This window comes from Erigeron canadensis, chromosome 4 (assembly GCF_010389155.1).
Source record: "Erigeron canadensis isolate Cc75 chromosome 4, C_canadensis_v1, whole genome shotgun sequence".
Lineage (NCBI taxonomy): Eukaryota > Viridiplantae > Streptophyta > Magnoliopsida > Asterales > Asteraceae > Erigeron > Erigeron canadensis.
The window spans coordinates 2,999,662-3,071,750 of NC_057764.1; the positions used below are offsets into that span (position 1 = coordinate 2,999,662).

The 72,089-nt window shown below is 33.3% G+C and overlaps 6 protein-coding genes and 2 long non-coding RNA genes across 9 annotated transcripts; 6 read left to right on the forward strand and 2 right to left on the reverse strand.

The window, feature by feature from the left end:
- The first annotated feature begins 12,198 nt into the window (after window positions 1-12,198).
- On the forward strand, window positions 12,199-13,595 carry LOC122596812 (disease resistance protein RUN1-like). Its single transcript, XM_043769460.1, has 2 exons — window positions 12,199-12,753; window positions 13,052-13,595. Exons 1-2 carry the CDS (start codon window positions 12,212-12,214, stop codon window positions 13,593-13,595), a joined length of 1,086 nt encoding a protein of 361 aa, XP_043625395.1. The 5' UTR covers window positions 12,199-12,211.
- Window positions 13,596-14,470: 875 nt separating this feature from the next.
- On the forward strand, window positions 14,471-15,439 carry LOC122598598. Its single transcript, XR_006323660.1, has 2 exons — window positions 14,471-15,067; window positions 15,174-15,439. It is a non-coding gene; the product is annotated as an uncharacterized LOC122598598 (long non-coding RNA).
- Window positions 15,440-19,545: 4,106 nt separating this feature from the next.
- On the forward strand, window positions 19,546-23,196 carry LOC122596637 (universal stress protein YxiE). Of its 2 annotated transcripts, XM_043769250.1 has the most exons (5): window positions 19,546-20,007; window positions 21,257-21,363; window positions 21,467-21,585; window positions 22,171-22,295; window positions 23,116-23,196. In XM_043769250.1, the coding sequence occupies exons 1-4, from the start codon at window positions 19,848-19,850 to the stop codon at window positions 22,271-22,273; spliced, it is 489 nt and encodes a 162-aa protein (XP_043625185.1). In that variant the 5' UTR covers window positions 19,546-19,847; the 3' UTR covers window positions 22,274-22,295; window positions 23,116-23,196. The 2 variants fall into 2 exon arrangements, with proteins under 2 accessions (XP_043625185.1, XP_043625184.1); XM_043769249.1 differs by lacking the exon at window positions 23,116-23,196 and having other exon boundaries at window positions 19,584-20,007; window positions 22,171-22,388.
- On the reverse strand, window positions 22,995-24,861 carry LOC122596636 (heat shock cognate 70 kDa protein). The gene is made up of 2 exons (XM_043769247.1): window positions 24,639-24,861; window positions 22,995-24,405 (listed from the first exon to the last, which is right to left on the reverse strand). The coding sequence occupies exons 1-2, from the start codon at window positions 24,859-24,861 to the stop codon at window positions 23,060-23,062; spliced, it is 1,569 nt and encodes a 522-aa protein (XP_043625182.1). The 3' UTR covers window positions 22,995-23,059.
- An 8,363-nt stretch (window positions 24,862-33,224) lies between these two features.
- On the forward strand, window positions 33,225-36,099 carry LOC122596813 (PHD finger protein MALE MEIOCYTE DEATH 1). Its single transcript, XM_043769461.1, has 3 exons — window positions 33,225-33,510; window positions 34,301-34,544; window positions 34,648-36,099. The coding sequence occupies exons 1-3, from the start codon at window positions 33,225-33,227 to the stop codon at window positions 36,059-36,061; spliced, it is 1,944 nt and encodes a 647-aa protein (XP_043625396.1). The 3' UTR covers window positions 36,062-36,099.
- A 5,968-nt stretch (window positions 36,100-42,067) lies between these two features.
- Window positions 42,068-46,222, forward strand: LOC122596567. The gene is made up of 4 exons (XM_043769175.1): window positions 42,068-42,397; window positions 43,905-44,020; window positions 44,603-44,943; window positions 45,958-46,222. The coding sequence occupies exons 1-3, from the start codon at window positions 42,278-42,280 to the stop codon at window positions 44,895-44,897; spliced, it is 531 nt and encodes a 176-aa protein (XP_043625110.1). The 5' UTR covers window positions 42,068-42,277; the 3' UTR covers window positions 44,898-44,943; window positions 45,958-46,222.
- A 698-nt stretch (window positions 46,223-46,920) lies between these two features.
- LOC122598089 lies at window positions 46,921-47,786 on the reverse strand. Its single transcript, XR_006323532.1, has 2 exons — window positions 47,387-47,786; window positions 46,921-47,300 (listed from the first exon to the last, which is right to left on the reverse strand). It is a non-coding gene; the product is annotated as an uncharacterized LOC122598089 (long non-coding RNA).
- Window positions 47,787-66,816: 19,030 nt separating this feature from the next.
- LOC122598234 (ATP-dependent 6-phosphofructokinase 2-like) lies at window positions 66,817-72,035 on the forward strand. Its single transcript, XM_043770836.1, has 2 exons — window positions 66,817-67,437; window positions 71,083-72,035. Exons 1-2 carry the CDS (start codon window positions 66,868-66,870, stop codon window positions 71,902-71,904), a joined length of 1,392 nt encoding a protein of 463 aa, XP_043626771.1. The 5' UTR covers window positions 66,817-66,867; the 3' UTR covers window positions 71,905-72,035.
- The last annotated feature ends 54 nt before the right edge of the window (window positions 72,036-72,089 follow it).

Here is a 72,089-nt window from a genome sequence, read left to right on the forward strand (position 1 = left end):
GATCCAATGATAAGTAACCCGGGATTTTCCCAGAGGCAGGGGTGCAACATTTGCCAAGTGAAGTTTGGACCCTATTAATTCCTAGTAGTGTAGGAAGTTTAGGTGGTTTTTTCTATGGTAGCCAACTTAGCTATAGGAGAAGGGAGATCTACTTTAGAAAACGACCGTCTAATAATATTGAGAATGCTTTCATTTTTATATGGTGAGGAGTATGTTGACACTATGAATAATGTGTACGTATAAAGGAATAACAATTAAATGTTATCTAGATGAAAATCTAGACTTAAATGAATAAACCTGTCGAGTTAGTTAAGTTTGAGTTTGGTCATGGCAAAATATCCAAACTAAATATGCACCCACCCATATGACACTACAAGAAAAAAGCCGATTAGTGACGACTAAAATTTGGTCACTAATAACCTTATTTTGTTACCATTAAGAAAATATGGTCACTAAATTTGGCCACTAAACAAAATTAGTGGCCAAAAAATAACATTTTTTGGTCTCTAAACAAAATTAGTGACGGACCTTTAGTGACGAAACGTGACAAAAAGTGACCACTCCAAATTTGGTCACTAAATTATCATAATGACCAAATTTTCGTCACTAATTTTGTTTAGTGACCAAATTTTGGTCATTATGATAAATTAATGACCAAATTTTAAGTCGTCACTTTTCGTCACTAAAGATCCGTCACTAATTTTGTATAGAGACCAAAAGGTGTTATTTTTTGGCCACTAATATTATTTAGTGACCAAATTTACTGACCACTTTTTCTTAATGATAACCAAATAAGGTTAATTATTAGTGACTAAATTTAGTCGTTACTAAGCAAAATAGTCACTAATCAACATTTGATAGTTGATTGAATCCATGCTAGACATTCTTATAATTGAATTGATACTCAAATGTTCTCAAATTTCAAAATTGATATAGTTCATCCTCATTAATGAAGTTCACAACCGAAATGATGATCAAATATATATAGATAAAGAATTCAATAACTTTTTTTTATAAGAAAAGATAAAGAATTCAATATCATTTCCCGGACCCCTACCTTTTCACAAAAATCATTCAAGATTTCATCTACTTGCTCTTTACTGAGTATTATTTTTCAAAAATGGTAGTGTCAGAAATTTATGAAGGACACAGTTGATAATTGGCCAGTCATGATTCGCCATATTTCCTTTTCGTTTATATCACATGCATTTAAGTGTGTTATAATTGTACCTGGATCTTCATATCTTTCTGTTCCTTCTCAATTTTTTGACCTCCACAGATTTCCATATTTACCAACTTACCCGTTACAGTAATAACCGTGACAACCGAAACTTTAAAAGCTACAAAAATCAAAAGTAAAAATACAAATATGTACGAACTAATGATTACCCAGAAGGCTTCAACCGTTTGTAAAAGCTACTGAATGAATATAAATTTGTTTTGAATTGAAGTTGAATCTTGAGATTATGAAAGTCTCCAATGTATATTGGTACATTTGAGAACTGAGATTACCATCTACAAATTAACTACAAAGCAACTGAAAATGAAAAATCTTGAATTTAACTTGAACTTATGCTTTGAAGTTTATGTGGTGTACCTAAATTTAAGTGTGAAATACTCAAATACTAATTTTTAATCCATAAAATCATAGAGCCCAAACATTTATTAATTTAACAAAAAATATTTAAAAATTAATATGTGGGGAGTTCCACACCTACGTAAGTGTCGGACAACCTTGTATTCAATTTTCCATATTTATAAAAAGGTCTTAGTTTCTCATTTTGTCATCGAAGTCACATATCCCTCATAAAATATAATATAATATGTAAATATTACCGCCTGGTGGCATTTTATTAGAATTTCAGAGCAACATTATGTGTTTGATTGTCATGGTTCTATGGAACTCTTGATTGATCGTTACTATGTGGTTTTATGCCTTATAGTTTTAGTACAAGAAAATAATTTATTGCGCCAAGATCAGGCCCGCATAAAGATACATATATACACACATAAAGGCCCATTTGAGATTATGGGCCAGGTACAATTGCCCATCCGCGTCTCAAATTCAGCCCTTCTCGTAAGGGAGGGAGTCGGGGAGGGGAGTAAGTTTCTTTCGAAAAACACATGAAGACACCTTTTATAAATTAAAATGAATCATTAATTTTCTTAAACGGCAAACTAATATACTCCTAATTAAAAAAAAAAGAGACTAAAGTGTCTTCATAAGAGAGACACATAATGGTACTAACAGAGCCAATGGCGGATCCAAAAAAGTTATTTAGAGAGGACATTAAGTAGCAGACCGACATGTAAATTTCAATGTCCGTGTGCAAGATCGAATTTACAAAATGGGGGCCCATATACTATAAGTGTATAGTAATCGCTTGTTAGGACCAATTTTGGTGAAAACTGGCCAGTCTCCAGTTACATCTGGAGACCAGAAGATTTGTCCAGAAATATAGAAGTCCAGTTGCAATGTACAGATTATGCAACTGATGACTTCCTCCAGTTAAAGATCTGACCAATACATCTAAAGACATTTCAGTTGAAGTCGAAGACATCAAGTGCAAAAAGGAGAATATCAATGGCAGTGAAACCCAGTTGAGTTTCTACCCAGATCAAGACTGGAGAATATCAGTGTAAAGAAGTTACAAAGCTTTACACTGATTACGAGGAAGACTTTTTTACTTTATGCACCTTTATTCTGACATTATCAATCGCCTTCAATTAAAGTACAAAAGTACATAAAGTAGGTTGATAAAGTGACTCTATGTCTTTACTTTATCCAGCATTTACAAAGGATTTCAAATTGAATCCTTAAATGCTAGTAACCATATTTGGGCGGCAAAGTTGGAATCCCAATACCAACTTTGCCTATAAATAGAGGTCTTTGCACAACCAAGAAACAACTTTGCATATTCAGACTTTGTAATATTCTTGGTGAACTTGTGCAATATTCTCTCAATCGCAAAAAGGAACATTTCACAACTCTAAGTGTTTCGATTGTTAAGAGAATTTCCAAGTATAGATCAATTGTATTTCATAGGTTGTTAGGATATTTACATTCGTGTATTATCTTGGTTTCGCAACAACCTTGTATTTTATTTAAAGTCAATAAATAAAATACATTTGAAAATTACATATTGTCTCACCAATTTACTTTACAAGTACTTTACTTTATTGCATTGTATTTACTTATTTATATTGTCACCTTAATAAGTAACTTCCAGATTGCCTGGTATATTACACACTGCAACTGGTCACGTCCAGATACAGTGTGTGTATTGCAAAGTATCTCACCATTGACTTAAAGTTGTCTTCAGTTGGTACCATCTCTTGAGTTGGGACTTACATTACTTATAGGATTTCTTTAAACATGAAATGTTCATATCATAAAAGTAGTTAGAACTTAATATTGATTCTATTCTTGGTTGAAAAATGCCCTTCTTCAAGCCGTTTTGAAGCAAATCATTGATCAAACTTTTATAATCAATACCATCTAATAAACCATTATCAATTGCTATCATTGTCAATCCATTCAACTTCTCTTGTGACATTGTCGATCGTAAGTATGACTTTAATATCTTAAGTTTCGAAAAAAATTTCTTTCCGCAGTTGCCACGGTCACCGGAATCGTCAACATATATTCCAAAAACTCAAAACCATTAAAACGTGTGAATATTATATTATTATTAGCATTGATTTAAGTCTTTTACATTATAGAGTTATGATTTATTTAGTTTGTGGACTTTCTTTAATATCAGTCTTTTTTAAAAAATTATACTTAATTTATTTTTAGTATCTATAAATTCTTAGAATAATAACTTCATAAGAAATACTTAAATTATACTAATATATAACTAAGATTTTTAAAAAATTGGGGTCCGCCTTAAAGCTGGGGCCCTTTGCGCTGGCCTACACAACACTTGTCAAGATCCTCCACTGCTAAGTAGCAAAGGTGATATTACAAACGTGTTAAACGGGCGATTTATAATCAGTTGCGACTATTCAAGTTTGGCTTTTCATTACTTTTCATTAAATTATGGGGAAAATACTATCATAAAATAAAAAATTATACAAACACAAGTATAGTGTTTCATCTTGCATTAAGTTACATAAAACCCATACACATTATCCATGCAAATAGCATTTTAAGTTTCAACTTTCAACAATTTATATATACTATTGCATGATTTACAATACATCAAAACCATATTTCATCAACCACTTACACTACTTGTCGCCGCCATTGCCACTAAATCCCACCGCCACCATCGCCATTACATCGCCACCGCCACCTCCACCTTCACCACCACCGCACGCCACCACCACTCATCACTGCCCGCTGCATGGCACCGGTACCGTTCTAGTCATATAACAATAAAAATAACATTAGACTTTTTAAAAAAGTATGTGTGTCGTCTGTGTTATCGCACCCTTGGATGTGTTTGGGTTCTAACCTATGGCATAATGTCCGCTTGGATGTCACTGTTAAAGTTCAAACCACTACTCAATTAACACGCCTTTCTTAAAAAAACGTATAGTAAAAATCTAAATGGACTTGGAAATATAATACCAATGATTGTTGGGCCAGATTAGGGAGGGGGTACCCCTAGTACTACTTTGCATCCGCCACTGAACGAAGATAAATAAACGACATCAGACTAAAGGATGTAAGTTGCAATTTCACTATGAAGTTTAGACCAATTTCACTAAAATTACTGGGGAGGATTGTAAACCACAAAAATGACCTAACCACATAGACGTTTCTTGCAATTAACTCATAAAATTATCTTTTGATAAAATATATAGTTTTTTAGAAAATAATATATTTTAAAAAAAAAATAATAAACTTTTATCAAATAGTAATAGTTTTTATATACTTATAATTTATTATCAAATAATAACAATTAACAATAGTATTATTTTTTTAGTTGATAATAGTAACAATAATATTAATAACTAGGAAATTTAAGCCGCGCAATGCATGACTTTTATTATTGCAATTATATTTAGTCTACTAATTCAATTTTGTTAAGATTGTTTACTAAGATTGAATCTACAACCACTTAATTGAAAACCAATAAATGTCTTATATGATTCATAATGAAATAAAACAATAACAATAATATGAATACAAAATAATTATCATATATATATATATATATGTTGCATAAACATTACGGAAAAAAGAAAATAAAAATACCAAGTGTTTAAAATATACATAGGAATATATAATGAAACAAAAAATAGAAAAAATTAGAAAGCCAAATGTATAGCATTTGAATAATATACATACCATTTTAAAAAGTTACAAAAATGCAAAATGTTAATTGTTAAAAAAAGTAAAAAAAAATAAATGTTAAAAATATATTATTTTTAAAAAACTACCAATAATATATATACCTTTTTTGTTTTATAAATAATATTAAAAAATAATATTTAAAAAAAACTACCAATAATATATATACTTTTCTATTTTATATATAATCTTACTATTATTATTTTTACAAAAATATATTTATTGATTATTATTAATAATATTATAAATTTCTGTCAATCAACCACAAACGAATTATAGTTCACTAAAATTCCAATTGTATCGAATTCCAATCCATTCTGATTTGAATTTTTTCAAATCTCAATTATTTTAATAAATTTTAACTCTTTTAAATGGGGAAATGGAATATTAGGCTGTTAGACATCTAAGTTGGGTGAGAAACCTATCACATACCATTTTTTAAACCATAAAAAACATTGGGGCCTAAACATTTATGAACAAAAACTGGATTTAAACTTCAAACAACAAACAATCTCTCCACAAACACAGAATATAATCTAATCTCAATTAGATCAGTGAAGGAACTTGAAAAATATAAAACTATACCTGCTAATCAAGTATAGTTCAATAAGCTATTTGTTGATTATTCTATAACGAATTTGATATGAAAATATTACAGATCAAAAGATTGAGAGGATGATATGAAAAATAGATATATGGTTGTGAATATATTGTATAAAACCCTAAACGGGTAGAATGCGATTATATATACACAACAAGAGTAGCAGCATCCACAATAAGCCCTCCATCTTTAGATATGAGCAAGATTGGTCCCTCCAGTAATCCTTTAAGCAAATGTTCATCTTTAGCCCTCCAACAATAATCTTTTCTACATCTTTAGTCCAAATATACATGAAACAAACTAATCATATACTAAATCAAAATATACCAACAATTATGAGAATAAGATTATCAATTTAACATCCCCCCTTAATCTTATTCTCATACAAATCAACCATACCCAATTCAGAACAAAAAAAATTGTGAGTAAACTTATCAAGCCCTTTAGTAAAAATATCAGCAACTTGATTTTCAGAATCAATTTTCTTGGTTTGAATGACACCAGCCATTTGCTTCTCTTTTACAAAATGAAGATCAATCTCTAAATGTTTAGTTCTCTCATGAAAAACAAGATTTGCAGCAATTTTGATGGCAGATTTATTGTCACAGAACACACTAACAGGAAGTACATTATCAATATGTAAATCCTTCAATATTTTTAGCACCCAAAAAACTTCACATGTAACAGCAGCCATTGCTCTATATTCAGATTCAGTTGAAGACTTAGGAACTGTGTTTTGTTTTTTACTTTTCCAGGAAATAAGAGCACCACAGAAAAACAAGCAAAAACCTGTAACTGACCTTCTATTAACCATACATTTAGCCCAGTCTGCATCAACAAAGGCTTCTAAACCAATCTTACCATTTCTGGGAATAAAAACTCCTTTACCTGGACTTCCTTTAAGATATCTCAATATCCTTAAGGCAAGTTTTAAATAAGAAGCCAAAGGCTTGTGCATGAATTGACTTAAACAATGTACAGTGTATGAGATATCAGGTCTGGTATGTGTAAGATAAATCAACTTACCTATAAGTTTTTGATATTCAGAAACATTAGAAATAACAGGATCATTAGCAGTTTCTAAAGTAGTGATACTAGGATTGGGATCAAGAGGAGTATTCATAGGCTTACTAGCAAGTAACCCATAATCAGAGAGTAAATCAAGACAGTACTTTCTTTGATTCAAACAATTTCCCTTTTCAGTTTCAATAACTTCAATACCCAAAAAATATTTCAACTTTCCAAGATCTTTTATTTGAAATTTAGTTTGAAGATATCTTTTAAAGTTTTCAATTTCTTGACAATTATTACCAGTGATGATAATATCATCAACATAAACCAAGACTGCTAAGAATAAGTCAGAATTAGACTTAGTAAACAAAGAATAATCACTAACACTTTGCACAAAACCATTTTCACACAAGGCAGAAGTTAATTTAGCATTCCATTGCCTAGGAGCCTGTTTTAAACCATACAAGGATTTATTTAACTTGCATACTCTATTGTCATTAGAGTTAAAAAAACCTTCAGGCAGTTTCATATAAATAGTTTCATCTAAATCTCCATATAAAAATGCATTATTTATATCAAGTTGATATAAAGACCAACCTCTTTGAATAGCCAAAGTAATAAGACATCTTATAGTCACAATCTTTACCACAGGAGAGAAAGTCTCATCAAAATCTACACCTTCCTTTTGACTATAACCTTTAGCCACTAATCTAGCTTTATACATTTCAATTTCACCATTTGACTTATATTTAATTTTGCATATCCATTTACATCCAACAGGTACTCTACCTTTAGGTAATTCAACAATATCCCAAGTATTATTCTTATACAAAGCTTCCATTTCTTTATTCATAGCATCAATCCAATAAGTATTTTTAGAAGCTTGAAAATTTTTTTGAGGTTCAATACTTTTATTTAACTCAGTCACAAAGCTTAAGCATTCAGAATTAAGATTAGCATAACACACATAATGTTCAAGACCATACTTCACATTGCTATGCATCACATAATCATTATAATATCTAGACAAATGAGGTTCTCTAGTAGACCTTCTCAACCCTTCATCATTTGTATTAAAATTTTCTTGAAAAACAGGAACATTAATGTTCTCATTTTGAACAAAATGATCATTAGCTTCATTATTAAGATCAGTCTCATGTATATTGTTATCAACCTCAGAATTGTTATTATGTTCATCATATGTTGATGTGTTTAACTCATCAGTAATGTCCTCATGGACACTGCCAGGATGAGTTTGAACACTGCCATCACCATCAGAACTTTTGTTCTCCTTCTCATCATCATTGGGCTCACTAGGTTCATCAAGATCAAAGAAAGTTAAATGATCAGTTTTATTTTCAGAAACAATAGTATTTAAATCCAATTTTTCTTTTAAAGGAAAAACTTCTTCAAAGAACTTTACATCTCTTGAAAAAAAATGTTATTATTTTCTAAAGACATAAGTTTACCCTTTCTTTGAACTTGAATAACCTAGTAATATACATTTAGATGATCTGCTTAAAAATTTGTCAATTAGATTAAGATTTTTTGAAAAACAGAGGCATCCAAATGATCTTAGGTGAAAAAGAGAAGGAGAATGACCAAAAATCATCTCAAAAGGGGACTTTCCAAGAAGCACAGAGGAAGGTAATCTGTTGATCAAATAAGTAGCAGTTAGTACACATTCAGTCCACAAATTAAGGGGAATAGCCCCTTGAAACATCAAAGATCTGGCAACATTAAGGAGATGTCTATGTTTTCTTTCTACAATTCCATTTTGTTGAGGACTATGAACACAAGAGGTTTGATGAATGATACCATTAGTCTCAACAAATTTAGTAAAAGCATGATTTATGAATTCAGAACCATTATCACTTCTCAAAGTTCTAATGGTTTTACCAAACTGATTTTTTAACAAATTATAAAACACCAACACATTTTCAAGAACTTCATCTTTACCTTTTAAAAGATAAACCCATACAACCCTAGAATAATCATCAACCACAGTTAAGAAGTATCTAAAACCTCCTCTACTTGTAACTCTATAAGGACCCCAAACATCAAGATGCACAAGTTGTCCAAGTTCAACAGTTTTGTGATCACTTAAAGGAAAAGGATCTCTAGTTTGTTTAGCCTTGTAACAGATATCACAAACTTTCAAATCATCATGTTTATATTGTAAAATAGGATGTAATTTTTGTAAAACAATATCTGTAGGATGACCTAATCTGTTATGCCACACATTTTAAGTCACATTACATGCATACCCTTTTATATCATTCTTAATGTAGTATAATCCACCAGACTGTCTACCAGTCCCCAGAACCATCTTTGCACTCAAAGCCTGATGCATAACATAGCACTTAATATCATCAAACAAAACAAGCATTTTACTATCTTTAGCAACCTTGTGTACAGACAATAGACTTACACAATATTCAGGAACAACAAGCACATCATACAAAGTTAAGAAACTTGTTATTTTTAAATTACCAATTTTCTGAATATAAGCAACAGTTCCATTAGGATGCCTTACTTTTATTTTTAATTTAGAAACATCAACTACATCAGTCATATTAGCATCAGAAAAAGTTATATGATGGTTTGCTCCTGAATCAACAATCCACTCAAGTATAGATTTTATAAGAGCACAATTATTAGCACAAAAGTACTTATCAAAATTATCATTAAAAACCTTACTATGATTCATAAACACACCTGCCATGTTAGAATTAGCACCACCATCTTGCACAAAATTCTCCTTAATCAGATTGACAATTTTAGCAAGCTGTTCATCAGTAAAACTAACAGAAGCAAAATCATTACTTTGAGGTGTGGTAAAACTGCTGTTTGCACTTTTCTTTTGAGAGTTCTGAGAATTAAATCCTTTCCTTTTTCCAAAATGATTAGGATAACCAATTAACTTGAAACACCTTTCTTTAGTATGCCCATTAAAACCACAGTGTTCACAAATTACAGAAGATTGACCTTGATTTCTTTGAAAACTGACCAAACTTAGAAGTTCTTTGAAAGTTATTATTAAATTTTGAGTTAAAGTCCCTATTAACAGTTTTTGAGTTGAAAGCAGAAGACTGAGATTTTTGCATATGACCATTTAAAACAATTGCTCTATGTGACTCTTCTCTTGAAATCAAGGCATAAGCAGTTTTAACATCAGGTAAGGGGTCTTTGGTCAAAATGTTACTCCTAATAGGCATATAAACATCATCCAAACCCATTAAAAACTGCATAAGCTTAAGTAATTGATTATGTTTAGAGAAATCAGCAGCAGCATGGCAAGTACATCTAGGCAATTGAACAAGAGCATCAAACTGTTTCCACAGAGCATTTAACTTATGATAATAATCAGCAATAGGCATACCATTCTGACACATAGAATTGATTTTATGATGCAGGTTAAAGGTAACAGAACCATCTACTTTATCATAAGTTTCTTTAAGTTATTTCCAAATTAAAGATGCCTTTCTAGAAAAAATTTGACCAAGATACAATTTTTCAGCAATAGAATTAAGAACCCAAGAAATCACAACAGCATTGCACCTATCCCATTGCCTACCAAGAACTTCATCAATATTAGATCTTTTACATGAACCATCTATAAATCCAATTTTATTTTTAGCCTCAAGAGCAAGAATCATAGCACAACTCCAAACCTTATAATTCTCAGTTCCTTTTAATTTTATAAACACAATAGACAAAGTACTAGAATCATTAGGATGCAAATGTAAAGGACTACCAAGATCAAGTTTACTAATTAAAGTCACATTATTATCACTCTCATCAGACTTGGTTTCATATTGATAACCAAAATTCACATTATCATCATCCATTGTAAACAAATAGCAAAGAATACAGTTAATCTCAATTAACAGTAGCAGACAAGCACACAATAAGCAGGTTAATCTCAATTAACAGCCAATCAAGTAATTAATCTCAATTAACCACTTTCAACAAGATATATATATATATATATATATACATATTTGAAAAATACTCTTATCTCCCAAACAATGCCAGGGACAGGATTCCTTGCCTCTCAAGGAGGTAGGTCAAGTATTAGCAGAGTTGGTTTTATGAGAATAAGATTAAAAAAAAATTTTTTTTTTTAAAAATTAAAAAAAGAAAAAGGAAGAGAAGACAAACAGTGCTATCGGAAGGAAGAGGAAAGGAACCCTATTGGTTTATTGATTCACTTAGTCAATAAACAAACAGGATCGAAGAAAAATCTGCAGCGGAAACACCAGGAGATTAGGTTTATTTATTGATTCGCTTAGTCAATAAAATAAACCCTAGAAAAACCACCGGAAACACGAAGAACACCAAACCTAAATTTTTTTGGAGAAATTAGGGTTTATATGAAGACAATAGATCTAGATAATCAAACGGTGATTAAAAAATCATACGCCGTTCTTAAATCTAAATCCAAACACAAAAGCCCCAAAATAAGAAGAAACCCTAGATTAATTGCAAATCGGTAAACAACATGAACCAGAAGTTATTATTAAAACCAGTTAGATTCAATTTAACCTGGCTCTGATACAATGAACAGAAACTGGATTTAAACTTCAAACAACAAACAATCTCTCCACAAACACAGAATATAATCTAATCTCAATTAGATCAGTGAAGGAACTTGAAAAATATAAAACTATACCTGCTAATCAAGTATAGTTCAATCAGCTATTTGTTGATTGTTCTATAACGAATTTGATATGAAAATATTACAGATCAAAAGATTGAGAGGATAATATGAAAAATAGATATATGGTTGTGAATATATTGTATAAAACCTTAAACGGGTGGAATGCGATTATATATACACAACAAGAGTAGCAGCATCCACAATAAGCCCTCCATCTTTAGATATGAGCAAGATTAGTCCCTCCAGTAATCCTTTAAGCAAATATTCATCTTTAGCCCTACAGCAATAATCTTTTCTACATCTTTAGTCCAAATATACATGAAACAAACTAATCATATACTAAATCAAAATATACTAACAATTATGAGAATAAGATTATCAATTTAACATACTAATTTGATATAGAAGTTTAGATATAGATATTGATATTGATATAAATTTCATATATTGATAACATATTAGATGACCCAAAGATACTTTTTCCATGTGAATGATAAGAAAAAAGAATACGCTTGTGTGTATGTTTGGTAAACCGTTGACTTTGATGTTGATTTTTCTCATGTAAACGCTTCAAATCTTATGTATTTCGTATATACTTGAAATATTCTTTCAATAATTGTTGTCAGCTTGCTCAATGGCTATGGTGCTAAAATCTCCTTCATCACCATCTACTATGTCTAATATTTATAATTCTAACTGTAGTTATGATGTTTTTCTAAGTTTCCGAGGTGAAGACACTCGTAAGGCGTTCACTGATCATCTCTATAAAGCCTTGAACCAAGCTGGAATCCGCACATTTCGAGATGATGATGCCATGGAAAGAGGAAGATTCCTGAAGCCAGAACTGGAGAAAGCCATCCGACAGTCTCAAGTTTTACTCATTGTTCTCTCGAAAATATATGCAACTTCCAAGTGGTGTCTGGATGAGGTTAGGATGATTATGGAAAAGTTTGATAATAAGCGGCTTGAAGTGGTACCTGTGTTCTATAACATCAAGCCGACTACTGTTCGAAATCATACAGGCTGCTTTGAAGATGCATTTAAGGGTTATTATGAGGAGGTAACAAAGGAAACAAATGTTGAAAAGAAGAAGGAATTAGCGGAGAAGGTGGAAGCTTGGAGGTCTTTTCTTAGAAAAGCTGGATCCCTCACTGGAATGGTACTTCCGGAAGATGGGTATGCAATTAATTAATGCTTTCTCTTGTATGTATTATATATATACACCTCATTTTTATGTTACCTTTTCTTTTTTTTAACTACGTGGATTTTATGTATAACTCACCTAGAAGCTTGATAAAATTTTATGATCATTGCATTATAAGTTATGGCACTGACAATTATTTAGATCTTGATGTTATACTTTCGATCAAGGTGTATACACTACAACTAATAAACATGTAAATATGCTTGTTGTAAAAAGATGCGTCATACAACGGGTATACAGATTCTATATTCTTTACCTTTATTGTTCTAGGTATGAGGCCGAATTTATATCCAACGTTGTCAAGGTTATACGAAAGAAGCTGAACTACAACGCCTTATACATTGATGAAAAACTAGTGGGAATTACCGAGAACATAGCTAAGATTGAATCATGGTTGCAAGATCCCTCACCTAATGCAGTAATCTATGTCATCGATGGGATGGGTGGCATAGGGAAAACAACCGTAGCCAAATGCGTATACAACTCAAACTTTCGTGAGTATGATTGTAGTTGTTTCCTGGCAAATATTTGTGACGCGTCAAGTCATTCCAATGGAATGCTTCGCTTGCAAAGTCAGCTTCTTTCCACAATTTTAAAGAGTGAAAAGGAAGAGACGGTTTGGAATGAGTATGAAGGAACCACTAAGATTATAGATGCCGTGTGCAAAAAAAAAGTACTTCTGGTACTTGATGATGTTACAACATCGCAACAGTTGAATGCATTATTAGGACCACAAAGGTTTTATCCTGGAAGTAAAGTGATCATAACAACTAGACACAAGTCGTTAATGATTAATCTCAATGTTCATCCCTAGGCCAAATTGTGAAAACACTATCTGCTGACAAATCTATCGAACTCTTTAGTTGGCATGCCTTTAATAAGAATCAACCCAGTGAACCCTACGTTGTCCGGTCAAAACTAGTGGACCATTACTGTATGGGTCTTCCGTTAGCCCTAAAAGTGTTGGGTTCTTATCTACGTGGAAAAAGCATTGATGAGTGGGAAGATGCTATGTGCAAGTTAGAAGCCAATCCTCATCCTGGAATTCAAAATGTTCTACAGCTGAGCTATGAATCCCTGGAAGATGAGAATGATAAAAATCTGTTTTTGCATATTGCTTGCTTTTTTGTGGGTGAGGATAAAGACTATATAGTCAAACTATTAGCTGAGTGCAATCTATACCCTATTATCGGGATCAAGAATCTTACGGATAGGTGTCTACTATATCATGAAGATGGGAAAGTAGGGATGCATCAACTAATCAGAGAGATGGGGCAAGAAGTTGTTCATCTAGAACATCTAGGCAAAACAATGTCGAAGAACGAACCAAACTTTAAAACTAGATCTTTAGAAAAGATGAAAAACCTGATGCTACTTCAACTAAGCTATGTCACGTTTTGTGGGAGATACAAGAAATTGCCAAAAAATTTACGACTATTGAGCTGGCATGGTTTTTCTCTAAAATCTATACCAAGCGACATTCCTTTGGAGAAGTTGGTTATTCTTGCATCTCCTTTTAATTCTCCGAGTATTGATTAAAAAAACTCATTGGTTATATCTATATGCATAAGTTTAGTAACATACTTGTGGTTTTTCATGTCACAGTCTATGGACTCGTTAAAAATCTTGAATCTTAGCTATTCTCTTGAGCTAATCCCAAATTTTGGTGGACTTCCGAGTCTAGTGAATTTGATTCCGAAAGGATGTACAAGTTTATCTGTGGTTGATGAATGGATTGCATACCTTGAAGGACTTGTGTTGCTCGATGTGACGGATTGTAGAAGCCTAAGAAATGTTCCATGTTTACCTAGATCCCTTGTATCACTTCAAATGTCTGGTTGCCCAAACCTTGGAGATGTTAGACGTTTTGAATGGTTTGGTTCAACTTCATTACCTTCTCATTTGGTAAAATTGAATATCTCATATTGCAATCTGTTTGACACTTCTTTCCCAAATTAATGACTGAAGGTGTTGAGAAATGATGGAAGCAATGTAACAAAACAATGTAACCAAAATGTATACAAAACCTACCTAATATTCTCTATGCTGCAAGATGTTTACAGTTGCAATCAATTCAAGGACTCCCAAAAACACTCATGGAATTGGATATCGAGAGGAATATGTCATTGGAGAAAGTAGAGGTCCAATCAGAAAAACATGGCATCTTTGTGACCGGCCAGGGAGGGTAACTTGAAGTGGCAATCAATAGCCAAAGGTGAGAGAAAAATTTTACAAAAGCTGCTTTTAGGAATGAAAATGGGTCTTGATTATTCTAATAAACAAAAGGTGCCATCTCTCCTCTGTTTATCTCTGTTGTCCTGTGTTTTTTTAGTTATCCATAGTTTTTTAACGTATAGATGGTGATGGTGTTTTGTTTCACATGATGATGCAGGTCGTATTTGAGTATGGTATATTCAGCACACGGGTTAGAAAGGAACACATACCTTCTTGCTGCACATATTAAGAAAGGGGCCCACAAATATCATTTAAAGTTCCATCTCATGATAGTGGTAGAATAATAAGTGGCTTCAACTTGTCTTTAGTATTTTCTCCATTATACCTTAAGTGGTTTTATTTGTATGGTATGGAATCAATTGAAAGATGCCAATTAATGTGTATTGGTCTGTTGATTTGTAATTTGGGTTTTGTTTTTTCTCACCTCTAGCGAAATGCATTTAATTCTAAATAAGAACTGTGTAGTCATTTCACTCGACTACTAATTTAGTGGAAAACCATTGATCTTCTAAGTTGCTAAATTTGTTCAAAGATTCAAGTTATTATATATAGATGATCCCAATTTGCTCAACCAACCCATTCTGTCACCTTGGTTGAATTGTTCATTGGCAGGTGTTCCTTGAATGACGTTTATGTTCATCACAACTTTTCTCATGTCACTCGGGCAGATAAACATTCGGTATGCTACATTTTTCCTTACTGCTTCTTCTTTCCTTGTGAAGTTATTTTTCTCTCAGTTGTAATCATGAAGGTTCGTCATGTATGTTAGGTCTTTCAGTTACTTGTCTTTGTCTTTATGGTTGTAACGTATGTTTGGCATTATGGTACCCGTAAAAAGTCAACCATAACCTTCACAATAAAGCTTCATTAAAATGTGGCTTTTAGGGCTGGTCCGAGGTTTGGGAATTGTTTGCTTGCCTAGGATAGGGCTCGTATCCCCAGAACTTGCAATAGGTCCACCTTCAGTTTTCTCAAGTTTTTTACAATTCTGCCGGGTTGTGTGGAACTTTGCTGTACCTTTTGTGGTTCCTGAAGAATGGTTTCTTACTGGGAGGATCTTTTCCTAAGAGTCAGAGACCAGACCGTACATATAGAATTATAGGTGTATTGTGAGATATGGGCATAAGGATATTGAAAGAGATGATGAGAACTTCGAAATCAACTTATCCAAAGCATGGCAGAATTCATACAAATGAAAGTTGTGGAACCTCAGTTCTCAAGCTGTGAGAATACATTGTTTGATGGTTGAATGGCGGTTATACGCACTCTCCCCAGGTCAGTTGTTTTCTAAGCAATTTTCATTTCTCCTTCAGCCCACTTTTGGAGTTATGAGTAGAGGCAGCAAACTGGTCAAACTATATAACGTGTCAAAATGGGTAAGTTTCTGTATAAGTCAAAATGGTTAGTATATGTCATTGTCCAAACAAGTTTATCATTGAATTATCTTTGTTTTAAAATTCACTTTTACAGTAATAATCAAAGTTGTTTAATAAACCATTTTTGAGCGTTGTATGGATCATGATAACCCTAAGGGTGGATATTCATCGGGTAGGATAACAATTGACATGCATAATCATGAAGACGTACACTAAAGGGAGAATTTTGACCCATTCTAATTGTCAAAAAATTTTTGTTTCTCCCGAACTTCTGAAGTTTCGACATGTCTGATTGGAGGATTCAAATGGATGGGTAACAGGTGAAAACTAGATCAATACTCGGTCGTTGACCGGGTTAGAAACAAATCGACAATGCACATATATACTTAAAGAGTACACGAAACATGTTTAACTTTACCTACAAAGATATAATAGTTAAAAAAAAATGCAAGAATCCAACTTTTACTAATAAGACGTAACACAAAACATTGCAACCTAAACATAATAGTTGAAATTAATTAATATCTAGATGTTCAAACAAATAAATTGATATTGCATGAAATTTATGGTAAAAGACTATAATTTGTGTCTTGCCACCATTGTAAAAACACTAACTACATTAATCATTTTGCATTATATTTAGTCGGTGACCACGTTACAATATAATCTTATATATCTAAAACACATTGAAACCTGGTCCAACCTGTATTTTTACTTGAAATCATTATAAATTTTTAACACACCAACCTGATTATTTTAAATCAGATCTTGGTTGGATTTTTAGGTTGCTAGGTCGATCCGACAACCATAATAAAATGTCGGCCCATTTAACACAAAATCAACCATTTAACCTACCAACCCATCAACCCATTTGACCAAAAAACAACCTATTTTAGTTACTTGACTTAAAACCAACCTATTTGCCCCATTTACTCGTTAACCCATTTGACTAAAAAGAACGCATTTGACCCAAAACAAACTCATGTGATCTATCAGCCACATGACCCAAAAACAACCCGATTATAACTAATTAGGTCAACCGGGGTTGACCAAAGCCGAGGCAAGAATGAAATTGCTCACCAGAAGTTTTTTGTAACTTTTGCTAAAACAAACTATCTCCATTATACTTTTATATTAATAACTTTTACATTAATAAACAAACTGTTACCACAACCATCATCGTCGTTGTTACTACCGTTACTTTATACGGATACCTTTCGCGTTATAATAAATATAAGGTGAGCCCATGACCCCATGTCATTACCCTATCATCTCTCCCTGAGTTTATTTTTTTCCTCTTTCTTAATTTTCATATGCTCCTAAATTATTTCAATCCATGTAGAAAAATCGATCGATATCAAAAATTCAACATCTCTATATGTAATTTGTTTACCAACAACAATCACACGAAGCCTTGAGATCTAGTTTCATATTGTTTCTTTTCTTCATTAGCTTTTGTTGTTTCCATTTTATCTGTTTATTTATATATTTTTCTTTCCTTTTATTTGGTGAATATGACATTGAGTATGGTCATATGGATACAATAAAAAAATTGTTATGGATGCAATTTTTTTTTCTAAACGGCAATTAGATATCCATCTTTTAACTCTTAATAACTAATTGATTTTTTAAATTATTATTATGATGCATGATCAATTAGTTTGTTTATTCTAAAGCTTTTTCAATTGTTCATCCATTAAAAGTTTATCACAAAATATTCAGTTTAGGAAAAGGATTTTTATAAAAGTAATGGACGAACATTGCATTAAAAACTATGGCTAATAAAACTCCAAAGGCATGTCTAATGGTATAAAGGTAGGTGTATTAAATATTATAAAAAATTTACCATAATTAGTAAGTAAATTGACTTTCAATTTAAATGGTGGAGATTAATTTGTGGGTTTATTTTTAATGGCTTAGATTAAAAGATAATTTTATTTTTTTCTCTTTGTAGTGGTAGCCATATACATATATAATGTTAAAAATGTGGGTTGAAAATAAATATATGGTGCCTGGTGAGTTTGGTTGACCCAAATTGTTTTTTGTGTCTGTATAGTATACATGGTTTTCGGTACGGAACCGTACTGAAACCGAAAATAGCCCAAAGTGAGAACCGATATATCGGTACGGTACTGATACCGGTATCGGTTTTTTGTTCCCAAACCCGAATAATACCGAAAATAAAGGAAAAATGGGCAAAATGAGACATGTAGCATGTATGAATTTTAAGCCCACGTGTACTCATTTTAAGCAACGTGAATGTGCCTTATATAACCAATTTGTATTTTAAGTGTGCCTTTTGCTTCAGACCCAACTGTTTTTTATTATCACCTTACTAAGTTGCACTCATAATTTGAGTGTTTCATCCAGAGAACTGAGAGAAGTGAAGATGGGCTTCGAATTTAACCTGTCATATATGATTTCAACAGCTATAGCCTAAATCAATGAAACATAACTGAGATTGTGTACTTGAACAGTTAAAACTTCTGTGTTTATAACCAAGATAAAATTTTCATGGGTCTGTTCACATATTGGCGCATGAGAAGCTATAAACAGCTTTGTGTTTTGGTCAACATAATATATATGTATATGTAGTGTAACTAATTAATAGAGATAAGAGAGTTACTGAAAATTTATGTTTTTAAGAAATCCGGATTAATATTCAGTTTCCCGTACCGATACTAAAACCGATTTTGTCCCAAAATGAAAACCAATACCGAATCCTCAAAATCGGTACCGGCACGGTTTCAGTTTTTCGGTTTTTTTTCTCATCCCTACTGTATACATTTTTTCTTACAATAAATCACTATTTTTAAAATACAATTTGCAAGGTTGTAAACTTGGAGGCGTTAAAAATACACTCTTTGGGAACATTTGACGTATTCAACTCTTTGGACCTATCATAAACATGCTGTTTTTCTATGTTCAACCTTTTGATTGGACCTATTTGATATAAAACTTAACCCAAACTGATCCAGTTATAAGTAAATGAGTTGAATCTTAAACATTGTTTAAGATCCGAATATGATGTTGACAACCTATAAATAAGTTGCACATATGATGGGACATTATTATTCTTATGTGAAGACTTGGTGGTCATCTTCAAATGCCACTATATGTTTCTTTATTCATTTAAAAAACCAAACAATATCCACTTTTAGGATATTATAAAGAAAGGAAAACAAAGACAAAAACCATATATGGAAAAACAGCGGAATCAAATCAGTTAAACGCCCCCAATATCAGGACACAAACCACCTCCAAACAGCTTCCCTATGTCTTCAAGACACCTGTATATTTACACCCACTACTATAAAATATTTCTATATATATATTTATTGTTATGGGACAAAATATCCATATACATCAAACTCCTCTGTTTAGTCAATCACACGCAATCTTATTATACTCCAATAACAAGCGTAGATAAAACTAAAAGAATTTAATAGAAATCAATGGAACGCAAGATTCTAGTGGCAGTTGATGAAGGGGAAGAAAGTGCGTATGCTCTGTCTTGGTGTCTCAAAAACATCATCGCTGAGAATTCAAAAGACACCCTTGTCCTCCTTTATGTCAAGCCACCACAAGTTGTCTACACAGCTCTTGATGGCTCAGGTTTAACTTTATATTTTATACAGTATTTATTTATATACCATAAGTAAGTAAGCAAGTAACATCCAACATCGTTTTTCACTACCTAAGCCTTCATTTAAATCAACCTGCCAACCCAAAACTCGACCAGTCAATCCGATTGAAATCTTTGACCTAAATTTTTTAGTGGGTTGGGTTTAGGGTAGAGATTTTCGACCCGTTAACCTGCCAACCCAAACCCACCAACCCGAACACATTGACAACCCTGTTGTCCTAAGGTAGGTATGCTACTTCTCAGTTCTACTAGAAAAAGACCTTCAAGGCTCCAACCACTTGATCAAATACATATATATATATATGTGATACGTTCCTGTCGGTTATGGACGTGGTCAACAAAGCAATCATATGATTTATAGTTTTACATATTAGTTAATTTAAGTATTTAGTTTTCATATTATGTAAACCACTTTTATCCGCATAAAGTGCATGTATCTAGGATAGCATTTTCCATTTCTGCTTTAAATTAGGAATAGTTAACTGCTTTAGTTTTCTTTATAAATTGTACTTAGTTGCATTAAGAAAATGGTGAAGAAAAATATTTGGCAAGTAATTGTCTCTCTTGTTCTCTATATTTCTTGGAGCCTAACCCCCTCTAAGGGTTATCTATCAATATGTTTGTTCAAATTAGGAAGTTTCTTACATGCCAGCACTATGGTTGACATTCATGGATACTAGCCTGGTTTGGGGATTAGTGGGCATCAGATAGTACATGAATTAGGGGTTCCTATCCAATTACGCTTTTTTTAATTAGGAAATTAGGAAGTTTCTTAAAACGGGAAAAAATAGGAAGTTTTATGAGCTTTGCTCTAGACCCGTATGCACCTCAAACGGTTTCAAACCCTTTGTCCAAAGTGGGGTTGTCCTTCTCATGCTAATTTGCACGACTTAAATGCGAAATGTCTTGCTAAGATGCACCTATGGGTATTTGGGGTTGTTTTAGGTGATCTCATTATTGTGTTTGCAAAATATGTTTGATAGAAAAATTGATTATTTTTTCATAAAGATAAAACATAGTTTTGGAAAAATAGTCTGGGACCTGTTTTTCAAAAAGCAATTTTAAATGCAAAAATTATTTTACAAATGCAATCCTTGACACCTCTTAAGCTACATGAGAGTTGTTTTTTTCCTCTTAAAAATAAAATATCTTTGTATGTTTAATATATATATTTTTTTCAACTAATAAGATATGATTAAAAAGATGAAAGAAAAACAGGGTATTTGTTTTCGCCGGATATAATTGCGACCATGGACAAGTATAGGAACGACGTAGCAGAAAGTGTGATAGAGAAGGCGAAGAAACTATGCAAAGATCTTCAAGATGTGAGTTTTTTGTATTTCTTTATTTATTAATTAATTTGTTGTTTAGTTTTTATTATTATGATTTCGTGAATTTGGGTCATTTGAGTTTGGGCTTTTTAATTAGGTGAAGGTGGAGACGAGGGTGGAACATGGTGATCCAAGGGATTTGATTTGTAATGTTGCCGAGAAAATGGGTGTTGATATGGTTGTTTTGGGTAGCCATGGCTATGGTGTGATCAAGAGGTTGGTGATACTAACCCATAACTTACCTTTACATCTTAAAAGTTAGTTTATTTATTTTTTTGTATTTCTTTTATCCTTTTTATATGTATTTTGTTTTTTGGAATGCCAACTGAAAATTTTATTACTCCAAACTATAAATATATCTGAACACGGGTATACAAAACTCTAGGATACAAACAAAGAAGAAAGATGACAAACTAAAACACTAAACTTAATACCTTTTATATGTTTTAGATGTGAGGGTAATATTATGATATGGGAAATATCATTTCATTGATAATTATGCATACATTAAATTTGTTTGGGATGTGAAAATTTTGTTGGATCATGCGTCAATAATGAGTTAGCCCATTTGATAAAGATTCTTGCCTTTTGGGAAAGAAGTCTTGGATTCTAACCTTTGGCATGGGTGCTTTTAGAATAATCTAGGGTAGTTTAGGAGCTTGCATGAGTGGTTTTAGAATTATTTGGGTTAATTTAGGAGTAAGGTATCAAGTTAACATATATATATCGATAACGTTTATATTAAAAATTTTAAATGGTGATGTTTATCAAGTATTAATGGTAATGAACTGAAATTGGCAGGGCATTTCTTGGAAGTGTGAGCAATCACTGTGCCCAAAACATCAAGTGTCCTGTTCTGATAGTCAAGATGCCCAAGGCTTGTGCTACATCTTCCACTTCTTGAAACTGAAGTTAAAACTTTCTTGGTACACTGTCTTTTAACTTACTTTAGAGTCACAGTTGTATTGTATTGTTGTTTGAGTTTTCTATTGTATGCATTTGTTATAATTTGTTTTTTACTGGCTATAGTTGTGTTAATTCAAATGGATGTCGTGCATGATTAGAAATCTAACCAGTCGGATAGGAATACCATGTTACGTTCATCAATTACATCATTTTTAGTTTAACTTTTTATAATGGAGCTAGTCCCAACTTTATCATCATGCTACATTTGGAAGAGGTGGGTGGTTGGTGACACCATTGTCGCCTAGTCAGTTTGGTCCTCTTTGCTTAAACTCTGGGCCAGAAGAAGAGGTGTGGGGCACTGGGGCCTGTGATATATGGGTGTATATATACATGTCTTTTGGGAAAAGTCTTGCTTTTATGAGAAATAAGGTTTAAAAAGAGCTAAATGAAAAATCAGTGGTGAAAGATATTTTATGCCAACAATGAGCTTAAAAGTTAAGTGTTTTAATTATTTCTACTTAGCTTCTGTGAGCAATCACTCTGTTGGATAATGGTTGTTTGGATCATGATGAACAAATGCTAGCCAAAACATACTCTAAACGAAGTAACCAACTCATCGCAAAACCTTGATGTTTAACAAAGCTTAGTAACAAAAACATTGACGTACTAATAACTGATAACAGAGCATTTTCAGAAAATAAAATTACTGTCATATCGCATATGTTCCGACCTTAGCCAAGTGTGCCAACGACATAGTTAACTTCTTTCAGATCTCATACCGATTTTAGGTCTTAGCAATTGTAGTTGTTTTTTTCTGACCTGTAGAAATTTCCTTTCCAGAGACCAGGAGGATCCCATTAACATCAATACTGAAGCAAATCTCTATCTCTGCTACCCCGTCAGTAGAACTAAGAGTAATCCCGTATAGGTTGAACTCGCCAAGTAATAAGTTCTCCTCAACATTGACGCTTTCACCCTGGTACACCAAAATATGTATTGCGGAATTGTTGCCAGACGAATAAAATATTTTCCTCTTTCTTGTAGGAACCGGCGTGTTCCTGGGTATAATTACTTTCATTTCACCATTTTTACCCGCCTTTATTCCTAATGATAGAGGAGTAACATCCTGTAAGACCACATCCTGGATCATATCCTCCTTACCATCAGTTTCGCCAGCTAACCTTGAAGCCAAAATTGCAGCACCAAATGCAACAGCTTCATCGCCATTCATACTCATGCAAAGTGTCTTGCCATCAAAAAAATCCTTCAACATTTGTTGAATCTTCGGAATCCTGGTTGAACCCCCAACGAGAACAACTTCATCTATATCATCCTTTTTCATATTTCCATCATTCAAACAATTTTCAACCAGTTGAATGCAATTTCTGAAAAACACTGAATTTAGTTCCTCAAATTTAGCTCGGCTGATGGTAATAGAAAAGTCGAATCCCATATGTAAGCAATCAAGTTCAATGTAAGCCACGCTGGTTGAGGACAAATCCCTCTTTGCTTTCTCACAAGCAACTTTCAACCTCCCCAATGCTCTTGGATTCCCTCTTATGTCGTGTTCATTCATTTTTTGAAATTCTTCTATGCAGTGATTAAGGAGCGCGGTATCAAATTCATCACCACCTAAATGAGTGTCGCCACCAACAGCTTTTACCACAATGCCACCCTTTTTACTGACTGTCAAAAGAGATACATCAAAGGTTCCACCACCTAAATCAAAAACCAAAACATTCTTGTCCTTGTTCCATTCTGTGTCACCCATATTGTCCACCCCATATGCAACTGCCGCAGCGGTAGGCTCATTAATCAAACGCAGCACATTAAGACCTGCTAGTTTCCCCGCTTCCTTTGTTGCCTCGCGTTGCTGGTTGTTAAAATAAGCTGGAACAGTGATCACCGCATCTGTCACCTCTGTTCCAAGAAACTTCTCAGCAACTTCTTTAATCTTTTTGAGCACCATGGCAGATAATTCTTCTGGTGCAAATGTTTTTTTTTTGCCCTCAAACTCGACAACAACATTTGGCTTCGCCCTAGGGCCTTCAATGATCTTAAAAGGCCATGCCTCTAAATCCTTCTGCAGTTGAGGATCTTGAAACCTTTTCCCGATCATACGCTTGACATCTTCAATTACAAAAAGATTGTGGTCAACAAATTAATCATTTGTTTAACATTCTTATAGAAGAAAAGAAAATTAAAGCTATAAATTAGAAAATGAGGTATTAGACAACATATTATACGACCGTATAAAACATGTATTGCTGTCGATAGCTAAAAATTGTTGTGGATTTCACACTCCCCATTAAAAAAAAAACAACAAAGATATATAAAATTATATAATGAGGAATTAGACTTGCCAAAGATTGTGTTGGTAGCTTTCCTAATGATTTGGAGTTTTGCACCCTCCCCTACCACGATCTCGGTATCATTGACAGCTACGAAAGACGGAGTGACATGATTTCCCTGCTCATTAGGTATGATCTCTACCCGGTTTTTTTGGCGAAACCAAGCAGCAGCGCATGAATATGTTGTTCCAAGATCAATACCAATCGCTGTTCTTTTAACACTGCTTTGAGACATTTTGAATATAATGTTAATGTTGGTAATGTACTAATGTAGTCCTAATCTATGTATATATACATCAATTCAAGGTGGAACAGATATTCAAGATTTGTTTCGTAAATTGTACTGTAATGCGTTTGAATTTATGAGACAAGAACTTAACAGTCACAACCCTTCCGGCCTCATGCATATACATTTCACAAATATATATAAATAATATATATGGTCATTATGTATTTAATTTGTTAAACGCTTCATCTTCCACAAATACTCGTATAATACATTACTCCTGACATAAATTAACAATTAATCACTATAAAAAATGTTGCATTTGTTCACAATTTTAGTTAGTGTAAACAAATTAAAATTTTTTTTACGCTTTTATGTGTGTAAAGATATATATAACTAAATTGTGTCTAAATTTCTCCACACCAAAAAGTGTGTAGAACTAAAAGTTCACACTAAAAAATGTGAACTTTTAGTTGCACACACTTTTTGGTGTGGAGAAATTTCTACACACTCTTAATTCTACATATTTTTACACGCATAAAAGCGTGACAAATTTTTTAATTTGTTTGTAGTGAATCCGTATGTGTGTATATATATATATATATGAGAACAATCAAATAAGAACGGTTTTAAAATAAGAACGGTGAGAACATTTAAAAAACATCATTTTGATGCATTAAAAGTCCATAAAACTAACATAGTGCTTAACTAATTATCATTATTTTAAGTGTTTAACAACACATTGATCCGTCAAAATCGAAAAAATCAAGTTTTTTGGTGGATGCATTATTTTGAAGAATATGCATCCAAGATGGATGCACAAAACAAAAAACATGATTTTCTTGATTTTGACAGGCCAATGTGTTGTTATACACTTAAATAATGATAATTAGTTAAGCACTATGTTAGTTTTATGGACTTTTAATGCATCAAAATGATGTTTTTTAAGTGTTCTCATCGTTCTTATTTTAAGACTGTTCTCACTGGAGTGTTATATATATATATATATATCTATATATATATATAATGAATTTTTTCCCGCATCTACTGTATGTAAACAAAATAATGATATTATCATTATCACACTGTTTTTGGTTGAGTATGTAACTATGCAAGCCACTAAAAAATATGATAAAATTAGTAATCGTATAATATAGCGGCTGTAGGATCAGAGGAGCATGCAATAAGTAAAAAAGATGCATGATAATGTGACGAAGAAAATTAATTAATGGTAAAAGTATATAAAGTAGTTGAATAAGTTAATCAACTACCAAATGTCCAAATTGTTGAACGGGACAGTTTAAAACTTAAGATAACTTTTAATTTATTTGTTTGATGATTTTTAATATATACTCCTCTAATATATATATATATATTAACAGCAGTTATACTCCTCTAATATATACTCTAATATCTAATATATAGAATGAGTTTTATAGATTTGATGTAATAGAGAAATATATATATAACCGGACAGCCGATACAACTTAGCTAGTGGTCAAAAGACCCAATGTCAATTTAAAAAATCTCATATTCGACCTTTAACATGTATTACTTAGGCTTTTCTTAAGCTTGGACCTCTTTTTTACTGTGTTTTTCTCTTTCCTAATGACCATGTCCTCATTCGCCACGAATCACAAATCTTCCTTAATTTTTATATTCACACATATATATATAACGCCGATCTTCTATCTATCTTTATCTCTCTCTCTCTCTCTTCATCCCAACGATGGGAATCAACGAAGAGCTATTTGATGAGCTCGTTGCCAACCTCTTCCTCATCAATGAGGTTTTGGACGGGGTGTCGATGGGAGATTAGGAAAGGCAAAAATTAATTTGATACAACTTTAATCTCTTTATTTTGATGAAACTTTACAATAAAATTACAATAAAATAAGAGCAGTTAATAATAAGTACAACTAGTAGCATGTTGTGGTCTTTTACAATGAACTTCAAGCATGACCTAAGGACAATGCTAATGGGGCTAGGCATGGCCATGCCTAGCGGCAAACATCGCCGCCACGCTTTAGGCATGACCTAGGCATGGAGATTTTAGGCATCAGGCATGGGTGTAGGCACATACTTTTTCTGACCGTTGGAAGCTTTATAACGTCTCTTTACCATATTAAATTATTTTCTTTTTGGACCATTTCAACACATAATATTTTTTACTTTTATATTTCTCATATAGTCATTGAATATTATAATTAACCCCCTATATTTTTAAGTTTGACAAATATACACCACTTGATTATAGTTTGACATATATGTATTTTGTTTATTTTCTTTAAGTTCTACACAAGTTTTATATTTTTAAATAAATTATATTTATATTCATTGTTTAAAATTATAACTATATATGAAAAAATAAATATAAAGATAATAAAGTTAAATTATTTGAGGTATGGGGAGACATGGTTGTCATGGGTTAGACATGATTAAGCATGAAATGATGTGAAGGTATATTATTAGTGGATTGCTAGGTATGGCGACGCATGAGATGCATAATTGCCATCATCCTAACAAACTACAACAAATATATTATTTATTAACACTCATTTCTTCACATTTTCTAAAAATGTCAAAAAAAATTGTTAATTTGTTCACAATTATAAATGTGTTAAAAGAACTCACATTTAAAAGTGTGAAAAAAGTTAAAGAATCAAAAATTTTTCACAATTATATATGCAGAAATAAAAAATTCACGTTTTAAGTGTGTAAAAATATATAATTGTTCACAATTAAAAGTGTTGATATAATTTGTGACACCAAATTTCCTCACACAAGAGAAAGTGCGAGGAATTTAAGTGTGACAAATTAGCTTTCACACTTTTAAGTGTGAAAATGTTGACATTTTTTCATATTTTTAAGTGTGAACATTTTGTTTATACATTTATAGTTGTGAAAAAAGTATGATTTTTAAAAAAATTTCACACTTTTAAGTTTGAATTTTATTTATACAATTTTAAATGTGAATAAATTAACATATTTTTTCACACATTTTAAAAATGTGAGAAAATAAATGTGAGCAATTGACATTTTGATTGTAGTGACTACACTTGTGTGATCTTAAAATAGGAACTTCAGTCTAATCATTTTTGTTAATCTAAAGTTTTAGACAACACAAACAAACTTATACTTCCCCTAAATGAAAATGAGTCCATGAAACTCAAATAATTAAACAAACAAATAAAAATAAGAAAAAGGTTTAGATTTAGTGTTGGAATAATCAATAAAATAGGGATGGTAAATAAAGTGTAATTGTATAAGTATTTGTTACATTTTTTTTTGCTATAAATATATGTGAGAATGTAAGGTAATTTTTAAATGAGAATAATATATTTAAAGTGTCATAAACTTATAATTACTTAAGGGGTGCCTGGTTGGGGTTTTAGGGGTAGGGAATGATAAATGTAATGAATACCAATGCTTGGTAGGGGTAAAGAAAGATAATCAATACCTAATAGTTGGTAATGGAGCATTACTAAATAATTTGAGGGGTAAGGTAATCAAATCTCACAAATATCCTCTTCTATTCTTTCTCTACCCGAATCACCCCACATCACCTCCAACAACCGTCATCCAACATCACCTCCGACAGCCGCCATCCACCATCACCTTTGACAGCCGCCATCCGCCATCACTCCCGACAACCACCATTCGCCATCACCTTCGACATCCGCCATCAATCTCGATAGCCACCATCCGCCATCACTCCCGACAGCCGCCATCACTTCCAACAGCCGCCATCACCCATCTTCCTTAACACCTCCATCACTTCCGATAGCCACCACCACCCATCCTCAACATCCCAAAGAAACACCACAACCACCCCAGCGACCACCTTCGACAACTCGATTGGAGTATTATGGTGAGAAACCACCGTGTTCAATGGTGGTCGGAGATAATTCTGGTGGGTGGTGGTAGTTAGAAGTGTATTATTAGAGTGAGAAGCCACTATGTTCAATGGTCGTGGCCGGAGATAATTCCGGTGGGCGGTGGTAGTTATAGTGTATTATTAGAGAGAGGGGGGAGAGAGAGAAAGAGATGGGGAGAGGAGGGGAAGTGAGGTGTGTGGGTCAGTGGGTGTGATAAAGGGTCTGTGATATAGCAAGTATTATTAGAGAGAGAAGAGTGTATAATGATAGTATTCCCTTTATATTCCCTTTCTCATTCCTTTTCCATTGCTCCCTTTTAACCAAGCACCCCCTTAGTCTATACTTAAAAGTTCATATTTTGTTCAATCACATAGCACGTCTTCTTTGTTATAGTTATTTAGGAAAGGATTAGAACCTCATATTGATTAATAATAACTAGATTGGTACTCGCACAATGCAGTGACGATGAGACGGTGACGACGTGGTTATTAACGTAAAAATAATTTAATTATGGTTAGCGATATGATGAATTTTTGCGGTGGGATGTGAAAAGGGAGGAAGGGGACGAATTGTGAATTAGAGTTTTTTTTCTATTTGTTTCTACGTGAGGGAGAGATAGATGTTGAATTCTTTTTAAAGACATTTTAGTCATAATGTATAAAATGAAAATAATGATGTATTAAGATTGAAGCTAAATTAAACATATCAAGTTCTTAAATTTAAGTGAGGGGGTTCAAATTCTTTTATAAGGGAGTATAAATAATAATAATTAATAATAATAGTAGTAATTTTATTTTTACTAAATCCTTTATAAAACAAACTACACCTCCCTTTTTTGAATTTTTTAATTTAAAAAACCCAAAACGTCCATAATTTTAAGTACATTCTCAACTTAAACATTACATCCACCCAAAATACTTCTAAAATATTTTTCAACCCCAATTTATTCAAACTATCTCTCTCATTTATACACTAATTCAATTATTTCTGCTATACCTAATATACCTAAAAAATAGTTAATGAAATTATTTACAACTTACATTTCTCAACACTTAATATAACTACACTATCATCTTTTTTTGAACAACGATATAAATTATCCCTTTTACAACAATTACCTTTACATTAATAAACATACCGCTACCGCCACTGTCATCGTCATATCCTATGCATTGCGCGGTACCCCTCTAGTAATAATATACACCTACAATATAAGAATTTCCACTTTTCAAATTTATATGTTTCTTTACGAAATTAATTTAGATTTATTTTAGGGTAATTACACTTTTAGTCCCTGAACTTGGCACGTTTTTCACTTTTAGTCACTAAACTTTAAAATTGCAAATTATACACTAAACCTGCCACTTTTTTCACTTCTAGTCACCTAGTCAATTTTGTTACCTTTCCACCGTTAACTTGCCCAGATTCGTTAGTTTTTTTTTTTTTTTTTCAGTTTTCGTCCTTTTCATTTATTCCATTATTAAAAGTGATAATCGATGAAAAGTACATTCAAAACTCAATCTATTTATATGATTTATTACAAATTTATATAACACAAACAAAAATATTTACGGTTAAAACATAAGGTGTTATCAATTATTCAGAGAAAAAAAAAATCTAGAACACGTTACTCCGGATAACTGTTACAATATCTTATTTTTATTATAGTTTAGCAATAGTTAATAAATTGAATTAAGGAAAACTATATAAATTTATATAACACAAAAAAAATTATTTACGGTTAAAGTAGAAATAAGAAGCCTAAAAAATTTGAAACAGAGGCCTTAAAAAAAATCTAAATTTATAAATAAAAAATTCAACTAACAATTATTTCATCGTCGTTCAAAAAAAATCAATTATTTCATCTAGTCAAACTCTTTTATAATCAATAAAGTAGTAAACTGTAAACATAAAAAAAATAATAATAATTTCAAAACCTCTCATAAATGAATATGTATTTTCACTAATAGAATAAAACAATATCTAAGACTTGAAGTTAGGCCGATTATCACTTTTAATAATGGAATATTTGGAAAGAACAAAAAGTGAAGAAAAAAAACCCTACGAATCTAGGCAAGTTAACGGAGGAAAGGTAACAAAGTTGAGGCGGTGACCAAAAGTTAAAAAAAGTGGCAAGTTAAGTGTATAATTTGCAATTTATTAAGTTTAGTGACTAAAAGTGAAAAACATGTCAAGTTCAGAGACCAAAAATGTAATTTACCATTTATTTTATTTAGATTAAAGTTACCTATATTATAATTGAAAACAAGGTTGTATAAATATTTACATCTTAAAGTTTTCATATCAACAGGAGATGAACTTAAAACTTTATAATAAAAATATGAGAAAATTACATTTTTGGTCTTTAAGTTGGCAAGATTTTCAGTTATTTCCCTTAAGTGAATTAATTACAGAAAAAACCCTAAAGTTGGTCAATTTTTCATTTTTCATTCCATGACTAACAACCGTCTATAAGATCCGTTAAGTAAGGGGCAAATTCGTCATTTCACCATGATCCCTTATTCTTCTTTTTCCAAACGTAAACACAAACCAAGATTTGTCAAGTTTTGCAGAGAACATAATGTCAACTGAAATCGCGGCGGCCGGAAATTTGAAAACCACGTCGGAAAAAATAAATCTAGATTTATCTCTTGTTTCTTCGGATCAGGACACGAAACATGTTGCAATCGACTTAGAAATCAATTGCGCACAAACTCTATTCAAAATAAATCCGATCTAGACTTTGCCCAAAAAACTTGACTTGCCGGAAAACCTTGCTTAAATTGAAAAGAAAGACAAACTAAACAAAGCAATTGCACTTCAAATTCAACCAAATCTAGCCAAAACATTGACCAACTTCAGGGTTTTTTCTGTAATTAATTCACTTAAAAATAATAACCGAAAATTCTGACAACTTTAGGGAACAAAAAAGTAATTTTCTCTAAAAATATTTATGACATTTCAATATTAATCCAAAAGATACTAATAAAAGGAGGAATACATCAACAACTCTTGCTTCTCTATTTTAAAATTTAAGACATTTTATTACATATATTATAGATTAATTGATGAAAAATATTTATATTTATATTCTTTTATAAAACAAACTCCCTCTCCTCTTCCTTAATTTTAAGAACCTGAAATGAAACATTTATCTTCCATCTTAATACATCCTTATTTCTACTTTATAGAGTATGACTAAAATGCCTTTAAAAAAATTCAACATTTATCTCTCCCTCACACAAAAACACATAACAAAAACCCTATCTTAAAATTCGTCCCCCTCCTCCCCCCTTTCATATCTCACGAAACAATTTATCATATCTCCAACCGCAATAAAATTACCTTTACGTTAATAATCACACCATCACTGTCGTCGTTACCGCCACTACATTACGTGGACACCAATCTAGTTTATATTTTATTAATTTTTTAATTTGTATATGCATATTTAATGTTTGTGTATGACACTAAATTGAACCGAAATTAGTTTTTGTATGTCAATCCAATTTTTTCTAAATGTAGTATCCTAGCAGGTTATCTGTATTTTTTAATGTGTTAACCAAAACTTATTTCTCCAACGATTAATTATTTTACCCATTAATTAATAAGACTTATAATGTAAGACAATCCATGGGTCTTAATAATGTGTTCTTGAGTATTATTTTAAATGAAAAGAAGAGAAGTGATAAAATAAGAAAAGAAGAGATTAAATCAATTTAAATCATCCCAAATATAAGGGAAGATTTTTTAAACAAAAACAACTAAAAAATCATTCAAAATCAATTCAAATCATCCAAAATATTAGAGTAAGTGTTTAATAAATAATTTTTTTTCGATTTTTTCATTTTTTGACACTTTGGTTCCCTACCTTCTAGAATTTGACTCTATTATTTTTTAAAGCATTTTCCATCTAAAGTTTACCATTTTTTTCTTCGTATTTTGTCTTTTATTGGCAAAATTTGACAAGTTTTAATAGAAATTGATATCACATTTTTGGATTTGACAAAAATTGATAAGTTTTGGTTTATAAGTTAAAAGCCACATGAAGAATACTCATTGGTTTAAATTTTTTTTAAAAACACTTTCCAAAAAATTGTTTGTAGACTAAACAGTCTACTTTTTTAGACAAAAGATAGTAGGAGCAGACTACTACTAGTAACTAATAGGTGCGTCAGGTCGCCACAACAAAAAAAAACATCTTAAACTGCCATAAGATCAATCCAACGGTCCAAATCAAACCTACTCTGTTTTCATCCGTACGATCACTCAACCCATCAATCGAGCGGGTAAATAGCCCGTACAAGAAGCATTCAAAATTCATACTTGCAATAACAACCTAACGTCTTCTTCATTTCCACACACACACTCACACACACACACACACACGCACACTTCATTTCCTCTGTTTTTTTGCATATAAAAAAAATAAAAATAAAAAAAACTAACTCAAAAGCTGGATTCAGTCATTAATCTTCAAAACCCATTTCCAAAATGTTACAAGAAGTTAAAAAAAGGAAAGAAAAAGCAGCAAAATGTTATGGGTTAGAGAGTTTTCTTCAGCCCGGTTGCCCGATTTCTGTATCCGGCCCGTTTCGTGACAATGTGCGTTTGTTTCTTGAAGAATGTGGGCAGGTTGAGGATTATAGTGTTGAAGGAATGCCGATTTGGTGCACATTACTCGTACACGAAAACCGAGGGTTTACACTTCCTTTGTATACTATTGAAGAATGTGTCAACAATTCTCTTCAACCTCTTTGTGATCACTGCAAATACTCTGGTATATTTTTTTAGTCCCAATTTTGGATTATCATTATAAATATGGTGTTTACATTTTTTTTTTTAATTATTTTTTTTGTGTTAAATGTGTTTTCCTGAAATGGGGTTTCATTTTTATTGGTGTTTAAGTCTAAGTTTTCAGTTTTATAAGTGGGTTTTTGATAACTTGAAATGGGTTTTGGTTACTTAACATAAATTGGATAGGTCTCCCCCAAATCTTGATTTCAGGCTAGAGAAATGGACTGGTTTAGTTTTCTGAAATGGGGTGTCATTTTTATGGGTGTTTATGTCTAAATTTTCAGTTTTAGAATTGGAGTTTTGATAAATTGAAATGGGTTTTGGTTACTTAATTCAAATTGTATAGATTTCCCCCAAATTATGGTAAGGTTAGAGAAATGGACTGGTTTAGTTCTCTGAAATGGGGTGTCATTTTTATTGGTTTTTGATAACTTGAAATGGGTTTTGGTTACTTATCTCAAATTGGATTGGTTTCCCCCAAATCTTGATTCCGGGTGAGAGAAATGGACTGGTTCAGTTTTCTGAAATGGGTTGTTGTTTATATTGGTGTTTATGTCTAAATTTTCAGTTTTATAAGTGGGTTTTTGATAAACTGAAATGGGGTTTAGTTACTTACTTCAGATTGGATAGGTTTCTCCCAAATCTCGATTCCGTGTAAGAGAAATGGACTGTTTCAGTTTTCTGAAATGGGGTTTTAGTATTTTCGGTATCTTGAAACGGGTTCATGTTTATGGTTGAAATTGGAACACTGAGTCATGATGTGATGTTAACAGGATGGAGTCACAATTTTGTATCAAAAAAGAAGTACCATTTCATTATTCCGATTGACTACGAATGGAGCAAACCAATTGAGGAAGGTGTACTTGATCTTCAAACTCACATTTTACATGGTTTAATACATAGCAACGGATTTGGACACCTTCTCTGCATCAATGGAATTGAAGGTGGATCAAATCTCATTTGTGGTAGAGAAGTCATGGATCTTTGGGACAGAATCTGCACATCACTTCATAGCAGGTTTCATTGAAGAAAACTTAAAAAAAAAAAAGATTTCATGGTTTTACATTGCACATTGTTTGGTTTAAGAATTAATATTGAATTTGATTTGTTTCGTTTTAAGGAAAATAAGCGTCGTGGATATCTCAAAGAAGAGAAAGATGGATCTTAGGTTGCTGTACGGGATATCCTATGGGTATACATGGTTTGGAAGATGGGATTACAAGTTCTGCCATGGAAGTTTCGGGGTCACAAAAGATCAATACGAGCAAGCTCTTCAAATTTTAAGCTCTCTCAGACTCGACTTTATATCTCAGGATGATCATACTATAGAAACAATGATCACTAGATATCGCGAATTAAGTGATGATGAACTGATCACTATTCGAGACATGTTTAGGTTCATGCTTTCACTCAAATACCGAACCCCACAAAATAAAACCAATGTTGATTCAGTTTCAAAAACAAGACCCAAGTCCAAAAAGAAGAAGGAGAAATACGTGGGATGTAGAAAGTTTCCGAGTTTGGCAAACAGATTGGAGAGTAGATGGCAAGTGAAACGGCTAGAACATGTTGCTAATGTGGTGGTCAACATTTTAAAAGAAAAGAAAACTGGGATGAGCAGACAGGATTTAAGGGAAAATGCCCGGTTACACGTTGGTGATACTGGTTTGATCGATTATGTGCTGAAATCGATGGATAATGTGATTGTAGGGGAGTATGTGGTTCGGCGTGCACTTAATCCTTGTACAGGTTTTCTTGAGTATTCACTTCAAGATGAGAAATCAACTGACAGATTTGACTCGGTGATTTTGAGTGATGTATATGCAGATGTAGAGTATCTGTATCAGCATGTTTTGATAGATACAGATTCTGACGAGGTTAAGTTTGGAGTGAGCACGGTTTTAGACAGTAAAAATTTTACAAAGGAGTGGCCTTTTACTGATTATGTTGATGACATTTTGAGGTTTGTATGTCGACTAGAAGAACCTCTAGTTACCACTGAGTCAAGAAGAAACTCGGTTATTGAGTTTGTGGAGGTGCCATTTTATGCCACAATTGGTGATCTAAAAGCAGCAGTGGAAACTGCAATGAGAGACACATATTGTGTTATGGAGAAGTTTGAGGTTAGAGGGTTTGTGGAATCAGATGGTTTGGATGATAATGAGCTGATCTTTGGGACACTAGAGTCAGGGTCTGAGATCACGGCTAGTGGGTTTGGGGTTGACTTGTTGACTGCAAATAACTTGCAGTATGAAGGTGGTGCTGATAATTGGGTGTTGAAGTGTATATGTGGTGCGAGGGATGACGATGGAGAAAGGATGGTGGCATGTGATATTTGTGATGTGTGGCAGCATACACGGTGCAGTGGGATTGACGATGATGAGGCTGTTCCGCCGGTTTTCATGTGTTACCGTTGTTGTGACCCGGTTGCTCAAGAGAAGTACCCGGCCAAGGAGATCGTTGGCAAGGGTTTGATGGACTTGATGATGGTTCCTGTTTGTAAAGATGCACAAATTGATATGTTTTGCTATTGACAATATCCAATTCTTTCATTGTTTGGTAAATGTATAGACTATAGTGAATGTTCAGAACATGATTGATACAACAATAAAACCTGATATGAGTTCAAGACATCCATTCTCATTTGTCACATAACTCACATACCATGTACGGAGTATATAACTGCAATTATCACAATGATAATGATGATGTATATAACACCATATATATAAATGTATACTGGTGAGTAGTGAGTGCTTACTGAGGTAACTAAACTTGCTTGGAATGATGAATATGGAAGTAACATTGATGGTGTGTTTGGTTTTAATACTGAAATCACTATGGGATTAGGTTTTGAATAACAATGAAAGTGCCATCTTTAGATGGGTTTCACATACGTATGTATTAATGGGTTTGAATCTCAAAGCAATGAATCAAAGTACCAAACATTTTCCGTGAGAATAAAAGTTCTTTATTCTCAATCCCATTAAACAAACACACGGTTTTGACCTTCGATTTGTAACTTTTTTTTAAAGAGAGAAAGAAAGAAACTGTTCAGTGTCGCATTCTGCAGGTTTTGACCCCCAATACCTTGACGGTGTATGATGGAGGTTAAGATGTAGGCACCCCTACCTGAGTACCTGAGTAGAGATGCTGCTGCCGGTTTCTACCTAAACGATAGAGAAAAGGCCCTTTAATCTTTGCATGGGATGAGAATCGAACCCATGACTTCTGTCTCTAGAGGCCTACCACTAATCCAAGCATGGGATGATAATCGATTTGCAACTTTTTTTTATTTTTATTTTTTATTTTTATGTTTGTACTAAAGGTAACGTAAGTACAGTCATACTAGTCACAGTGACTTTTTCTAAACATGTCAATAAATACAAACTTATTTAAAGTGACAAAATAAAGCTCATATTTACGAAGTATCTACAATGAGGGTATGACTTATGAGACTAGACTTCACAATTTATAGTTTTTTTGTGCTTCTTTTTCTTTTAAAAATACCATACATGCCAAAAGAACGAATGCCCAATGAATATTAAATCGAAACAATAGGACTCCTTAAAATCGACTAAATGTACCATAAAAAAAAACATGATGCGTAAACAATCTGGTATTGTGGATTAAGAAAAATAGATGATATTTTAAGCACATGCAAATCAAAACATTTTCTTAATTAAACATAGTCGCATGTGATTTAAGTATATATCAAAATGTATTTTAAACCCCATGTAGATCCATGTAATAAACATGCAAAGATAAATAAGAAATCCACCTTATTAGGGGCAAGGGTGTAGTTGGCAAAATACATCGGCAAGAAGGATCGGCAAGAATCGGCAGATCGGCTCACTACACCCTTCACTTTAGCAAAATTCGGCAAGAACCATCGACAACTTCAATCGGCCAAGAATAGCCGATGCATATGAACGTTGGGCGGAAATGGTGATGTTGACCGTTCACTCTAGCAAAATGGTGATGCATATTATTAATAATAATAATAAAATAATATATCCTTCTTTTTGTCGATCCGTTCCAAATTACAAACTATACCCTTTTTTTGGCATAAAATTGGCTAAATTTGGTATATTTTTGTTATGCCCCATGTCGAATTATGATTGGTCCATTGGTCCAAAACTTATCAATTTGTCACAAGATTGGCTTTACACCCTTGCTCCTTAACTACTGAAAGTATGAATTCAGATATGGGATCAATTTGGTTTACTAGATAAAAGATTCAAAAGAAGCCTAACTTTTTTTCGCGGTTCAAAAAAAAAAAAGGAAACTAATAAAAGATTCAAAATCTTACATTGTTTTACATATGCATAATAACTAGCATTCAAAACATTGATAAGAATTTAAAAACTAATCAAAACGGTCAAATGGACTCGGGTCTAGGAACGATATAAGGAGCCCCTTTTTGGACCTTGGTGCTTTGGCGTCGATTTACTATTATCTTCTTGAAACGAGAGTTAATTTCACGGATCGTCCTTGTGGTTTGTCCAAAAATGCAAGTTTCATCCTTTAACTTTTGAAATGACACCAACAATCCTTTATAGGTGGATAATGGTCACATTTGATCCTTTATTTTAACAGACAATCCTTTATTTAGAACCTTGTGTTCAGCACACATCCTTAGATCTGAATACTGGTGGCACAAAAAGAAAATCCCGATCGACGACAGTAAGGGGTGGCGGTGGAAGAGCAACAACCATCAACATCGGAAGACCATCGATTAATCAATCCATCCATGTACATAGATCTACACATACATATACATATGTATAGATCGCCGTCGGAAATGAAGCTCGCCGGAATCTCTCCACCATCATCTCCGGCGACAACTCTTGTTGGCGGCAAACAAGAAGAAGCAGCCGTTGTTTTGTCTATTCCCATGAAAATCGATATATATCTTTTTTATTTTTGAACATAAAATCGATATATATCTGATTTAACCTTTTATCATCTTACATGCATGAAATCGATCTGGTATAGTGAGAAACTAAAGGTGGAATCGAATTTTGATTGTGATTGTGTTATTGGGGTTTATTGATTTCGGGTTGTACATGGAAGTGGAGGGATGTATGGAATACTAAGTCTTACACAAATTTTTTTAATGGAAGATATAGATTTTGGGTGGATGGGTAGATTGATGATGATGCTGATGATAATGGTACATAAAGTAGATATATAGATTTAGGTATACATTTTTACAGAGATATGGAATTGGTGTATGTATTCTTAACTTGTTAAATAAAGGATCAAACGTGACCATTATCCTCTATAAAAAATTGTCAGTGTCATTTCAAAAGTTAAAGGATGAAACCTGTATTTTTGGACAAACCACAAGGATGATCCGTGAAATTAACTCTTGAAACTATATTTTGGAATTTGTATAGAATAAGAACTTTTCGATAAAATGGATGGCATCAAATTATCAATGAAAGAAAATGAAAATGGATACTATGTGAAAAAGGAAAATTAGTCTTTGCTTTAACCAAGTTCTGTTGGAGCTACTCTATATTAAAAAAAAATGTTTTCTTTTGCCATTTGAAGACATCAACAATATACCAAGTTCAATAGTAACACGATGTAGAGTTTAGTTTCTGACACCATTAACAACGAATGTTATTAGTAATAATACTTTGTGGAACAAAATAAAATCGGTTAATAAGTTTTCTGGTGCATCCGTGCATGTGCTATAAGAGATATTTGGTTTGAGTTGACCTGAGTTGTGTGGGAGTAGATAAACGGGCAATATTTTCCTTCCATTGGATGAATATGACTCCAATTTATATAAACTTTTAGGTCGCGTTTGGTTCGCGGAATGTTTTTGAAAGGAATGGAATTTGATTCAATAGTATGTTTGGTTGGTAAAATGAAAAAAGAATGAATCATCCCATATACTACTCAATGACATAAATACCCTTTATTTATTTCATTTGATGATCCAGAACTAGATAACCCTTTAAAAAAAGAAAAGGTCGGTCGTTTCTTTATCAATACACACATACTTCATTTGTTGGACTTAATACCAACCTCCCACATCCCACATCTCCCATTACTTTAAAGCTTAAGTCACCGCCATCATCAACAATTTCTCAGCAACTTCACCTTATCAATATTATTAATTTCGTTATACTTACAGATCTATCCATCAAATCATATATATATTTGTAAAATAAGAAAAATGAAGTTTCCGGTTGTGGGTGGTGGTGGTTCGTTTCCGATTGGGGTAGGGTGGTGGTTGTATCTGGCTGTGAGTGGTGGGGGTTTTTCCCTGTTGTGACAGATAGGTTGTTTCCGGCAGGTGAATGACGGTGGTTGTTTCTGGCTGTTGTTTCCGGCCAGTGGTTGTTTCCGGTCGGTGGTAGACGGTGGCTAATTCCGGCTGGAGTGGGTGGTGGTAGACCAGAAGTTGGAATGAATATGTCGAGAAGGTTTGAAGAATATGATAATTGTAAGGATAATATGGTATTTTGTAGATTCATGTCTCAATGGAATTAAATTCCATCACACCCACAAAAAGAATCTGATTCATATGGATGAGGGAATCTTTACATTCCATAGGAATTAATTCCTTCATGTTTTTACAACCAAACATGAAATGGAATGAAATTTACATTCCAATTCCATCAAATTCTTTCAAATTATGCCAACCAAACATGCCCTTAAGTTCATTTCATCCGGTGGCAAAGAAATATTTAATTACTGACTACGGACAATGTACCTACTCATATATGATATAGCTCAAAAGTAAGTCGTTAATCGAGTATGCACTTGTTTAAACCGAAGTACTAAAAAATTATCAAAAATATGAAGCCATCAAGGAGTGTACAACGTGTAAAACAAAGATTATTGAAACTTCATTTCAATCGAGATCTTACACTAATTATAAAAATCCTATAATGCCCTTACTATTTGTTTACTAATTTAAATATATTTATTTAAAATAGTTATAATATCCTAAGAGGAAATTTCAGCCACTCATTTTCATATGTCTCCATAAATCTCAACCACTAATTTTTTTTCTTCCCCCATAAATCATTTTATTTCTCTAATTCATTTAGAATCTTTTATCTTAAAAGCAATGCATCGCTAAATTATAAAAATTATATTGATGTTCTTAAAATTTCATGCTCTTTTATTAGAGATGTCATTCAATATAGTTTCGACAAATTTTTAAATCTGATAGCAGAGTCCGTACGGCTAAGGGCAGAACCCGTCCAGGTAGATCACTCCATCACCGATCACCCCCTATAATCAATCACTACCATCACACCGCGCGGGCAATTGACTAGCACCTTATACCTCCTCTCATATTCTCAAGAAAGAACTTGATCTACCCAAATTACCATCCTCTTTTATCCATTAGTTTGAATATCATCTTCACTACATTGTAAAATATTTGTTCCTGCCAAATATTTTCAACTTTTCAACTACTCATTTTCATCTCTCTTCTCAAATTTCAACCATTCATTTTTCGCTCTTCTTCATAAATCATTTTATTTCTCTAATTCATTCAAAATCTTTTATCTCAAAATCTTTCGTTCTCCAAAAATCATTTTTTTTCGCTCTCATCCATGCACTTTCATTAGAGATGTCATTTGATATACTTTCAACAAAATTTTAAATCCGAGGGCAGATGCCGTACGACTAAGGCATTTGGCTATCACACTCCATGACCTATCACCTCATCCTATGACCTATCATACTCTATGACATATCATTCCCACCATCTCATCACCGCAACGCGTGAGTACTTTCTCTTGTCATCTGATATAAATTTATAATACCCTTAAATCTCAACCATCCATTTTTCTCTCTTTTCTCAAATCTCAACCACTCATTTTTTTTCCCCTCTTTCATAAATCATGTTATTATGTAATTCATTCAATGTTTTTTTATCTCAAAAACCATCTCTTTCATTAAAGATTTCATTTGATATACTTTCCACGAATTTTTAAATTCGAGGGCAGAGTCCGTCAGGTAAATCACCATATTACAGATCACTCATGTGACCTATCGCTGCCTATGATCGATCACTTCCTCTGACATATCACACCTTATCACCTATGACCCCCACCATCTTCCTACCGCACCGTGCGGGAATTTGGATAGTACATTATAAAGCATTTGTTCTCGTCAAATTTTTTCAACTTTTCAACTAAGTTTTTTAAAACCCTATAGTGTCTCTATTATTTGTTCACTAATTTAAATATATTTATCTAAAATAACTATAATACCCTAAGAGGAAATCTCAACCACTTATTTTTATATATCTCTCCAAATCTCAACCACTTATTTTTTCTTTTTATAAATTATTTTATTTATCTAATTCATTCATAATCTTTTATCTTAAAAATTATACATTGATAAATTAAAAAATTTATATGTTTGTTCTTAAAATTCGATGATCCTCATATTTTAAAATCATTAGACTATCAAACGACCTATCACGGTATCACCCCACCACGCTATTTTCTCCGGTATTAAATATTTCTCCGGTATTAAATAGTCCGTAACTCCGTATTAGGTTGTTTTTTTTTGAAAGGTCCGTATTAGTTACATGCTGAAAAAATTAACCCGTTTCTGATATCAGTATACGTTCTCAAATAAAATACGACCCACCCACACAATTCACCAAGCCCTTTCTTCAAATTCAACTTCCTTGTTTTCCAATCCCTTTTATTTATACCAATTAACAATTATAATTATTATTCAATTGGAGTAAAAATAATAGTGGAATGGAATCAGCAGTAAAAAAAGAAGCTGTAATAACACCAGAAGATGTATTGGAATCTTTGATGAATGATGGAACTATTGATACCCTCAGATTAAAAATCATTAATCAGCTCAAAGCCAATGTATGCTACTTTTCTTTTCTTTATTTTCTTTATATTTCCATGAATCTATAATTTATATGTTGTATATATATATAGGGGTTGGGTATTGTAAAACAAGTATTAAAGTAAAACAAATAGGACAAGATCTTGACCCTTAGATCATGGTTAAATTGATGCACGAAGATTCACGAAACAATTGATGTATTATGATTTTTATGATGCACGGTGATTATCACTATAGAAAAACCTATTGTTTTATTTGTTTTACATTAATATTTGTTTTATTTTACCTAAAACCTATATATATATATGTATGTATGTGTGTGTGTATGTTTTGTAGTATAGCCTTTAGGTCTGATGTAAGCAGCCTAGCGAGTATCCCCGTGTGACCCGTTTTCTAGACTTTAACACTAAACATTCCAAGATGTTTACTTTGTGAACCTGGGCCTCGTTTAAGACCTTCGGGATGGCGTACCACTTGGCCACGTTGGAGACGTTATGTGTACATTGTATATGTTTGATGGTTATATTTAATCAAAAACGACCGTCCCCTTAAAATAAGAATTAACATATAGGTACAGTAGTTTTTATGCATGTTTCAACATATTAACGATAGCCCTTAGGGTGTTTAGCAAATTTCATATTTGTAAATATCGATTTTTGATAACTTCAATATAATGAAACTTTGTATTATGTTCATGGGTTTGTTTTATCTAAAGTTTAACTTCAGTGGACTAGTGGAGTTGAGGGCTTGGGAATTTTTAGCTGAAAACTTTTTTGATATGGGTACATTTACTGGCGGGCAGGCACTCTTCTTAGCTGGCTGCTGAGAGATGAGCTAGTCTGGTGCATAAGCTCAACGTTAGCTTCCATGTATTGTACTTGATGGCAGGGTGTGCGGACTGGTTAGTGTTACCAGTTATGAGTTATCAATGTTCTTTTCTGGATGAAAACTGGAGATTTAGATCACTAATAACTGTAATCATACCAACAAATTGGATTATTTGACGAATGAGTATTATGTGTTATATACTTATATCCTCTATGCTAAAGCTAAAGAAAGAGACATGTGCTAATGTAAAGTTTTATTTTTCATTGATTTAATTTGGCTTTGTCTGACACTTTGACATAAGTAGTAAATTATTTCCGGCGTGGTAGATTTCTCTGTTTTAAAGGATTGAACTAGGTGCTTCGGTTGTGGCATATCATTTTAGGGAACCTGTTTAAGTGACAGTGTAATAGCCCCACACAGATAGAGGGTATATGGTCGTAATACACCTAATTTCTTGAAGAATAAAAAGAGATGAACTTTCTATGCAGTACTGCTAAAGGGTAGTTTGCATATGAAATCCTTGTAATTTGTAAATCATCTTGCCAGGAAATGTTTGTTGCAATTTATGGGCCTATGGGGTATAGAGGGTGGTCGGTGTATCTTTAGTAGGTTTTATTTTTATTTATATATTTATTTTGAATTTGTTGTTATACGTATTCGACTATATAATCTTTATATTTGTTTTTTTTGGTTTAGGAAGATTTAAAGAGTACTACTATAAAAATGGTAGAGCAGAGTAAGGTTCTCAACACACCAGGGGCAGAGAAACAAACCAAAAGGGAACTGTTTGATGCTCTACGGCAAGAACTTGAGTAAGTAGTTGTCCATGTATAAAAGTGAGGTTTAATTGCTTGGACATCATGATCAATTCTTTCGCGTTTCATGATTTTTTATCGTTTCCCTCATCGGAGCTGATGTAGTTAGTACCTTAGAGCTGGTAAAATGGCAGGTTGGATAATGGGTCAAGTAGGTAATATTGGGTATGCTTCAGATTGGGTTGAGTTGACTGGCTTTTGTCTAATAATTAGAATCTTATATATACAACTGGAGTGACAGATTATCACAGAACTGATATTAAGTTAGTAGGCTATAAATTTTAAAGTAATGGGTTGGGTATGTATGTGCCCCTCTTCTTTTTAGCTGAAGTTTTTTATTCTACTTGTTTGACCTTCCACAGATAAGAGTTAAAGTAACTCATGGTCTCATATGGCCACCTCTGTGTTTTCTGATACACTATTGAAAGCTTAATAAACTTTTTCTTCAGCCCGTTCAAAATCATAGGTTCATATGGCCACCTCTATGTTACCTGAGACACTATTGAAGACTTGATAAACTTTTTCTTCAATATACTGTCGTCTGAAATTTAATTCTACATTTGTGTCGGTGTAATGCAGAACACCTGTGCTTGAAAAGGCGTCTAAATCAGTTTGGGAGTTGATTTTAGACAGTAATGGATTGGGGAGAGAAATAAATGAAACAGTTGAAAAAGTGTTTTGTAGGCTAAGTGGTAGAGAGCCTCCATTGTTTTCTTCTAATGGTGAATTGCAATCAGAAAAAGGAAAAGAGAAAGTGGTTGAACAAAGCATAGGAAAAGAAATGGAAAAGGATAACGTTGACTCAGGATCAAAGAAAAGGAAGTTGGAGGAGGCATTGAATATTAAAGATTCTGCAGAAGAAGATGCAAGCTGATTGACAGATGTTTTAGAGTGCTACTCATCAAATATATTAACCCAAGGCAAGTGTCACTATCTAACACTATATTTATACTCATTGAGTCATTTCTAGTTTACTTATTGGAGCAAAATGCAAGAAATTAGTTTCTAGGTTGTACATATTGAAAGCCGGTAATGATTTGATATTTTATGAGTGTCGATGACATTTAGATGACATTGATTTCTAGTATGACACTATGGCCAATGTCCAACCTTTAGAGTGTTAAGACAAGATGATCTTGTGATCAACTGTGTTTTTGATACTTCACAGGAGATAATTTGATTTATCTGCCGTTGTTTCTACGTGTACATCCTATGTGAAGAGTAGGCAAGATGTGTGGATCAGCAATATTGTGTAACAGAGTCATTTTTAACTTATGAAACAGGACGGGTCGGGCTAGATTTGCTTGCACAGTTTATGTGTTCGGTATTGAAACTTTCTGTGAATTGCTAACTCCCTATTTGTGATTGTAAGCATGATATTATAACAGTGATGATCTAAATCTCTCAATAATTGTTTTTTGAGGCTGTGTGCTATTTTGGTCAACTTTCAATCCATTACCCCATGACTATATGTTTATTTAACCGATTTCAGATAAACACAACCAAGATAGCCTATAGATAGGCCATGGGTCAAAGTTTCTATCGTTCTGCATGTATTGATAATTTTTAGTGTCAAATTTCTTGTTCACACTTCACAGTTTCGAAAATATTCAGCCCATATTTCTTGTTCTTGCTCATTAAAAAAGCTGTTACAGTTGCTACACCTTCAAAAGATTATCAGCATTTCAGATTACCATTCTCGACACTTGTTTCTGAATAACCGTGTTTATGAGGTTGCAATAATATAGAACACAAAGCTAGAGAAATAACTTTACTTTGCCATAGCAGTACTTTACATCTGTTCTCTTACCAATCAGATTGTTGTATTTTTTGAATTGTTTAAAATGCTTATTACTCTAGTTAATGCATAGTTTGGTGTCTATAAACTCTAAAGTTGTATATTTATATATATTTTTTTGGTTTGCTAAAAGCAGAGCAGAAATCTGGATGGCCTTGATGTGGCTGCAGGCAAGATCCGGTGGTGGTGGTGGTGATGATGACCATTCGGATTCTGGTATGTGAATGGTGACAGGGTACTTTTCTTAGGTGTAGACAGGCCAGGTTTCTAACTTTAAACTTTATGACGACACTCTTAAATATCGTCATGTTTTACAATTTGCTAGAAAAAAGTAGTCATGAAACATTGTATGTTCTTGAACTCTTCGTAGGCGAAACTAATTAATCGCATCCTTGTTGAAATCTGCAGTTTCCATCTATTTTATTGCTTTGGTGTTAGATTAGTCATCTTAGTCTTGAGGTGATTTCTGTAATCGCCAACATATTGATTACTATCTGTTAACTTTCACGTTTATCCATGAAAAAATCTTTTAACTTTGATTTCTGTAGGTCCGATGAGGACACCATGTGTGTAGGTGATAGAGTTAATAATAACTCTTCCCACAAATGGTATGAGATAATAAAACATTTGAGCTCCTTTAACTAAAAGTTTAAGGTAATGTGATGCTACTAGTATCCTCCAACCATGGTTTTTACTTGAACTTAAAAGGATATCCAAGTAGTGCATTGCTTTCCACTTTGGGTGGCCAACATGGATACGCACTAGATTGCTTATCCTTGTATTCGACCTTGGGTTTTCTCAACCAAGTATACGAGAACAAGCCAAAACGTCATCAAATTGGGGAGGGGATAAAGATTGGGGTTTGGCTTTTAGTTCTATTAAGGGCTTATTACGGTATCGTAGTTGTCCATTTTTACTTTAGTAGGAGGCATTCTAAATTTTCCTATAACGTGGGGTGTATCGTGACAAACACCATCAATGTTGTTGGGTATTAAAAATACTAGGAGGTGGTATTTGATGAGGTGGAGTGGTTTTGTCAATTTTGATATGCACATCGGCTGCCATCTATACTATCACTTCTCAAATCAATATTCAAACATTGACTATCAAATTAGTAGATGCATATTGCACACAAATTTCAGTTTTTATCATTTAATTACAACTATTGTAAATTTTAATAAAAAAAAATTATTTGTACTTGTTTCAACCACACAAATTATACATGATAAAACTTTTCTTCTTTTCAATTCAGACAATATAGCCACGCAAAAGATCCAGAAACTTGATATGGATCACGTCATCACGTGAATCGACATACAACCCGCAACAAGCCCGAGACATCTGATTAATCAATCTCATCTTCAAACCCATTTGATCGATGAGAAAACAAGGCTATTGGCAGTGGTTGCTCGGAGATGCCACCGGCGATGAATAATCAAATTTCCGGTAGACATTCACCGGATTCTTCTGAAGCAAGAGCTGAAACGGCCAAACGGACTGGATGGGTTAGAACAAAAACACTCGACATCTTATTATTTAAGATATACGTCAGATCAATTGAAAACCTTTTCACCGGAAAATGAAACCGACTCGATTTCGGCCAACCAGTCCATTATCGGCGCCACCATGAACAATGGAGAGGAAGGCACGCTTAATCTTTTTTAGTTTTTTTCTAACAGACGTAGTTATGGTGGTGGTCGGATCTGGTGGATGACATCCGAGGATGGAGATGTTGTGGTGGTGGTTGAGATCCAACATGTGTTTCATAGATTGTGTATATAAAAGATACTACACAATAAAAAAAAGATTCTACTGTTGATGTTTTCGTTATTTGACAACCGAAATCATATCTTTTTAAGTTTTTGCCTCCATATTAAAAAAGAACACACATGTAAGGAGGTGCCTTTGGTCAGATGGTGACAAGGTACGGATTTTGTGGCAACGAAAGAATGATGACGGCGATGGTCGGTTATTTAAGACAAATCAAATTAGGAGTCAATGTAACTAACTATTAAAGGTTGATAAGTGAGGGCATAACTGTCTTTAACTTAATACTTCCTTGAATGAATAAATATGTGTAGTGTAAAAATCAGCCTCCATTCACAAAAGACAAAATGAGTAACATGATGTGGCGGTCAAACGAGTCAATGTTTATGGCCCACACACACAAAACCACTTTTACAAAATCGGGAGGCTGTTTTCGTCCTTTATGTGAACTTTACCACGATACACCCCATATTATATGAAAATTTAGAATGCTCTCTGCTAAAATAAAAATGGACAACTATGATACCTTTTAAAAGTAATAAGCCCTTCTATTAAATAGTAAGCTTGACCTGATTACAAAACTTGGAGTTTGACTTGATAACAAAAATCTAAAAATGAGCTCAATCGACAATCGAGCCTATATTTTAAGCTGGATAACTAACCAATATTGTTCGGTTGAGCTAGGTGACTCAATTATCAAGTATATAAAAAAAAATTAAATATAAATAGTTATATAAATCAAAGTTAATGCTAGTGAATTTAAGCTCCATTTGACTCAAGTCGACACTTTTAAAGGTTGACTCAACTTGATCATAGAGTACTAAGAATTGTGTATACACTGATACTTTTAAAGGTTGACCCAACTTGATTATAGAGCACAACAATTATGTATAAACTGATTTATGTAAAGGGTAAAATTCCAAACTAACAAACGCTCGCGTTCCACTCATACCTAAAAAAAGGGCAGTGATATCCGTATCATTTTTTTTGATGAATTTACCATACTGTACAGTTTTTAAAACATATTGTACAAGCTTTTAATACATAATATTGGTAAATTAATTAAAAAATATGGTACCATTATCATTTCCCTAAAAAAAGGGCTCGCATTTGTATCTTGCTATATCACATAAACGTCGAGTATCGATATTCTTCTAGTAGACTTGAGTAGCTTAGGAGCAGGCTCAACTCGGTAACACAATTACAACAAATGCTATATAAAAAATACACAAGGCTCTGCTTGTTTAGAAAATAAATGTTAATTAGGAAGGTTTTTAAAACTTAGATGTTAATTAGGATTTAGGACTGCTTGTTCTTAACTTAATAAACAAAAATAAAAAATGGTGACCATGTTTGCAAAAGTAGTTTTTGACTAAATCAATACGGATATTATTTATTTATTGCCATTAGGATCGTTGACTTACTTTGTTTCAAGTTATTCACTTACTCAGTATACCTGTTTTCCTTTTAACTGGATTTTACGAATCAAGTTTAGCTGTGTAACAAGCTTACGATGCAAATTAATTTTTTTTTCAAAGATGTTGACAAACTCAAGTCTATTAAATATATACGATCAGCACAATAATAACTTTACTCTTTGTTTACATTATTTGCAAGTTAAAATCCAACTTTTAAACAAAGCAAAGCTGATACACTATGTATATTGTCATTACCGTTTTGTTAAACATAAATGACTTCTCTTTTTCAACTTTTCATCTTTGAAAATCCAAAATAGCCCATATTAATATAACTAACACTATCCATAAACTTTTAGGGCTTGTTTGTTTATTTATCCATTAAGTGACTGAATGGAGAAAATGACTCAATAGAATCATAATATAAGTATGGATTAAGTGTATAGTTATCTTTTTACTTATTAAGTTAATAACAAACATATTTGATTAAGTCAATCAAAATTAAGTCATGACTTTTTAATTAAGATATTATCAAACACTAGCTCAGTGAAATTAACTTACAAAATCCATTTATATTTTTAAAATAACAACATTACTCCTTTTACATCAATAAGTTATATGATTTGGTGTCGCCACCGTCACCAGCCACCACTAACACTACAAGCTGCCACTATACCACTATTGTCGCCGAATCGCGTAAGCTTGCGTTAGTATATGAGTAAAAAAAATTAGAAGATGTTCATTATTCAAAAACATCCTTTTTCAAATTTAATGTTAACTGTCTTATTATTAGCATATGACTTTGTCCCAATGGTAAATTAATCACTTTCTCATCACTAGCCGAGTTAATGCCGTTAGACATGGTATAAAAAAAGGAAATTTCTCATCAAGAACTTAAACCGACCCAACAACATCTATTTACCTCAAGTAAATTATTAATAACGTTATTATTCTTACCATAAATAAAACAACCTGGTATCTCTGTTATTTCCTATATACTCTCAAGTACTTGCCCCCCAAGTTTCATTACAGAAACCCCCATTATCAATTCAATCGATCAAAAACCCTTATCATTAATTCTATCATCATCATACATTTGCCCTTATACACTGATTGATTCTCTCCAATCCGAAAGTTTCGAGTTCCTGATTGATTCCCACAAATTCAAGAACAGATTTTTATCAATAACCACATGATGCCATACACAAAGAAATTAGTACATACAATGCCGGCAAGAAAACAGCAACAACCAAGTTTATTGGTGCCAAGAAAGATGATGATGATCAAGATTCAAGATGATCATTCGCAAAAAGAAATCGTTTCAAAGGCGTCAGAAACATGTGACCAAAAGGCTAAAATTAGTAATGGGGCTACTATTCGTATTGTTTATCGTCAAGGGGTTGCTGAGGTTTTCAGAATTAAAGGGATTCTTGAAAACGCTGCTGGCAACTCTGATTCGGTGGAAATCATCTGTGACTTGTTATCCAAGCTTCAATACATGGACTTAACTTTGAACACCCTTGAAGTGACAGGGATAGGAAAAACGGTTAGGGTTTTACAAAAACATCCATCTAAACAAGTTAGCCAGATTGCAGGGAGACTCATGAAAGAATGGAAAGATGTCATGGAAGAATGGTTCAAGAAGACCAATACGACCGAATCTTGTGTTGTGAACCCAACTATTTCTGAGGAGCAAGTCATGCCGGAGAGTGTGATTACAGATCAGAAGTCTCGGGTTGAATCAGATAAACCAAATAAGGCAACGGGTCGAGTGACTACTGATCAAGAAAGTAAAAAAGTGTTGGTACAACGCAGACTTGAAGCAACAAAGATTAGTACTATCGAAGAAAAATATGAAACGACAAAAAGGAAATTGCAACGTAGTTATCAGGAAGCAGAGAATGCAAAGAAAAAAAGAAGGATACAAGTGATGGAGTTACACGACTTAAGTAGATACGGGCTTCTTTCCCAACTGGATAAAGCAATCAAGCCACGAGTCCGTGTATTCTGAAAGACGTAGGTTTTGTTATGGTTATATGTATGTATGTTCTGATTGACTAGTAATGTTTGCTTGTCAGTTTTATGTTGTTTGTATATATTAGTCAGAGGAAAAATTATTAATGAAACAGGGCATTTTTTGATGGTTGATTAAAAACAGAACATTTTCCATATTTTGTTTTGTTCATGTCCAATTATTAGTACTTTATATCATAGTGTATGTAATGCTGCTATCAAGAAACAATTTTTGAAGTAATTGCACGTTAAAGATTCTGCAGAAGAAGTTGCAAACTGATCGACACTTGACAGATGTTCTACTCATCAAATATATTAACCCGGGCAAGTGTCACTAACTAACACAATATCTATACTCATTTCTAGTTTAGTTTTGTTGGTGCAAAATGCAAGAAATCTGTTTTCAGGTTGTACATGTTGTGTTTGTAACCCAGTAATGATTTGATGTTGCCATTGCCACTGTCCAGCCTTTAGAAAGCAGAGACAAGATGATTCTGTGATTAACTGTTATTTTTAGTACTTTATAGAAGATAATTTTTGATTCATCTGTCGTTGGCTGTATATGTACATTCTCTGCAAAGTGGTGACAAGGTGGGTGGGTCAGGAAAATTGGGTAACAGAACATCCTCTGCAAAGTGGTGACAAGGTGGGTGGGTAAGGAAAATTGCGTAACAGGGTCATTTTCTTGAACTTATGAAACTGCACGGGGTCGGGCAAGGCTGGCTTGGACAGTTTCTTTGTTCAATATTATTTGTGATTTTAAGCATGGCTATTTGTTTGTTTATCCGAATTCAGAAACACAAGCCGTATTGCCTATAGATAGCTATAGGTCAAAGTTCCTATGTTCTCAATGTATAGATTATTTTTAGTGTCAAATTTCTTGTTCATCGTTCCAAAAATATTCAGCACAAATGTCTTGTTCTTGTTCATAAAAAAACAGATACAGTTGCTACACCTTTTTTCTTAACCACCAACGTCGGTATGAAATATCCAAACTATATAATAGAATACAAAGCTGGAGAAAAAAACTCTACTTGGCCGTGGCAGTACTTTAATTCTGTTCTCTCACCAATTAGATATTGTTGTATGTCATTGTTTAAAATGCTTATTACTCTAGATAATTCACAGTTTCGTTGCCTCTCCAGTTGTAAAGATGTATTTATTTTTGTTTGTTTGATAACAGCAGGGCGCAAAATCTGGACAGCGTTGCTGTGGCTGCAGGCAAAATCCAGTGATGGTGGTGATGATGACCATTCAGATTCTGGTATGTGAATGGTAATGGGGTGAGTTACTATCACTCAAGAAGTAGAAGAAGGATTCGATTTGTATACTTTTTTTAGGTGTAGACAGGCCAGGATTCTAACTTTAAACTTTACAACACTCTTTTTTTGAAAGGTGAATTTCGCTTTGGAACTTCGTGTTGCGATTCGACAACGGGAGGTCTAACATACGTTGTCTTAACCGGGTCCGTGTTAGAGAGCTCCCTCGAAGTAGAAATGCCTATTTCAAATACCCGACGGGGGAAAACCCCCTACTAATCCGCCCGAAGGCACGACGATCAATAGGGGTAAACCCTGCCTCCTCAGACTTGAACCTGAGTATACCCAAGCCAAGCCTTCATAGAAAGACTTCCTATGTACTTCCCAAGTCTTGAACCCAAGACCTCCTGCTTGTAAGGCAGGTGCTTAACCACTCGAGCTAACTAGGAAGTACAACTTTACAACACTCTTAAACATATATATCGTCATGTTTTGCAATTTGCTAGAAAAAAGTAGTCATAAAACATTGTATGTTCTTAAATTCTTTTTAGGCAAAACTAGTTATTTTTTTTATAATCGCATCCTTGTTGAAATCTGCAGTTCCATCTATTTTATCGCTGTGGTATTAGCTTAATCACTGTATTCTTGAGCTGATTTCTGTAATTACTTTAAAGATTGTCTATAATATTTTAAAGATAAGATAAATTATTAAGTTATATAAATTTAAATGTAAAAAATGTAAGTAAAAATAAATTTAAAAAACATACTTCTAAAACATTGAACACATATATTGTATTTATCTTTTGAAATATTTTTTTATACACAATATTTCACATGTTGAAATAATTAACTAAATTAATAAAAAAATTTCTCAAGTTAGAAGGCTAAAAATAAATATAAATTAAGTATTCAGGGGTATAAAAATTAAGTATTGATAGAAAACAAAAAGAATATAAATTAATGAGAATTTTTCTACAAATATTAATATAAATACTAGTATAATAATATATTTAGATAATAATTATTAGGATTTTTAATTTATAATTAAATTAACTGATGACATAAGCGGAAGTCTATTTATTGAAATAATTGAACGATTTAATTGGTTAATAAGTTTTTAGTTTAACTCTCTTGTAGTATATATTAAGATTAAAATAATAAGAATAAAAGATAGAAAATACCTCTTAGGGTCGCACTTAATATGCATAAAAAAATTGTACCTTTCATATCAAAACACCACCCTTGAATTTTATGATAATGTATAACTATTTAATGAACCTTAATTACAACCTTTAGGGTTACTTCTAACAAAACCCATAAAAAAAAAAAAGATCTTTAATATTCATAAACATATATTTTTTTGAAAAATGTTAAATAAAGTCCTTAGGGCTTTACTTAACGTACATATAAAGATTGTACATTTTCATTTTAAAAGCTCACCCCTGAATTTTATAATAAGTGTACAACTTTTTAAGACACCTTAACGAAAGCTCTTGGGTTTTATTTAATGAAACCTTAATTTTTAAAAATTTTAATGTTAACTATCTATTTTTAGCATATGACTTAGTACATTGTCCAAATGGTGATAACTTGATCACTTTCTCATCACTAGACGAGTTAATGCCGTTGGACATGCGGTAAAGAAAAGGAAAGTTCTCATCAAGAACTAATTAGCCGACCTAACAACATCTATTTACCTCAAGTATATATGTTTTAAATAACGTTATTATTCTTATTATTACCAACATCTATTTATCGATTGAATCGTTCCAAACGCGTCAGAAACATGTCAGCAAAAGGCTAAAACTAGTAATGGGGCTACTATTCGTATTGTTTATTGTCAAGGGCTTGCTGAGGTTTTCAGGATTAAAAGAATTCTTGAAAAGATTGATGCTGGCGAATCTGATTCGGTGGAAATCATCTGTGACTTGTTATCCAAGCTTGAATACATGGGCTTAACTTTAAACACCCTGGAAGTGACAGGCATAGGAAAAACGGTTAGGGTTTTACGAAAACATTCATCTAAAAAAGTTAGCCAGATTGCAGGGAGACTCATGAAAGAATGGAAAGATGTTGTGGTTGAATGGTTCAAGAAGACCAATACGACCAAATCTTGTGTTGTTAACCCAACTAATTCTGAGGAGCAAGTAATGGCGGAGAGCGTGATTACAGATCAGAAGTCTCGGGTTGATTCAGATAAAGCAAATAAAGCAGCGGGTCGAGTGACTACTGATCAAGAAAGTAAAAAAGTGTTGGTTCAACGCAGACTTGAAGCAACAAAGATGAGTAGTATCGAAGAAAAATATGAAACGACAAAAAGGAAATTGCAACACAGTTATCAGGAAGCAGAAAACGCAAAGAAAAAAGAAGGATACAGGTGATGGAGCTACACGATTTAAGTAGATACGGGCTTCTTTTCCAACTAGAGAAACCAATCAAGCCACGAGCCCTTGTATTCTGAAAGACGTAGGTTCTGTTATGGTCTATATGTATGTTTTGATTGGCTAGTAATGTTTGCTTGTCAGGTTTATGTTGTTTGTATATATTAGTCAAAGAGGAAACATTATTAATGAAAAAGGGGATTTTTTGATGGTTGATTAAAAACAGAACATTGTCATATTTCGTTTTGTTCATGTCCATTTATTTTGTACTTTATATGATAGTATGCGTAATGCTGCTTTCAAGAAACAATTTTAACTCTTTATTGTACCCATGCTTCGATGCAGATCGTGATTTGACCGAAAGTGGACTGCGAAGATTTAAACTGCATTGATAATCTTGTGGAATTTGTTAAGGTTTTTGACATTAGAGAAGAATTCAATGCTTTTTTGTAAAGTTTTTGAGAGTCGATTACTTCTTATTTATGCTATTGATAGGGAACTGGTAAGTGAAGTTGTTAATGGAATTCTTTCTGATGGAAAAGTTTTTGAGAGTTGATCACTTATTATATGTGCCAATGAGTCATTTTTCTAAGCAAGCATATCTAACTGATTTGTAATTATTTTACATTTGTTTCGGTATAATGCAGAACACTTGTGGTTGTAAAGACATCTAAATCAGTTTAGGAGTTTGTTTTAGACAGTAATGGACTGGTCAGAGAAAGGGTAATCCGAGTCATTGCACGTTAAAGATTCTGCAGAAGAAGTTGCAAATTGATGTTCTACTCATCAAATATACTGACCCGGGAAAGTGCCACTAACTAACACAATATCTATACTCATATCTAGTTTAGTTTTGTTGAAACAAAATGCAAGAGATCTGTTTCTAGGTTGTACATGTTGTGTTTGTAACCCAGTAATGATTTGATGTTGCCATTGCCACTGTCCAGCCTTTAGAAAGTAGAGACAAGATGATTCTGTGATTAACTGTTATTTTTAGTACTTTATAGGAGATAATTTTAATTCATCTGTCGTTGGTTGTATATGTACATCCTCTGCAAAGTGGTGACAACATGGGTGGGTCAGGAAAATTGAGTAACAGGGTCATTGTCTTGAACTTATGAAACTGCATGGGTTGGGCTAGGCTGACATGGACAGGTTCTTTGTTTAACTGATTTCAGATAAACACAAGCCGGATTGCGTATAGATAGCTATAGGTCAAAGTTCCTATTGTTCTCCATGTATAGATAATTTTTTTGGGGGTCAAATTTCTTGTTCATAGTTCCGAAAATATTCAGCACAAATGTCTTGTTCCTGTTCATACAAAAAACAGATACAGTTGCTACACCTTCAAGTGATTATTAGCATTGGAAATTACCATTCTCGACACTTGTTTCTGAACAACCAACGTGGTTATGAAAACGCAAAAGTATATGATAGAATACACAGCTGGAGAAAAAAACTGTACATGGCTTTGGCAGTACTTTAATTATGTTTTCTTACCAATCAGAGATTGTTGTATGTCATTGTTTTCAAAGGTTGTGAAATTGTTTAAAATGCTTATTCCTCTAGATAATTCACAGTTTTGTTGTCTCTGAAGTCGTATATTTATATTTACTTTTGATGGTTTGATAATAGCAGGGCGGAAATCTGGATGGGCCTTGCTGTGGCTACAGGCAAGATCTGGTGGTTTGGTGATGATGCCCATTCAGATTTTTGTATGTGTATGGTAGCCTGATGCATTTTTTAGGTGTAGACAGGCCAGGTTTTTAACTTCAAACTAAATGACACTCCTAATATTCCTCATGTTTTACAATTTGCTAGAAAAAGTTATTGATGAGAAAACATTGTATGTTCTTGAATTCTTTGTAGACAAAACCACTTAGTTTATTTTCAGCGGTGACCTTTAAAATCTGCAGTTTAATCTGTTTCTATCGTTGTCGTGTGATGTTAATCACCATATCTTGAGGTGATTTCTATAATTGCAAACAATAGTCTCAAGGGTATAAATTAAAAATCTTGTTGTGTGGACTTTTACCAAATTTAAAGTTAATTTATGAAGATCTTTTATAGTCTGAGTAAATGTGAATGTTTGTCGAACACTATCTTATGTCATGGTGATCGCAGACTACAAGTAGTAACGCAAAACAAAAATATAAATTGGCAAGAGACTGAAAGGGCAAGTAACAACTTGTAAACCCAAGCACAAAACGTCTACAATTAATTGGTGACTGGGGGATTGACCGTTGCAGGATTAGTCAAGGTATGGCTACATAAGCATTTCATAAACTCTTTACAGTTCATATAACGAAAACTAGGCCTTAAGTGTAGCTCCTCAAAAAAAAGAAAAAAAAAAGGCCGTTAAGTGTATCGAATATCACTAAATTCATAGAGTTTACGGCGGCATAGCAACGCATTCCACATTGGTATGAAACAAGAAATTCAAATTCCTTATAGGTCTAAGGCAACGGGCAGTATGCCAGTATCCTACCATTATGGTTTTACAGTGGCATTTAGCAACTTGTACCATATTGGTATGAGATAAGAAATTTGAACTCCTTACTGGTCTAAGGTAATGGGCTACTAGTATCTTTTCATCATGGTTTTAGTATAACTCGAAGGATAATAAAGTAGTCGGAACAAGTTAAATGTAACTTTTTTACACTCAGGCTGTACATCTACAATAAAACATCTAATATTATGATAGTAACTTCTTTGGTACCTAATTAAAAAGACGGAAAATTTCATATATATCATTAGTATGTCAACGCATATATTAATTCTTTTTTTAAATGTTCCGATTTTAGACTAGAGGTAATATACAAAATCTAACCAAGAAATTCAAGGACAAAACTCCATAAACTTGTGACTCCAAAACCTTAAACTCTAAGACCAATAAATAAAAACAAAAAAACCTTCTGTTCTCTAACATTTGCTACTTGAACACAGATTAATAAATTTCTCTTAAAAGGTTTTTTGTAATACAATGGCAGATAGATATAAAGACGTGCCATGGGTTTCACTCCATAAATCTGTGTTTGATCCATGGGTTTCACTCATTAAACTTAAATTACTTACATTTCGTATAATCTTTATACAAAATATAATTAATTTAAGTTTAATATCTATATTGTTCGATTAAAACATCTATATTCGTTACAAATCTAATATTTACACACATGATGCTGTTGGGTTTTATAACTAATTGTCACAACAAATCACAAAGCACGCAACGGAAGACAAGATCTATGTAGTTTAATTAATTAACCAAAGTATAGAAGATGTACCTTATAATGGAGAGATTGAAGATAAGAACAAGGTTTAACTTAACCTCTCTACGATTGCACACTCAACGTTGGAACGTATGTATGCTAGTACTTGATCACGAACCGAACAACCCTTTGTTTTTGCTCTTGAATTTCGACCCAAACAAAACCCAAAAAACCCTTTGTTTTTCTTGTGGTAGTCGACTGAAACAAGAGAGAGAGAAGAGATTTTTAGGGTTTTAGAAAACCTAATTAATTGTGTGTGAAAAACAATTAACCTAGGCTTCTATTTATAGGCTTAGGAAACTTAATGACCAAGTTTAGGGTTTTGGAACCCTTGGTTCGACCGTCCCCCCTTAGAACATTCTAGAGGGGTTTCCTAATTGTTTCCTAATTCCAACTCTTCTCCGTTAAGTCCGTTAGTTAAGTACCGTTAACTTTTAACTCTTTTAACGAACCTCCGTTAGTTTTTCACGATCAAATTAATTAATAAATTACATTTAATATATTAATCAATTTATAGTTACATTCACGTTGAGGTGTGACCCCGTAGGCTTAAATACTTTTCGGACATACGTTCATTTTACGTGATCATATTCCAATAGCTCCCACTTGAGCTCGTAACGAATGAAGGTAATAACATTGGTAAGCGTCTAGCAACACGCCTATGCTCCCGAAAATATTTAAGTACTGTTTAAATGGTTAGGGCATTTATTATCCCTTTGTTCAGATACCTTTATTAAATATGAATATGGATCGAGATCATTTCATAATTTAACGATTATGTTTCTCATTCTATAACTAATTAATGATTACCAAATATAATTGAGAACAATCTGGATTTATTTGGGCACGGCCATGCAAACATCTTAATTAGTCCTAATGAGGGCGCCAAACGGTATCATACTTCAGTTTCAAATTGAAGGAACAAATCCTATATTGACTACACGTGTCAGTCATCATATTTCACGACGCTTTCTGAAAATAGCCCTTTATGTACCCCCTTATTCAGGTGAGTTAGAACTATATCTATTTAGTGCGATTCATAAATGCTGACCTACTTGTATCTCAAGTCAAAGGATCAATAAAAGTAACCATTTGCGAATTTCACTTAATGACGATGATCCATAAAGTGATAATTCGTTAGTGGGGTAGTCCGATATGTATCCGCTATGGATATCATGTGAGTTTGGTGGGATCCATCCATTACATATTCCAAGAATATAACCAATCACTCACATTTGTCTTCGTTTAATTATATTCCCATATAATTAATCGACAATGGACAATTTAGAATATTTAGTAATAAATAAAATACTAAATGAAATATTCAAGGATTAAACATGCAAATATAGGACACAATTTAATATTGAATGAAATCAAACATATCACGTACTTTATTTCATTATGGAAAATATAAATTGTTTAACATCCCTTATCCAAATACCGAAACAACAGATTTACATGAAATAACTAGCTAATTTAAGTCCTATGCCATCGGCATGCCTTTCAAGCTTGGGCCTAGACAAAGCTTTTGTGAAAAGATCAGCTAAGTTAAAATCTGTGTGAACTTTGAGTAAATTGATCTCTCCTAGTTCGATCTGCTCTCGAACATAGTGATATCGTCTAGCATAATGTCTGGCACCTTTCTGAACTCCGGGTTCGTTGGCAATGATTAATGCACCGGTATTATCACAGTACAAATCAGTGGGTAATTCATTTGAGGGGATCACGTCGAGCCCGCTAATGAACTTCCTTATCCAGATTGCTTCGATTGCAGATTCTGAGGCGGCAATGTACTCAGACTGTTGTAGACATGGCGACTGTGGTTTGCTTCTTGCTTTTCTAGTCCACAGCTCCTCCGTTTAAAACGAAGACGAATCCTGATTGAGACTTCGTGTCATCTTTATCAGTTTGAAATCCAGCATCACAGTATCCGGTCACTTTGAGCTCCAAGTCTGGATTTCCTCCATACACCAAAAATATATCTTTAGTAGCTCGTAGGTACTTCAGAATATTTTTAACAGCAATCCAATGGCTTTCACCAGGATTCTGTTGATATCGGCTCACGATGTTTTGCGCGAACGCCACATCGGGTTTAGTGCATTTAACCGCATACATAATAGATCCTACAGCCGAAGCATAAGGAATTCTACTCATACGCTCCACCTCACTAGGCGTAGAAGCACCTTGTATGACAGATAAACTAAGTTTTTCTTGCATAGGTATAGACCCACGCTTAGAGTTCTCCATCTTGAATCGCTTCAAGATCTTATCAATATAAGCACTCTGACTTAGTCCAATTAATCGCCTTGATCTATCTCGATAGATTTTGATCCCAAGAATGAATGCCGCTTCCCCTAGATCTTTCATGGCAAAACACTTTCCAAGATGAGATTTAACATCTTGCAACATTGGAATATTTTTTCCTATGATTAATATGTCATCGACATACAAGACAAGGAAAGTAACATTACTCCCACTAGCTTTGCGATATACACATGGCTCATCGGGATTTTAAACGAAACCAAACCTTTTGATTTCTTCATCAAACGGTTTATTCCAACTTCTTGATGCTTGCTTTAGTCCATAAATGGATCTTTGAAGCTTGCATACTTTGTTGGGGTGTTTCGGATCAATAAAACCTTCCGGTTGATCCATATAGACTTCTTCATACAAGTAACCATTTAAGAAGGCAGTCTTAACATCCATTTGCCATATCTCAAAGTCATAGTACGCAGCTATGGCTAAGAGAATCCTAATAGCTCTAATGTCCGCAACTGGAGAAAAGGTTTCTTCATAATCAACACCGAAACGTTGAGTATAACCTTTCGCCATGAAACGAGCTTTATAGGTGTGTACATTTTCATCCATGTCCGTCTTCTTCTTGAAGATCCACTTACACCCAACAGTTTGAGCATTTTGTGGAAGATCAACCAAGCTCCAGACTTGATTGTCTTTCATTTCCACCTTCGTAGCTTCAAGCCATTTGTCAGATTCAGGATCTGATAATGCAGCTTCGAAATTCGGAGGCTCATCGAGATCTCCAACAACGTCTTCTTCTACCATCAGAAATAGTCTTTCGGTAGGACGTCTAGTCCTTTCGGACCTACGAAGTGGAATCGCTTCATTATCATCGACTTGAGGTTCATCACTTTGAACATTTTCCCCCCCAAGTTGATGATTGCTAGTATCTTCAGAAGGTGACACATCTTCCTCTTGAGTCTCATTAAGTTCTACAACCCTCCCACTGTTCTCTTGAACTAACTTCTTTTCAAAGAACTCAGCATATCGAGCAACACGAACAGTGTTTTTGGCGGGATCATAGAAGTTGTAACCCATCGTTTCCTTAGGGTATCCGACAAAGATGCACTTAGTAGTTCTGGGTTCAAGTTTGTCAGGCGTATCGCGCTTCACAAGTGCCTCACATCCCCAGACTTTTAAGTAAGACAAATTAGGGACATCACCATGCCATAATTCGTACGGTGTCTTGTCAACCTTCTTGGTTGGAACCATATTGAGAATGCGTACAACAGTCTCTAGAGCATAATCCCAAAACGAAAATGGGAGAGTTGTACGGGTCATCATTGATCTCACCATGTCTAGCAAGGTTCAATTTCTCCTTTCAGACACTCCATTATGCTGAGGAGTGTATGGAGAAGTAAGCTTTTGGACAATGCCACATGCTTTAAGATAATCCTTAAACTCTTGGCTTAAGTATTCACCACCTCGATCCGAATGAAGAATCTTGATGGATTTACCGAGTTGATTTTCAGCTTCATTCTTAAACTCTTTGAATGTTTCAAAGACTTCATGTTTATGTTTAAGCAAGTAACCATAACCATAACGACTGAAATCATCCGTAAAAGTAATGAAGTAGCTAGCTCCTTTTCTTGACACATATCTAAATGGGCCACAAACATCGGTATGAATGAGTCCAAGAAGATCCTTAGCCCTTTCTGGCGAATGCTTAAAGGGTTTTCGTGTCATCTTGCCGGAAATACATGACTCGCATTTATCAAATGATTCATCATTCAATTTTAAGATCCCTTCACGTTGAAATCTTTCAATGCGATTTTTGCCAATGTGTGCAAGACGACAGTGCCAAAGATATGTGGAGTCCACGTTAGTCTTGGCTCTTTTGCTAACATTATACATTGAATTATTTGAAACACAATCACGCATATCAATTTCATAAATACCATTAAAAGCAATAGCATCAAAATAATGAACATTATTTTTAGAAACTGAAATACCAATATCATTAAAAACATTAATGAATCCGTTGTCTTTCAACAAAGAAACTGAAATAACACCTCTAGTAATAGAAGGTGCATAATGACAATTGTCTAAAACAATAATTAAACCGGAAAGAAGAACTAAATGAAATTCTCCAATTGCTTCAACAGCTGCTGGTAGACCATTGCCCACTATCAACTGCAAAGCTCCGGGCTTCAGTTTCCTCCTTTTCCTAAGCCCCTGTAATTCATTACAGATGTGAGTTCCACAGCCAGTGTCATAAACCCACGATTTACGCTTAGTTAAGGAAAATAATTTCAATTGTGAAGATACCTGAAGTACTAGCGCCGCTAGTATTCTTCTTCTTCGAGTTCAACTCAGCAAGATACTTAGGACAGTTCCTCTTCCAGTGCCCGACTTCATTACAATGATGACAGCTCTGGTCTTTAGCCGGATGCTCTTTCTTAGCTGGAGGAGTCTTCTTTGGCTTGGAAGGGTTTGCAACTTGCTTGCCCTTTCCATTGCCATCAGCTTTGCCTCTAGCTCTTCGCGATCTTTTAGCTTTTTGGATCCGACCCCCTTTGATCATAAGAACATTAGAGTCATTGGCCTTTTTAGGAATCTTCTTCTCAAATTCAATGAGCATAGCATGGAGTTCATTAACACTCTTTTTCGTAGAGTGCATGTTATAGTTTTGCACAAAACTCTCAAATTCATTTGGAAGAGATTTGAGAATCATGCCAACTTTAACATCTTTATGATAAGCATACTCCATTGATTCCATCTTGTCAAAAATGCTCTTCATCTTGAGCACATGACTGCTCACCGGCTTTCCAGATTCAAGTTTCATGTCATGGAGTTCCACGACATTGTCGAAAAGTTCCACTCCGACTTGTTTCTCATATAAAGATTTCAGCTCACTGATCATATCATATGGAGTGTAAAGTTCGAATTGTTTCTGTAGCTCAGGAGACATGCTCGCAAGCATCAAACAACAAACTTCATTGAATCTAGTGTACTGAATTCTATAGTCAGCTTTTTCAGCTGCTGTAGCAGTTTCAGCCGGTTCATTAGGCCATTGTTTTTCAATGACATCCATACGTTCTTCAACTCGCAGAACAATTCGAAGTCGACGAATCCAGTCATTGAAATTTGATCCAATAAGCTTTTCTCTTTCAAACATTTGCCGAAAAGCATTGGTGTTTGTGGAGGGATTCATCGCCATCTACAAAACAGATTAAGTTCAAAAATCAGTATTTTCGATAATCAATCCTTAAGAAATTAATTACCCAAATGTTTATGGAATAAACAATTAATTTCATCAAGGCTAGGACCCAATTGACATGCAACCATTTCATCAGTTGATCTGCTAGAAATGATTGCACTCAAAAGGTAAGTGACGATCAGTAATTTCATCAAGCGATCTTTTGTAGTCATGTTTTGTCCCATCTTTTGCCACGGGTCAAGGTCTCACCGCTTAACTCGCTTTAAGTCGTCCAACTAAGAACGTGCAAAATAGACCACCACTGTGTACCAGTGAATGAGTTTTGCCATGCAATCGTCATTTCACCACTGTGTACCAGTGAGTAAAACAACGACCCCATGTGTCCTTGACAAATTGGATGGCAATGACTTAAGTTTACTGGGTCATACAATTCGATATGTGATCAAAAAGTTATGTTTAGAAGATTCATGCATATCTTCTAAACATAATATTTAATAAAATCATTTGTATAGTCTTAGCAACACAATAGAAGCGCAAGGGCAAAGGTATGCGATAAACGCGATTTAAAAACCCGCCCTTTTAGAAGGCTACCGCACTCCGGCTTATACCTCTCTTAGAGTTTGTTCAAATGGGTGAGCCGGTGTATCTCAAGGTTGTAGGACTCCAATTTTATTAAAAAATCTCTTATTTCGATATTGCTTAGTCAAGTTTATTTTTTCTCAAAACAATTTTACATCACAATTTATATCTCAATAAATATGCAAAATCATAAACTATAACTATTAAGCATGCAACGAGTTATGGTAGGCCACCTAAACATGTCACTATGGTTGATTTATGTCTAATTCGGCTCACCCTTCAAAGAAGAGGACCACATACATTAAGTTGCCTTGATTGCGTAAGCCTTAAACATGTACATCACAAACAATTATCATATAATCACATAGTTAGCTTTCTGGAAATTCCAGTAGCTTCACGACCTGTTTAGACCTGTTTCTGGTCCGATTCAGATTTTAACCAGAACTACAAAGTTTTAGCCCTATGTGTTGAGAATCTACAGTTCAAAGCACAATCTCTAACTCATTACGGATTAAAAGATATGAATTATTTAGTAAACTGTCGCAAAACAGAAAGTTTATACGAAAAATTCACATTGTCACACAATTAATTATACAATTATCTAGCATAATTAACCCTAATGATCAAGATTTCATATCAATATATCTAAGTAAGAATCATGAATGATTTGCATGAAAAATTCATGATTTTTACTTCTTTTTAACAATTAAAATTAAAGGTACAACACATAATTACATACAATTTATCACATAAACATGTAATTAATCAAAACTTGGATTAGGAACCCTAAAAAAAAACTTTTTTTTTTTATTTTCTGGAAAATCTCGAACCATATATATATATATTAAATAAAACTTTTTTCATATTTAAATAATGTAATTAAATTACAAAATCAATTTAAATATATACATATATATATATATATATATAGCCGAAATTTCAATAATCAAGAACCCTAACCCCCCTTCAAGTTTTGATCTTTTGGTAATCAAAAAACATACATAGTAGGCTCGTGATACCACTGTTGGGTTTTATAACTAATTATCACAACAAATCATAAAGCACGCAACGGAAGACAAGATCTATGTAGTTTAATTAATTAACCAAAGTATATAAGATGTACCTTATAATGGAGACATTGAAGATAAGAACAAGGTTTAACTTAACCTCTCTACGATTGCACACTCAACGTTGGAACGTATGTATGCTAGTACTTGATCACGAACCGAACAACCCTTTGTTTTTGCTCTTGAATTTCGACCCAAACAAAACCCAAAAAACCCTTTGTTTTTCTTGTGGTAGTCGACCGAAACAAGAGAGAGAGAAGAGATTTTTAGGGTTTTAGAAAACCTAATTAATTGTGTGAAAAACAATTAACCTAGGCTTCTATTTATAGGCTTAGGAAACTTAATGGCCAAGTTTAGGGTTTTGGAACCCTTGGTTCGACCGCCCCCCCTTAGAACATTCTAGAGGGGTTTCCTAATTCCAACTCTTCTCCGTTAAGTCCGTTAGTTAAGTACCGTTAACTTTTAACTCTTTTAACGAACCTCCGTTAGTTTTTTGCGATCAAATTAATTAATAAATTACATTTAATATATTAATCAATTTATAGTTACATTCACGTTGAGGTGTGACCCCGTAGGCTTAAATACTTTTCGGACATACATTCATTTTACGTGATCATATTCCAACAGATGCGCTCCATATCCATCAATTAGATCGAATCGCATCGTTAGTCATAGGGCACTGGGTATAGCTACATTACTTTGGAATAACCACGTATAAAATAATGGTAGTCATCACGTACGGGTTTATATTCCAACAATCTAATTGTTATTGTTAAACCATTCGTACATAGATCATCTTTTTTATTTATTATGTTTTTTTTTTTTCGGTATGCAACATCAGGGAAACCTCACCGTATAATGGTGAAACCTTGCACGTAACTTAGACAACAAGATGTTGACCATAGGCCTTCGGAGGAAAAAACCCCATGATTTGCCATCTATAAGGATCGAACTCAAGACCTTGGGATATTAGTATCATTTTATTAATTTTTTTATTTTTATTTATTTATTTATTTATTATTATTATTATTTTTTAACGTTCGTGTCATGGGACGGCTAACCGTTACATCCATACGGGCAGACAGTCATTAGCGACCGATCCACGAAGTCAGGGGCCACAGGGGAGGGAAAAGCCATCAATTTACCCGCTACAAAAGGCACGCCATTAAATTGGAGGTAAAACCTCGTCTGCTCAGACTTGAACCCTGGTCTCCCAAGATCCAAGCATCATTACAGGACTTCAGAATGCTGCTGGGGTTTTTAACCCATTGGCGTCACTTTCTTATTACTATTATTTTTCTTTTTTCTCTTAATCATTCACTTTCAAATTTAATACCTCAAATACCTTTACTTTATATTAACAAATTTAAATATTTCTAACTAAATATATCTATTAATTATACCTTTGATAGAAATTAATTACTTTTATATTGTCTTCATTAAATCGAATATTTTTATATTAATAAACACCAATCTTTAAATCAATGTCACCAACGCAACCCGTCGTTATCGACGTCACTAGTTACCTGTACAGCTACGTTGCGTGGGCAACTTTATAGTATCGACATAAAGTCAATGGAAACATTTAAGTTACTGGTCACCTTTAGTTCCGGTCGTGGGTCCATCGAATGGGAATACTGTATAGTAGCATTTCACCTGGTGTCACACTGCTGGTTCGCCACGTATCTATAAGTTTTACACGTATGATATATTAGACTTTTATATACACGAGAAAGTGAAACACACCTTGAAAACTCTACTTGTTCTTCCACGTCCTCGATCCCTTCTTTCTTTCAAAATTATCAATTAATTTTGTTGTTTTGAACCAGCAGCTAGCCATGAACAATAATAATCAACACATCGAACCAGCCATGTCAATTAACGTTAAACTCGTAAGCGTTCCACACCTAACAAACTACATTAATAATCCAGACCAGCTCCAAACTCGGACCACACCTCTAGAACACAACCCGTTATACCGTCCTTCAGATACATTCTATCTCACCCAATCTGACGTCATCCTACGTCCTACCCTCTACGATCTCAGTTTAAGAAACAACAATTCCTCTTCATCATCATCCGCGTACCACCGGGCTGGACCACGGAAAGAAATATATTACGAGCCGCAAAAAGTGCGAGCAGCCATTGTGACTTGCGGGGGCCTTTGCCCCGGCCTTAATACGGTTATCCGTGAACTTGTTGTTGCATTGTGGGAGCAATATGGTGTTAGGGATATATTTGGGATAAAGGCTGGTTATCGCGGTTTTTATTCGACCGAACCGGTTCGGCTTGATGCGAAAATGGTTCATAATTGGCATAAGAGAGGTGGGACTGTACTTGAGACCTCTAGAGGTGGTTTTGATCTTCATAAAATCGTTGATGCTATCCAAAATCATGGATTTAATCAGGTTCATTTCTTTCTATATAATGATTTTTTCTTCATTTTAATCGCAATTTAGTACAAGGATAATATATATAGCAAGTATTTTTGAAGATTTATTTTTTAATATATATATATATATATAGTTAAAAGATAAAATGAGAACTAAAATTTTGTCGAGGACTACGAGAACCAATCTTAACCATCAAAAGACTTAATCAATGGTCATAATTAATTATGATTTTTAATTAAATAAAAGAATTTATAATAGCATCTTATAACAAGAAAGGGTAGTTTAGGAATATTATTTGTAACCGTTTTTTGCTATCTGCCATTCTCGTGGAAACAAAGCTCATCTAGTGATATACATATGATTTAAATAATTTCTTGTTGACTTTTCATCATTTTAAACCATTAACTGTACTTGTACTATTTCTTATATTCCCATTGATTTTTGTACGCAAATAAAATTAATGCACATATGATATAACTATGCAAAATTAACTTTAACTAATACTACGAAAAGTGAAGATCGAACAATATCAACTCACATGTGTACATTTAAATTTAATAACTATGTATTAGAAAAATACTTTATATGCTTACATGTGTACATAGATTGTACACTTATGCACATCTTAAAACAAATAGAATAAAAAGGCACGATCTATGAACATGTTGGAACAATATCAAAACATATATGATTATATTATTTTAGTAACATTTTGTCGTTAAAAAATAATAAGAATAACCATATTCCTGTCTGTCCATATATTTATGCAACTAATGTTCACAAATAATTATATTTGTTCAAACGTGTGCAACTAATGTTCATAGATTTTCATATTGTTCACATGTGTATGGAACTAATATTCATAGATTTTTATACTTGTACACATATGTATGCAACTAATGTATATTAATTCTAATTATTTATTATGATCGCTTATAAATTGACGTGATAGTAAAAATAGAAATTAAAATTGATAAAGAAAATTACAATATAAAGTGAATGTCTAATTGCATTTTATAATTAACAAACACATTTCACGAGAACAGAATTCAAATGTAATAGTAGTAAATTAGGAAATTTTATGTCAAATTGATTAAACGGTTAAAGTTATTGAGAGATTTATGGGATTTAATATTCATATTTAATCTAATAAAAAATGTATATAACAAAAATACAAAAATACCCTTATAGATTATTGGTTCTCTTAGTTCTCGACAATTATTTGGTTCTCACAATAACTCAACTCTCTCTCTATATTTATATATAACATTGAGAAATAGTTGTTTCCATGATAAATTTAAAGGGAAATGATTAATTGTCCTAACAAATCTTCCTAAAATTTCTTTTAATCTTTTAACAATAGGATTATACAAGGGGTAAGATTAAGAAAGAGTATGAAATCCACATGTCATATTTATAAAATTTTAGGAAGACTTTTAGCGGAGAATTATTAATCATTTTCCAAATTGAAAAGAAAAAAAAGTAGATATTGTAAGCAATCATTGAATATATATATATATATATATGGTTGAGATATTTTGAGACCACCTCTTAATTTAAGACCAACTAGGACATTGATTTTTGTACACCATCATCATCTACTACGATATACAAGACTTTTTTGTAAAAACACTAAGACTTTCCAGCGACGGGCGAACCAGAAAATCATACGTAAGTTAACTTACACATGTGTAGTTAGTCTCAAATTATCTTTTCCCTATATATATATGTATATATATACATATAGGGGAGTCATCCAATAAGAACAAATTAAAAATAAGAACATGTAAGAACTAATAGGACACTCCCACAACAACCATTAGAAATGATAATTTAGACAATTCAAAAATACATTTAATTTAGATATTTTAGAAGTGATTATTATTTATTAATTCATTAAACTGCCGTTTCAAATTTAATTTGATATATCAAAACGGCTTCTCCATATTCCATATTTTTAATCACTTAAATTATATATACCAATAATACATGTTCTATATTTGTTTCGATGACTTAATAAAATTAATAATTGCCATTAAAGTAAAGAATGACTACTGCCACCGTCCAGTTTTTTTTTTAATTTTTTGTCCCGTTTGTTATTTATTTTCTTAAAAATAGGTGTAATAAGTGTTTACGCATTATTTTTTGTCCTGTTTGATTTTTATTTTCTCAACAGTAGGTATAATAAGTGTTCGATTTGCATGAATTCAGAAACATTCAATTGTCCTATGTAATATGGATGCATAGTTTCTTCGATGCACGAAACATCTTTAAACAAATTAATGGATGCACAACTCTTAAATGAAGAGGATGCATAACTCGGCTATAAAGTGAACCCACAAACCTTTTTTAGAAAATTGATGCATGACTGTGCTATAAAAGAGGATGCAAATTTTCACTTAAATGTGGATGCAGAAATTGATATTGGATGCACAAATCAAATGAAAAAAATTGGATGCAAAATTCGTATATAAAGAGGATGCAATTTTAATGTCAAATTTCAATACCTATATAAAAAGGATGCAAACGAGAATACACAAGTAATTTTTTTTTAACTTCAAACTAGTTATATTATTATGCAATAATAAAGTTTGAATAAATTTCCTGCGTAAATTCAATATTTTATATAAGTATTCATCCTTAGTTTACAATAAAAGTGTGAACATGAAGTGTAACTACTAATTGGGAAAACTGCCATGAACATGATAGCATGCATATTTTTATTTTTTGTTTTTCTTTTCTTTTTTTAATTTTCAATTACTTTTGTATCCTTTAAAATACATGTAAAAAGACATATCTACCATTAATTCTATTAAATATTACAAAAATACCCTCAATCATCTTAGCCTTCAATTTTATCCATCCAATGACCAAAAACTGTTCTCACTGTTCTTATTTTCAACTTATTCTCACTGGAAAGCCACCCTATACATATGCATATATATATCATAACAGTTGATTAGTCGATTTTAAACTTAAATCATATCTACCCTTATAATAATTTGACCTTGTTGTTATATATCTTTTACGTTTTGATATTTGAAATATCCATAATCCATTCTACCCTTAGCATGCTTATTTAGTGTTTATATGATTTTTTGGCAAGCAATTATTTTGTGTCGATGAACCACCAATTCATAGATTAATTAGTATCTAGAGGGATATGAGTTGAGTTTTGATAATCTTTTTGTGAACAAAATGTTCCCAATAATGGAGATATCAGTTTTCATAAAAATGAGTTTCCTCAATAATTGAAGTTGGGTATATGAAAAGACATTTCACTGAGTCCAAATTTGTCGTTCAAAAATATAATTTGTACCGAATTGATAAAGTTAGATATTATGTCTTTTGTAAAAAAGAAGCATAAGTTACTTGTATAACTCCTCAAAATAGTTCCTTTCCTTCACATTTGGAGTGGAGTTATGAGATTGGGTTATGTAATTGGGCCTGATATAGATCATGAATATGAATATATATCCAATTATCCAAATGATTTAAAACGTGAACCAGTTCCTACTTTCTGCACTCAAACTTTAATGTATTCTGCCTTTTTCTTTTGATATTTTTAATAACCTTTGTTTTTTGCTGTTTAATGCAATGGTCACTAGTATTAAAGTAATTTGGGTGTTTTGGGGTTTTAATAATCTGTATAAACTATAGGTATACATAGTTGGGGGAGATGGAACTCTACGCGGAGCTGTGAAAATTTTCAATGAAATTCAACGTCGCAAATTATATGTGGGTGTTGCTGCAATTCCAAAAACAGTAGATAATGACGTGGGAATCATTGATAGGTCATTTGGGTTTCAGACAGCTGTGGAGAAGGCCCAGCAAGCGATCAGTGCAGCTCACGTAGAGGCGGAGAGTGCACCAAATGGTATAGGCCTTGTTAAACTCATGGGTCGGAGCACGGGCCATATTGCTCTTAGTGCAACCCTAAGCAGCCGTGATGTTGATTGTTGTTTGATACCTGAAAACGAGTTTTACCTAGAAGGAAAAGGAGGTCTGTTTGACTTTCTTGACGACCGACTAAAGCAAAAGGGTCATGCTGTTGTGGTGGTGGCAGAAGGAGCCGGACAAAATATAATACCAAGAACTGATGCCCAGAAAGAAGAAAAGGATGAATCCGGTAATCCTGTTTTTTTAGATGTAGGGGTGTGGTTGAAATCCGAGTTGAAGAGGTGGTGGGATAGGGATCATAAAGGCGAGTTGTTTACAGTCAAGTATATTGATCCTACGTACATGATCCGTGCAGTTACACCAAATGCTACCGATAATCTTTACTGTACACTCCTGGCACACTCGGCTATTCATGGGATAATGGCTGGGTACACGGGGTTTGTAGCTGGTCCGATTAATGGAAACTATGCATATATTCCAATGGATGAGATTTCTGAAACCAAAAATCAAGTCAACACCAGCGACCATAACTGGGCTTGGGTCAGATCTGTCACTGCACAACCTGATTTTCAAAGGACTTGAACCCTTTTGTGGTTCTCTTGCAAAACATAATGTGGGATGAAGTTGAATCATAGCATCAATATTCTTGTTAATTGACGGTAAAAGAAGAGAATACTGTAAGCCTTTGTATACGTAATGTGTTTAGATTTAAGAGATGCACAACAAAAGCTTCCTGTGCTTATAGTATTTGTTACAGAATAATAGTC

What these genes read in the sequence shown, in the direction of transcription:
- LOC122596636 (XM_043769247.1), bottom strand. Translation starts at nt 24,861, where the DNA reads ATGTCTCAAAGCAGTGTTAAAAGAACAGCGATTGGTATTGATCTTGGA. An exon ending in AGCTACCAACACAATCTTTG is followed by an intron (nt 24,406 to 24,638) that starts GCAAGTCTAATT and finishes TTGTAATTGAAG; the next exon opens with ATGTCAAGCGTATGATCGGG.
- LOC122596567 (XM_043769175.1), top strand. Translation starts at nt 42,278, where the DNA reads ATGGAATCAGCAGTAAAAAAAGAAGCTGTAATAACACCAGAAGATGTA. An exon ending in TTAATCAGCTCAAAGCCAAT is followed by an intron (nt 42,398 to 43,904) that starts GTATGCTACTTT and finishes TTTTTGGTTTAG; the next exon opens with GAAGATTTAAAGAGTACTAC. An exon ending in GCTCTACGGCAAGAACTTGA is followed by an intron (nt 44,021 to 44,602) that starts GTAAGTAGTTGT and finishes GGTGTAATGCAG; the next exon opens with AACACCTGTGCTTGAAAAGG.
- LOC122596812 (XM_043769460.1), top strand. Translation starts at nt 12,212, where the DNA reads ATGGCTATGGTGCTAAAATCTCCTTCATCACCATCTACTATGTCTAAT. An exon ending in ATGGTACTTCCGGAAGATGG is followed by an intron (nt 12,754 to 13,051) that starts GTATGCAATTAA and finishes TTATTGTTCTAG; the next exon opens with GTATGAGGCCGAATTTATAT.
- LOC122596813 (XM_043769461.1), top strand. Translation starts at nt 33,225, where the DNA reads ATGTTACAAGAAGTTAAAAAAAGGAAAGAAAAAGCAGCAAAATGTTAT. An exon ending in TGATCACTGCAAATACTCTG is followed by an intron (nt 33,511 to 34,300) that starts GTATATTTTTTT and finishes TGATGTTAACAG; the next exon opens with GATGGAGTCACAATTTTGTA. An exon ending in TGCACATCACTTCATAGCAG is followed by an intron (nt 34,545 to 34,647) that starts GTTTCATTGAAG and finishes TTTCGTTTTAAG; the next exon opens with GAAAATAAGCGTCGTGGATA.
- LOC122598234 (XM_043770836.1), top strand. Translation starts at nt 66,868, where the DNA reads ATGAACAATAATAATCAACACATCGAACCAGCCATGTCAATTAACGTT. An exon ending in AAAATCATGGATTTAATCAG is followed by an intron (nt 67,438 to 71,082) that starts GTTCATTTCTTT and finishes TATAAACTATAG; the next exon opens with GTATACATAGTTGGGGGAGA.
- LOC122596637 (XM_043769250.1), top strand. Translation starts at nt 19,848, where the DNA reads ATGGAACGCAAGATTCTAGTGGCAGTTGATGAAGGGGAAGAAAGTGCG. An exon ending in CACAGCTCTTGATGGCTCAG is followed by an intron (nt 20,008 to 21,256) that starts GTTTAACTTTAT and finishes AAAGAAAAACAG; the next exon opens with GGTATTTGTTTTCGCCGGAT. An exon ending in GGCTATGGTGTGATCAAGAG is followed by an intron (nt 21,586 to 22,170) that starts GTTGGTGATACT and finishes TGAAATTGGCAG; the next exon opens with GGCATTTCTTGGAAGTGTGA.